Source organism: Symphodus melops, assembly GCF_947650265.1.
Source record: "Symphodus melops genome assembly, chromosome: 10".
In the NCBI taxonomy this organism is placed as follows: domain Eukaryota; kingdom Metazoa; phylum Chordata; class Actinopteri; order Labriformes; family Labridae; genus Symphodus; species Symphodus melops.
In genome coordinates this window covers 9,495,973-9,568,061 of record NC_136700.1, presented here as the reverse complement: position 1 = coordinate 9,568,061, position 72,089 = coordinate 9,495,973, and the positions used below count along the sequence as shown (strand labels likewise).

Genomic DNA, 72,089 nt, shown 5'->3' with positions numbered 1-72,089 from the left:
CTGTTTGTTCTTAATACAAAAAGATTTACTCGAAAAATAGTGTGTCGAATACAGTTCAGTATGTGTGTCTGTGTTTGTTTTTGCCCCTTCAAGCCTCTGATTCAATCTCAACTCTTTCTCCGCTTTCTTCGACCTTCTTCTGTGGTCAATTTGTCTTCCTTCACTCCTCCCCAGGTGGCAATTATCAGTGACATGATCATAATGTCAAGACTTTGTGCTCTTAAAAACCAAACAAACATGAGTATATGTTAGAATGAGAGGAGCATCCTCTGCCTTCGCTCTGCTCCCCTTTCAGCTCCTGCTTCCCCTCCTCATCTCCTCTCTCAGCAGGTAGACAGGGCGGAGGTCTCACCCTGTGACATCAGAGCTTTCTGCTTGTCTCATGGTGGCTCAGATTTCTGCACCACATATTAGATTAGGCTCATATTGACTGGCTGACTCACTGTCCTTGAGTTATGTTGCACCATGAAGGGGAGGCTAGATTGCAATGTGGTCAAGGAGGGTGGATCTAAATTGGATTTTTGCTCAGATGGAGATAAATCTAAAATGAACCTGCGTAGTCTCTCCTCACTCTGCGGCGCAGGGCTTTGAAATTGAAAGAACTTCTTTATTGTTCAATAAAAGTAGCAACATTTCATGGCTATGCCTTTTAAATTTGCAGATTTAAGGTAAACTTGGGGCAAGGATTAGGGGGTTGGCAATGCTCCAATATACCTATAAGATACTTAACCATGACATCATGAACTGAATGGGAGATTACAATATGGGCTTTAAGTAAAATATCTAACATAAAATGCATGTGAGTGCACAAAAATGTTGTCAGTTTAAGTATCTTTATTGAAATTATAGAATTATTTGCAATTGACTGACAGAGCAGCTCGCATGCCTGATGTCTTTCTGTTAGTACTGTAACATTTATGATTTCTCTGCAAAGAAATAGTCAAAAGGACTGCACTTGTGTTGCTTATCTTCTGTCCATGCAAGGTGTACAGCACTATCAGTGAGAATTCATCCTTCAGGCATACTAGCATACATTCATTTAGTGCCATGCAGGGTAACTCTTCTGATCACTCTGCCTCCAATCTGAAGGGCAACCACTAACTCTTTGTTTGCATATTTTTCAATACAACTCCCCTCATCACTTTTCCGCATACTATCTGCTGTCACATTATCTTTTTCTATGCCATCACTGAAGACATTGTCTTTCTGACTCTTATTAACCTCTGTGACATCTATTTCATGTGTTGAGGCTTGTTTCACAACTAAAACCTTAAACCTTTACATATCAGCTGATAATAGGATTTATGTTTACCAAAGACACAAAGGACAACCAGCTGCTATTTCTGTTTGCCTCTAAAAACAGGATAAACACACACACACACACACACACACACACACACACACACACTGCGATGTGTGCTCATCAGTAGCATGAAACAAATAGGACAAACTTATTCAGTCAACAATCAATCTTTATTTGTATAGTACAAATTAACACATGTTATCTCAATACAATTCACCATAGAGCAGTCGAAACCCCTTTGTTATATTAGGTATAAAGAGCCAGCATAAATCCATCATGAGCAAAGCCATAGCAACATTTAGCAACTTTAAGTTACAGTGGCAAGACTGGAAACCTGGAGCAGAACGAGACTCACGTTGAAGGGCCATCTGCTCGGGTTGGAATGTGGGATAAAGGGAGATGCATTCTGCAGTGACGATGGTAAAGATGGGGCGGTGTAGGGCAGGAAAAGCATTGATTCAGTTCTAACGACTGCTTCCCAGATTTCATTAACCTGAAACAGCGTTCTTATGGAGAGTGTAAAACTCTGCTCAATGTACAACAAGCCTAAGACTTCTCTTTATAGAGCCCATTCTTTAGTTTACTCACATTCCCCTGTTTTCTTCCTTTATTTCATTTTCCCCATCACGTCTTTGGCAGAGCTCCAACATCCTAGCTTTTCCATTGGCCTGCTGACTCTACAAACAGCTTTACAACGTTCCTCTTCACCTCTGTGTACACACCCCACCTTGCCCCCTCAAAACTCTCTGATCCCCTGTACAAAGACCTCCCAGGAACATCATTGCCCTTGTGTTGCTACAGTCCTGTTCTGTAGTCACCACAGCCCCACAGATTGCAGCATTACCTCCTGCTCTGGTTATATTTTTCTATCTGTTCTGTGTAAACACTGCACACACGCGTGCACATGGTCAGCTCCGTTCTGTGTTTACACGAGCGGGACAGAGGCATGCCGGCGGTTTCACCACTGTAAACATGTCTTAAACGGATGTCTGCTGCACAGTGTGGGTGATGTCAGCCCCTTTTTGGTCTAAGCCAAGTTCAACATTATGCACATGCGAGAGGCGGAAAACACATTACCAAAAAAAGGCAATACAGCACTGCACTGTGGCATCAGTTGTCTATAGAGCAAACATCATAACGCTAAGAAGTGTGACTAGCAGAGCAAAGAATTGAGTTAGCTCAGACAGTCAGCTTTCATCTGAACTCATTAGTTTACAACTTATTCTTAGGCCTGACATACCACTGCTGCTTTTTCACTTCTCCTTTCCCCCTTTGTATCTTCCTTGTTCCCGTCTTGTGTCAACATCTTTTTCTCTAACTCACACAGAAAGACAGTATTGACTCTGCATAACAGAATGATGACTTTAAAGCTTATTTCGTGTCAAATTACAGCCTGTTTTTGAGTCATTGACTCACTGAAGGCATTGGGTGACGGTTGAGAGATGAAGTCAAGGCATGTTGTGGTTTGCAGGCTGATTATCGGGGGCCGGGACGAGGGAAGACCAGTCCTCTGCTGGTGTGCTCGGCATTGTTCAGCCTTAAAAAGCAATGTTGTCTGTCTGTCTGTCTGTCTGTCTGTCTGTCTGTCTGTCTGTCTGTCTGTCTGTCTGTCTGTCTGTCTGTCTGTCTGTCTGTCTGTCTGTCATGTCAACATGGACATACAACATACATGCGTAAAACACATTTCCATACAAATGCTTGTCTGCTCTGTGTAAATGAATAATTCATCAACAATGCGGCAAACTCCATAGAAATGGATGCAGTGTTCAATTTACAGCTGAAAATAATACGTTATTCTCAAATGGTTTCCTCAGATAAAACACACAAAGCTTTGCATGTTTGCGAGTATGTTTTATGTCAGTCTTGCGTATACACACAGTGATTGTCAAGCGTATTTTATCATTCTATCTGTTACAAATAAGCCAATAAGAAGTCTTCTGATGAGGATCCCTGCATGTGCCAAGCTTGTCAAAACCAACTAGTTTTGACAAGCAGTTTCTTAAATTAATGTTTACTTTAAAGTCCATGTGATTGTGAGTGACAATGGCATGTGTCTTCAAGAGGTGAAAAAAAAATTGTAGCCAATATTAAATAGAGGAAAATGTAGCATTTTTTTTGTGACCATGGCTGTAGTTTATATACAGAGCAGTTTACACTAAATGAGTCTTTCTGCATAAGAGCTAATGAGCTCAGGTAGAAGACTGTATACCCTGTCGATAAGCAATCAATGCAGTGATCACGTTGTTATTACCAGCAGTGCAGGGCAATTATCTGCAATGTTTCCTAGTATGACACAGCAGTTTTTTCTGTTTTCTTTTGTCTGCACCAGTTTGATGATCTTTTATGATTTTCACTAATGTAACAGTTGTCAGTTAAAATACATCAGACAACATTATGGCTGACCTGTTCTAAAGTAAAACTTTATTTAGCATCTTGTTGTTTTTTCTTAAAGTACATCCAAACAAAAAACCCTCTTCTGATTGTATTGATTATAGCATGCATGCTTTTGTACTCTGTATTTAATCTTTGTTTTACTTTATTTAAATCAGTACTGAGCTGCGCAACATGCATGGATTACCTAAGGCAGTATGGGTAGTGTAGTCCCCCAGAGTGTCTGTCTCGGTGTAGGTCTGAGCTCCCTGTTGGGGCTTCTAAGGGGATTGGATATGCTCTGCTAATGCTATTAGTGCTGCAGCTGGGGATTACTGTCTCAAAAGGAAAAGGGGAAAGGGCGTGAAAAGTAAAAAATCTGTGTGTCGGGGGGGGTCTATGTGTGAAAGAGATTTGCATGTTTGTACGTGTATTTGAAGGGAAGAGGGAGAGATTAGAAGAAGGGATTTTCATGCAGACTATTGCACACCAACAAAAACATACTATAAATCACTGGCTTGAATGCAAAATGTAGTGTGAGCTGTTTTTTAATTTCATTTGGCTGTTACGGGACTTCAGGGATTTGAGTTAATTAGTCTATTAAACTGCCCAGCACCTCTCAGACTTATTTTTAGCAGAGATGGATTCCATGATTATTTTGTGTTGGAAGGCTAAAGTTGAAATGTGATACAGAAGCAGAGGACTAATCTCGTTTGGCTGTCTCATTTCAGAAAAGCGGTAGCAAGCATAAAGGAGTAAAATTTGAAGCATCATTTAAAGCTCACGTGAGGAGTTTTTGCTGGTTTTGAGAAATAAATATTGTTGTCTTTTCACAAAATGCAAATGCAAACAGAGTATAAGCCTGAAGATGAACTAAATCTAGAGAGCTAATATCACAGTAGTGACTGATACCTTTGCCAAGAGGTAGGTGTCAGACAAAGTGATGTAACAGCTTGCTGCATAAACAACCTTTTTTATTTGAAGAAAATGTTGCTTGGCAGAGATTCTCAATGTAAAAACACTCAAGACAAATGTACAAGGGCGAAATCACCAAAGAGGTGAGGTACAACCTTGTTCTCAGGGAGTGCCAAAATCAACACGAAGTGACAGTTCCTCACAGCACCTTTAAAAAAAAAAAACCCCACGCTGCAGACATCGTTCCTGTTAGAATACTTTTGCGATGCTTTATTTTTTACATTTCCTCCAGTGTGACACTTTATAACGTGTTCAGACCAAATCCAAAGTGAGTTTTAGGCTATACTTCACCCACTGGATGATTTTAATATTTTTCTACCTCAAAATTAATGCAATAAGACATGACGTTACAGATGCATAATGAAACACATTTTGAAACATTTTGACAGTAATAATGTAATGATTATGTTAATTCCAAGACTGCAGACATTGACAGCTTGACATCACTAGAACACAAAAAATAATAGAAATGTTGTGTATTTATCTTCACGTACAAATGACATGTGTATGAGCATCTTTGCTTTGACTTTGTATGAAATGACTTCTCACATTGTGTGACTTTACCTTTTGGTCCTCCTTCAGTCAGTGTAAGGGATATTACTGCAGCTCAGATTAGAAAGCAGGCTTACTCCACACAGCACATTACTTGAGATCAATAGAGAGAAGAAAAAAAAAAAACAGAGTCATCCTCTCCTGAAAGAAGCTAGACTACATTCTGAATATTCAAACCCTGACAGCAGGGCAGAGTTTTTGATAGGTCAGCATCTTGTTTTCTCACGTAAATGACAAAGTGGAGTCTCTCTTAGATGGTCGTGCAGAAGGCAGCTGAAAGACCTCACCGAAAACAAGCAGAGGATTACAGTGCACATGTTGCACAGACTGGACATGATCTGCTCTGCCCTACAGCATTTCCACACCGCTTGCCCTCTGGGTCGATCCGCTCTTGAGAAGTATGCAGTTGAAGATCAGTGTGTGTGTGTGAAAAGATAGTCTCACTTTAAATTATGAAAAAAGAACTGTTCTAAATCATTAAGTACTCACCTCATTTGGCAAAGAAAATACTTGGTCTGCTGAATATGTACTTCATGGGACCAGGACTCACACTTACCACAGGCAACATTATTTCACGAGTTGTTCATTTGTCTAATCAAACAGAAGATCGTGATTTTCATATTGCCAGGGGGCTGCTGTAGGTTATTTTTTAGAATGTTTTCTCACTGCATTGAAAGAAGAACTTTGATATTGCCCATCACATTTCTGAACAGACAAATAAGTAATGGCTAAGTTGACTTTGAATCTGTTTCTATGGCATATCATAGGTTTAAAATTCAACTCCCTGTTAGCTCGGGCATAATGGTAATCCAGTAATGTTGCGTAACGTTCTTTGATAGTCGTGTTCATGCATCTCTAATTAACTATTCATCTCCACAGAGACACTGTATTTTAGCTTTTTTCATGCTTTAGTCAGCTTTCATGATTGCCAATAAATTTCTCAAATTATTTAAAGCTGTAAAACCAAAACATTTCCATTCTGTTTCACCCGTAGTACAACAAATGTGTCTGTTTTTCCTCTGAAATTCTTCTTCACCCTCCTGCCTCTGTCTTAGCATCTGTTCTGTTTCTCCAACTCCCACCAATAATCATTATCTCCCCGTATCATTCCCCTCCGCCTCATACATTTGCACATCTTTCTGTTAGTTGCAATGAGTCTTGAGATCGTCCTTATGAATATTTACTGAGCCCGTAACCAAGGGCAATGCTGATATTCTAGTTAGTTCCCTGTTTCATATGTATGCGTCTTTGGGCTTTGTGTTGCATTTGTGTTTCTCTGATTTCTGACCCTCTTCAGGCAGGGTCAGGTACTTGGATCGAACCCTAGGGTGACCTGTGTTTACAGCAATGTCAACATCTCTCCCACGTACAGAGCCTAACCTGATGTACATTTAAATGTCAAGTGGATTTGATTTGTTTTTCTTTTTTTTTAATAGACGGATGTAATAGAATGTGTATTCTTTATATCCACAGTCTGCATAAAAAGCTTTTCTCTCTGCATTAGCCAAATAACTGCATCTTTAAACATGCTGGTTAAGCATACAGTAATCGTTGCACTCTGCACCCCAGCAACACTCTGCCATAAAATCAGACAAGGTTGCAGCTACATTGCACCACTCTGTTTGAGTGGCGTCAAAGGAATTTCCTTCTTGCCAACACTTTTCAACAGTTCACATTATTGTCCCAACACTGGAGAGGCATTCATCTGTGGCAGCCCTTCGGTGCAGGACACAAGAGTAAAGCAAAATGTATGTTAGCACATTAGATCGAAAAAATGTTGAATCCAAAAAAATACTGACCATGATCTCTCATGAATGCTTAATTTTCTGGATGAATATGTCACATACTCTTCTGCTTGTAGCCAACAGTGTTGTGTGGTAGAGTCCATGTATTTACATAAGATAAGATAATCCTTTATTCATCACGCAAATGGAGAAATGTAGTGTTACTGCAACAAAGCAGGATCGCAGAAGAAAATCACACAGTGCAAAATTAAATCAGATAAAAAAATTAAAATGTAATAAATATGCATCAAAAAAATTAAAAGATAAAAATAACAAGAGCAAGTAACTTTAAGATTTAAGTTTATATAAACTATATCAACACTATCATGCACACAGTGCACATAAGGATAGAAATGTTATTGCACCATTGTTACCATCAATTATTATTGCAATGCAAATCAAATTAACATAAAAATACTAATAAGATCAGTGGCGATGACATCTTATAACAGTATTTTTGCACAAGAGGTAGGAGTGAATTGTCCGATTTGTGGGTGTGATTTGCGATCTACTGGGAGCAGGCTTGGTTAAACAGTCTGACTGTCTGCACTATCTCTCCTTTAGACAGTGCGGGTGGCAAAGCCTGTCACTGAAGGAGCTGCCCAGTGCTGTTACAGTACCGTGCAGGGGGTGGGAGACGTTCTCCATCAGGGATGATAGCTTCTTCATCGTCCTACTTTCTCCCACCACCTCAACAGGGTCCAGGGGGCCGCCCAGGACAGAACTGGCCTTTTTCACCATTTTTTTAAGTCTGTTCCTGTTTGCAGCCGTGGTGCTGCTGCTCCAGCAGACCACTCCCTGAAGAATAGTTGATGCCACCACTGAGTCATAAAATTTCCTCAGGAGTGCTCCCTGTGCTCTGAAGGACCTGAGTCTCCTTAGCAGGTGAAGTCTGCTCTGGCCTTTCTTGTAGAGAGCCTGTGTTATCAGTCCAGTCCAGCTTATTGTTCAGGTGAACACCCAGGTATTTATAAGAGTCAACTATCTCAATATCCTTTCCCTGAATGTTCACCGGTGTGGGGAAGGAGGTCTGTGTCTATGAAAATCCACCACCAGTTCTTTGGCTTTACTTCCGTTGATCTGGAGGCAGTTCCGCTGGCACCAGTCCACAATGTCCAGGTTGAGTTCTCTGTACTCCCCCCTGTCCCATTGAGGTGATGAAGCCGACGATGGCAGAGTCATCAGAGAATTTCTGCAGGTGACAGTTGGTCATGTTGTGGGAGAAGTCTGCAGTGTACAGGGTGAAAAGGAAGGGAGCCAAGACAGTTCCCTGTGGGGCCCCTGTACTGCAGATAACCAGGTCAAAATACAGGCCAAAGTTTTTCCTGGCCTCATAGCAGTGAAGTTAAATCCCCATTGAATGCAGGATGGTACAGTCACTGTCAATCTTTAGATGATGTTTAGAAAAAACAACCTTCAGTCTACACCTGGAGTGTGGAGAGGGATAGAAAGGCAGAACAAGAAGACATACAGGAGCCACCTGGGAACTGAACCTGAGGAAATGCTGTCTCAAAAACATTGAATATTTGCTGACAATGGCAACTTTTTATTTCAAAATTATCAGATGGGTATAGAGAATGTAGCTGCTCAGATTGACTATATGTCACCAAATGAAATTCACCAACATGTTTCTAATCTTTTTGACAGCTTTCACACTGAATGTCACATTCACCCATTCACTACACATTCACACACTTTTAAAAGTAGACCCTGATTGAGTTTAAGATCAAGAGCGGCCAAGACAGGCAGCAGCACATTAAATAAGTTAATACGAGTGTATGTGTGTAAAGTGGCCACTATGTAGCTGTAGGAGCTGGGGAACATAGCTGGGAATGCCCCACCTTCTGGTGACGGACTCTACCACTGAGCCACAGCCTTTCTTTTTAGACCTTTATTTATTCTTGAAAGGAACTGTTGAGATTACTAACACAGTAAAACAAGCAACAATCTCAACAATCAGTGAAAAACCACTCAGATCCATTAAAAACTGTTATAATTGGAGACATGAAGAGGCACAAAATCGAATTCCTAAACTCTGGAAGAGAGGGAAGATCTCTGATCCTTACAGTTTGTTAGAGGGTGTTCCACAAGTTTTAAGCATCAAAACAAAATGCAGATTTACCGAGTTCAGTAAAATCTTGAGAGACTTTAAGAAGGAACCACTCAAAAGAACGAAACATGTAGGTGCTCAAATTCCACTTCAACAGGTCTGTTATGTAAGGTGAAAGTTTACCAATAAGTGCCTTGAGAACAGCAGCTCTACTACGAGATGGCTTAACACACATTTTGCATTTTCAATATTGAAATGAAATCACCAGGGAGAAAAAATTTTGGTGTCCCGAGAGGTGTCGTTTCCTTTTGTCTCTGACGCTGCTCATGTTTGAGCTGCCTGGGCTGTATACGTAAGGAAACAGTTCTTTTGTAGAGCAGAAGTGCAAAGTGACACAATCCTGGAACCCACTAGCTACACATTACTTCAAACCCCTAATCCATGCCTGTCTTATATATTGCTATCTAGACTACGGACAATCTCCAAAGAAGAGGAAGCGTCAGTCTAAATTTCCGCAATTGCTTATTTAAACAACAGCTGGCTACACTTAAAAACCCTGAAAAGTTGACCATTGGTCCAAGATGTGTCTGTTTCTACTTGCAAAATATAACTTAGATTGACAATATGGACTCCTTTGAGATATAAAATGCCACTGATCAAGCTACTCAGTACAACAAATGGCGGCTCAGCAAAATGTAGTGCATTTTGTTATGTGCTCACTGACAATTTGTTGATCAGTATTATTCTGTCTTTGGTAACTTAAAACAGCAAAGCGGGAAATCTGAAAGAGTAATTTAACTCTACAGCTGCCAAAATATAGCTGGGCTGAACTTCTGCATGTGAAAGAATAATTAAAAGAATTTAACACTAACCCATTCTGTTTGGTGTGAGTCACTCTCGGCAGGAACAAACTGATTATAACAGGGACAGACAAGGAACCCCCCCTCAACCCCCCTCCGTCTCTCAGATAGCAATATGGGAATTCATCTTTAAAAAGACACGGGTATCTTGCTTTGCATTTAAGAAACCCTGTTGAACTCAAGCCCTTGAATTTGCAGTTCTGTTTACAGAAAAGACGCAGCCATTAAATAGGGGTTTGAACTGCACTGATGCAATAGTTGCTCAATATCATACATTTGTAATGTTGTATTTGCTTCAGCAATCTTAAGAATTGTGCTATTGTAATGAATGATTTTACAGGCCATATTTCAACTAAAGCCTATCTTCATGTATGCAATCATCAACAGACTAATAATGATATACCCGGCAGCGGTATGTACTGTATTTCAACCTTATGGTACTATTCTCCTTCAACATCTCCCACAAGTGATGCAACGTTGACAGCTAAGCAGATCATCCTTCACATGTTCTAATTGAACCTTGTCCAGCGAAGGACACATTAAATATTCAAATTCTTACTTGTCACCGGAGATTCTGCCTCCTGACTGATGTGGAAGAAAAAGAATCAATATGAAAAGCAGCCGATACATATGCACTTGTTGTGTGGCTGTTCGTCGCACAAAGTTCAGACTTGTTGATCTCTGACCGCAATACCTGCTCTGACCTTTCCAAGAGCAGCTGATTGCTTAAGGCAACTGGGTGTGGAGAATGAAGATGGAGGATCAGAAGAGAGATTTGATTCTGAAAGACAAATAGCAATATCATCAACATAATGAGGGATTTTTCCAATGTCATTGAATTTGATTATATCTAAAGACTTAGCTCCCAAAAGCTCAATCTCTTTCCACAGAATGCAAAGCTAAGCGAATGCAGCAACTCAAAAACATCTAACTCAAGAGCCTTGTTGATGTGAAACTGGCTCAAGACTGTGAAGCATAGGGACAGCAATGACACAAGCAGGTCTTCTATCAATGAGACTGCTTGTGTTTATGTTCATTTTTTAAATTGAGCTGTTTATCAATTAACTATTGATTTATTAATAATTCAGTTAATAAAATGTTTGTAATTTCAGCTCATCACAATTTCTCAGAGCCAAAATGGCCTTCTTTTGTTTGATTCAAAGACTTTTCACTTAGAGAGTGACAAACGTCAAACATCTTTAGAAGCTGACAACAGAAAATGATTGATATTTTTCTTTTAAGAAAAAAACCCCCAATATGATAAGGCTGGGAATCTTTGAGTGTCTCACGGTTCTCGGGGTCTGGATTAAATTCAGAATCGATTTTAGATTCCAATCTATCCTGGATTCATTGCTCCATGGATTCTAAGTTTATAAACAGACTCGCTGAATTCCTTGCTGCTCTTTTTGGTATTTTTCTATTCTGTATCTTTGTACTGTCTTTCTCTAACTGCTGTTTAAATGAAAATGTGCATTCATTTAAAGGAAAGGAAAATAAGAAACTTGTGCTAGACCCCAGCTTATAATATGAATATAGCCATGAAAACAAATAAATAAAAACAGCTAAAGAGGATCGTCCACAAGATAAATGTTGGATGTCAGGAGGTGGACATTACTTTTAATTTGTCATCTGAGCCATCCAGGAGTTCTTTTATATGTGTAGGGAGTCATTCAAAGGCTCAGAGGTGTTGTTCTTTACACTGTGCCTACAGAGACATGCTGCTGTCTGTGTGGTGGCTTAACTATGGTGTGCCTAAAGGGACAAAAAGCATGTGATCAACAACAACAACAAAAAAATATGGAAGCTATAATTATTATATTTGGCTAATTACAATGTTGTTGGTAAATGTCATCAATTATAAATTGAGTCATAATTGAAGCTTTACTATCACTGCACAGAGCCAGAAAGAAGCACAATTCCTTCAGGAAAGGTGTGCTTTAAATAAATCTCAACCCAGGGCAGCAGACGTTTGCGAGCAGTAATAATTACGCTAACATTTCAACCGCCATTATTATGCACAAGCCTAATCAATGGTTATTGGGTTTAAGGGGAGCTGCATCGTAATGAATAGATGCAATGCAGTGAGCTCTATGTGTGTGTGTGTGTGTGTGTGTGTGTGTGTGTGTGTGTGTGTGTGTGTGTGTGTGTGTGTGTGTGTGTGTGTGTGTGTGTGTGTGTGTGTGTGTGTGTGTGTGTGTGTGTGTGTGTGTGTGTGTGTGTAGTTAGTGTTAATGTCTCAGATGAATAGATGTGGCACACATAGCCCTTGGACACCTGCTGTTGCCATTATAGTCTCAGAGAACGGACTAATCACCCTGGCTTTCAAATATGAGTTCTCAAGGACCCTTCATTACACGAAGAACACAAGTGTTCTGTGAAAATGCCAGCTTATCAGAACTACTGTATATGCTTCTTCGAGCTGACATCTCCTTAGTGACAACAGACCTGAAGGTTAGTGTGCTTCCACTCCCACATCACAACAAAGACTGAGACATGAAGTAGCGAGCACACACTGAAGACCTGCATCCATTGAACACAGACTTAATATTTGATCATATTCAATCGTTAGCCCCTTATCATGAAACTTACTGGATTGCATTTCTCACGAATATTCATTCAGCATTGGACCTGAAGAAAAGTGAGCTGCGTATATGAATACAACCTACATGGACAAACCAATGTATCCTTCCACATACACACAGACGAGTATCTGTTAACTCAAACCTTGTCTATATGTTCCTCTGCCCCCTCGCTGGCCCTTTCCAAGCTCACTGATTAAATCATGCTCACAAGAAATTCAACAATCAATGTTCACTGAATCCAAGTTCCTGCCTGTTCCTATGGCTACTACAGTAGCAAGACAAGAGAACAGAACTATGGGAGTTGTGGTTCCTTTTCCTTATCTGGTCTGACAGTTGAGGTTGCTTCACACTCTAATGGTATTATAATCACATCATGGACATGTCAGGTAGGTATTTTTATTTTTTTACTTTAAAGAGGAGATGGTGCCAAATGGGGAAGGTTTAAAGACTGATACAGTGGGAGAAGAGACTGCTGCATGAGAGTGAAAAGGTAAGACGAGATGTTGGAAGATTGAGCCGTAGGGGTTACCAGTGTTTTAGTTACGCTGAAGGTCTCAGCTGTGAATCTTTCATTTACACCGTCTGAAGGACAGCCACAGCATACCTCCCCCTACTCGGTGGAGAAGAGGCCTTGTCTCCTTTTCTTCCTCACTTCTCTAAATTGTTTCTGCCTCTATCTACCTTTCCCTCCCTCTGTCTCTCCTTTCTTTTTGTGTCTCTCAGCCCGCCCTCTCTTGATAACCCATGGAGCTCCTATTATCATTCTGAATCATCCCACTGAATAACAGTTCAGCCCTACCTCCAGGAAGGTGAATCATGATGAAAATTGGAATAATTAAACCAGGGGGCGCAGTCAGTAGGTCTGTCTGTGTATCTGTCTGCTTTCATGCATCTGTGCACACGAGCCATGAATTTCATTGGTCAATCCAGCTGTACTTCCCTTGTTGGTAATGTGACTGAAATGTGTTATCAAAGGGCTGCAGGCCTCAGTGCACTGACTGGATCAATGGTGAAACAGAAAGAAACTAAAAACAGGAACTTTTACCCGCTTTCAGGAACAACAACGACCCCCCTCTCACACACGTACACAAGCACACAGAGGCATGTGCTTGCGCAAAAAAAAAAACAGCATCTGTCCACTCTCTTTTTCTTCTTAGTCCACATCAGCTTCTCTTTATCTCAGAAGGCAGAAGCAACAGTTAGTGATCACATGACCACAAGAGTCTCTCCAAATTGTTGCATAATACGCTCAAAGTAAATAAAGGAAGTAGATGCAAGTGGAAAGAATGCAGTTTGTTAAACCTTATATTTTCTTCCACTCTATTTTACTATTTAAACAGAATATGCTGAGATGGAGCTACAAGAGCGAGGCCGAGAGAGGAGGGGTGGAGGGATGCTGTTTCCAGGGCAACCAGAGCCGCGGCGGTTGTCATCGTGAAGCTTCTTCTGCATTGTGTGCATGTGTGTGTATGGACAGAGAGCGTGTGAGCTCACCCTCCTCTATCCAGACAGGAGGCGAGGACATCCCCCTCTAACACCGTGCCAACAGAGAGAGAGAGAGAGAAAGACAGAGAGAAAGGGAGGGAGAGAGAGAGAGAGAGAGAGACAGAGAGACCGAAACCCCATAATGCACTGCACGCTGCAGGGCTGAAGTCGTGCAGATTCATCAGTTCCTGTTCGGAGGGGTTGTGTGTGAGCACACACACTCGAAAGCTAAGACTGAGTGCGGGAGAAACACACGGACAAGCAGGCAGGTAAGACAGATTTTCCTTTGACCGTGTGGACCACTTCTGGGTTTACAACATGATCTGTTTATCTGTCTGTTTGTGCCTCCTGAGAGGACGAGAGGGGAGAGTGGCTCCGTCGAGACGACAGTCTGTTATAAATATTTGACATGGTATGATTCTGACAACTTCCCTGCCTGTTGCTGTTTTGAATTTCTCCTTACTTGAAAATATTTGAGTTTCAATACATAGAAGAGATTTTTTTAAAAAAAAGGTGCATGTGGAACATGGGTTAGTTCATGGTGTTTTTTTTTTTACATGTTTTTTCTTCTTCCAGCTTGCAGATACTGTCTAACTGTATTTGATTTGCAAAATGCTGGAGAGGTTTTGCATGTACTTCTAAAACACACGTGCTGGTTAAAACAATGCAACTTTTAGGAAAGGTTACCTGATGCCATAGGATTGCACAGTTTCCACTTTGTCGTCTTTAATCAGGGGACCTTTTTTGTGTTCAGTGGGTACCATGCAGAATATGTTGAAGTATTAAACTTTCAAAATTGAATCATTAAAATTATTCAGCAGTGATCTGTTTGGTGTTAAAAGATTTAACTGCAAACATCCAGTTTATGTTGCATTATTAAGTCCCATATACATATTCCAAACCATGCTTTTTAAAATGTATGCCCAATGTACCCAGTGTGAATCGACTAGTCCCAGTGATGTAATGCAAATTACACTCTTTAATGGAGGCAATCACTAATCACTGACATGGTGGATTGAGAGTCAAAGGTGTATTATAATATACAGCAGTTTGTCCCATGATACCACAAATGCTTTCAGTGTACCAAGCTTCTTTTGAAGTATGTAAATGTTGTTAAACGTGACACCAGTGCAAGCTGATTTGCAAGAAAAAGCGTGGCTTCTCCATTACTGGTCATTTTGTGGTTTAACGGTCACTGAAGCTTGTGACTGTATCAGTTGCACCAGAGACACAGACAGGGCGATAGCAGGGCAGGGACTCTTCAACTTTATTACCACAGGGCTCAAAAGGGAAAGTTCAGACTTTCACCCATGAGGACGCCGTCATGAAATCATTTGTCAGCACTGTCGAGTGAGGAAACAACAGAAGATCCCAATAAGAACTGAGAGCCAGAACAAAAAATATTTGACTAATTGATTTCCAAAATTATTTACATATTTAAATGTAAATCCTGCATAGATATCCCTGAAGAAAACAGGAAAGCACAAGTTGTATGATAATCCAGCTTTTCATTAAGCTTAAGCTTATTTTATGTATGCGTCACTATCCTTTAAAAGCTTAATTTGTGCATCTTGCACATTTTTATATCCTGTATTTTAAATGTGGGAAGCTTTTAAAGCTTAACACTGAAACCAACTAAGAAAAGAGCTTTTGCAGTGTTGGGAAATAAATAGCAAATATAAAAAACAGCTGTAATGCAGACAAAATCGTATTGAATATTTTGTTTCCTTTTACTGTTGCTCCCATCTGCTTTTCCCCTGCAGACATCCACCTGTCAAAGCTCAAAATGGAGAGGCTCCTCTTTTTAAATTACAGTTCCTTTCATTAAGAGCCCGCGCTTCACTCTCTGTGTTGCCGCCTGATACAATTATCCACCAGACACCTATGTGACAGTAGCATCTATATCTCTGCCTCTGCTGCAAGAGTCTCAAGGCTGCGTGATTAGAACGTGTACACGTATATGTCTGTGAACTTTGGCCTTCTGGGCTTTCATGAGTGTGTGTTTTCAGCGATTCCAAGAGGAGGACAAGATATATTGTGAGTTGAAAATAGAAAAGCAGAAGCTGTGCTTGTCTGTCTTTAATGACAAGTGTAAGAATAACTGTGGTCATACCCTAACACACCACAGCTGTTTCAGTGGTGACTTTCAGAGTGCTGGAGTTTTTTTTGAACAATGCTCATTCATTCAGTCTGCTATAGAGCTCTGTGTTGAGGGATTTCCACATTACCAGAAATCACTACTAGTCAGACAAAAGAGAAAGATGCACAAGGTCACCAAGTTGTTCACAGACTGAGGATTTATATGATTATCTGATTGATAATTTGATTTTAAAACTGAACGATAGATCAGAGGTCTCTTAGGAGAGTTGATAAACCTCTCAGACTCACACCGGGTCAACCTGCTGGATTTTCCATTCCTCGAGGGTTCTTTAGCAAATATTCTTTTGCTCTTGGTCCAACTCTGGCTTTTCTTAGCAGCATGGATCAAAGATGATATATAGATCCAAATATGCGTGCCCAACTTAAACTCCTCCTGCCTTTGTTCTTTTTCATCCATTTTTTTTTCTTCTTTCCTGCCTTTAATGATCCAGAACACAAGGGACACATGTTCATGGATCTGCGGCATGGGTCTGATGATCAGAACGAGCAAGAATGTGAGGGACACTTGTTTAGAAAGCATTGCCTTTAAAGTCATTTCAGTTCTCTCCTCGGTACACAGACATCAGCAGAGCGCTGAGCAGGAACCTTAGTGTGCATTAAATTATCTGCAATTGCAGCAATTATCTGCAAGTCCAAAACCACTTTCCCTGCATCTTGTGTCTTCATCACTTCGTCTCTCCCTGTAGACTAAAATCATGCTGTTGTAAAGTGTATTTTTCTCAAGAACTGTTCTCATTTTTAATGTGGGAGTACTTCTTATTTTATTCGTCATTGCACTTCTAATTCACGATCTATCTGGGGAAACAAGTGCTTCACAGATTCACATTTGAAAACCTGAAAACTACCATTCAGATAAATTGTCAGGAATAAATTCAATCTTTGCAATCCAATTCAAAACAACTCCACCACAGGTGGCGGCAATGTTAAATAGTTGCATACTTGAATGACATTTAATATTCAATAAAATGATCGGAAATGACATTCTAAATACTCACAGGGGAGTGTCTGCCCTCTACTTTTCATACCTAATGCACTCAAGGTTATGCAGCCTTTACCTAAAGGTTCCCTCATTAATATTTAAATGTTCATATTTGGAGCATTTTTACTGAATTCTAATCTGTTTTAATAAAAAGTAAAAGATCCAGCTGGTAGAATTTTTTATTTTATTTTATTTTTTACATAAAAAGACAAAAAGGAATTATATATTTGATGCAACTTTCCTCACTTGAACTCAACTTTGACTTTAGTCTCACATTTGAAACAAACTTTGTTTCTTTTTAAATTTTCTGCCCCTGTCATAAGAACTATTGGCAATAGACGTTAATGCTTTGATGTCATCCCTTGCTCCAGACTGGTCGAATACATTTCAGGCATGGTTAAAATGTTGGTCCTACAACTGCACACGCTCGCACAGTGAAGCAGAGCTACGAGTTGATTCCCCAACTTCAGGGCCTTTTACCCTGATTGTGCTTTGCCAAATGACAGACACGGTTTAAAAGCACCAAAGCAACAGCAAGCATGTCTGATTGATGTGTCTTCCCCCTTCAATCACGACAAAAAGGATGAATGAGACAAATTGCCTCAGACCTCCAGCTGCCAGGGAGTGTTTGTTATGGTTTATGTGTATGTGTGTGAGAGAGAGCAAGAGTATTTTCTGACAATGTCTGTATTCGAGTCGAGTGTATGAGATAACTCTTCGCAGCTGAAGTCGGGTGATAGTTTGTAATATGGTTTAACTTTGTAACTGATCTATTCTTGTATTTATGTGTATTATAACTGTGTGTATGTGCCTATGTTCTACGTTTTATGGTTTTACCTGGCTGCAAAGCAAAAACAAAACATTAATGGCAGTTGTCAAAACTCTATCCTGACATGTACAGTCAGGCATGCCCTCCCCCTTATGCTTAACAATTAGACTGTGCAGTGAGCACATAATCAGAGAGCTTTGGTTTTGTATAACGAAAACAATTTACCCCCTCCACCTTCACATTGTACTGTATAACTTAGGTTATGGACCTCTTATTATATCCTGAACCCAGTGCCACTTAACTGTGAAAGACCACCGCAGGGCCTCTTTTTGGCCATGCCAGTGACTTGCCAAATACAAAATCCCCACGACTAATGCCGGCAACTGCGTATACGTTGCTTTTACTTTATGAATGAATGGATAAATATTTATAGAAGATGGAGCAAAACATTAACAGTTAGAGCAGCACAGATCCATCACAGGGGCTTCTAAGGGCAAGCTGCAGGCTGCTGTTCAATCAACACCTTTTCCTTACACAAGTACAAACACACCTACACACACACGCGTGCGCACACACATACACACATATAAGCCAATACAGTAATAAATTCGAAGCACCCTGATATATTGAAGCCACAAGTCAGTGATGTGGCTCTGAGTCACTTCGTAGCACCCACCCGACATATACACACACCTCCGCAAACACACAACACCACGCAGTCACATAAATGCTCACACACAGACACACACACACACACACACCTGACGTCGTGTTTGATGGAGTTAGACACCATAGCAACAAGAGCTGTGACTCTTGCTGTCCTGTGAGTGGACTGAAGCTGTAGTGGAGGAGGAAAAAGCTACCAGCTAGCGCCGCTACTCAAGTGCAGCTATTATAACTCTCAATCTTTCTGTCTCTCTCCATTCCCTGCTTTTCTTTTCTTTTTCCCCCCCCCAACAACTGCTGTCCACATGCTGCATTTCTCTTTTTTCTGAAGTGCAATATAAAAGCTGTCGGATGAAAATACTCAAAGAGAGAGAGAGAGAGAGAGAGAGAGAGAGAGAGAGAGAGAGAGAGAGAGAGAGGGGAGGAGGAGGAGGAGGAAGAGGAGAGGTCAGCAGGCATATATTTTTAAAGCCATCGATTGTGCAAACCCTGACACATCATCAGAGGAAATCGCACTTGATCTCTCAGCGGCAACTCCATGCTACTGCTTCTTTTGTTGACATGTTATTTTCATCTCACACTTTCTTGCACTGTCTTTTGCTGCATCACCCTCTTCCATTCACCGAACACAACAATTTAACTGGTCTTACTCTTCTTTTGCTGCCTGTCTTTAACCTCTTTTAATACCTTTTTTGTCTTCCAGTTTGTTTTCTTTTCCTGTCAGTCATGTTTTCTAAAGGTAGCAGCACAGATAAGGAGCGCATAGGAAAGGGGGGGGGGGGGGGGGGTTGCAGGTGGACAGGTCTCACAAACAGCATCTGTATGAGATTTACTGCCTGCAGATACAGATGGTGAAGGGAGGAAGAGAGAGGGAGGGGATGGAACATTGCAGGTGAACTGCGTTTTGCTACCTGCTTGCATTTTCACGGGCTGATTGTCAGCGTTTGTTAACATACACACTTGCATGCAGACGCACACACACTCACCGACTCACGCAGTGTGAAATTGTGGGAACGTGGCTGTTGACAGTAGAAGTTTGCTTGAGTTAAGTTCCCCCCCCTCCGTTGCCCTGCCTTCTTTGCATACGATCCAAGTGCGAGCTGTGAAAGGTGAACTCACAGCCTGCTGTGGATAAATTATGTGTGACATGTTTAGCTGTGCTGCCATATATGGAGTCTGGTGTATCTGAATACAGTTGGGCTCTGCCAAGAGGGAAAGAAGGCGAGAAGAGAGAAGGAGAAAGGGAGTGGAGGGAAGGAGGAAGAGGAGGAGGAAGGAAAAGAGGCAGGGGAGGGTGAAGGCAAAGGGGAAAAGGAGGGAGTAGGGAGGGGGCAGTGACAGAGGGAGTGAAAGAGAGGAGTGCCGCGAAGCAAGCATGAGGTTTTCACTTTCCATTCTGCCCTCAGCAGCAGTCAGATGAGTCTTTGCAGAGATACAGTAAGTCTTTGCTGTTTACTCTGTGTTTTAGTTTATTTGCTTCTGTCTAAATTTGGTTGTGTCCTGCTTTATTCTTAAAATTTGTTTCTGGATGTTTCATTATACTCTTGGTCGTTCAATGTGATGTGTTGACATGTGTGTTTATGAGAGTTACGTGCCTGTTTGTAAGTACGTGTGTGTGCATATGCAGATGATCCCGGTTATTCACTGCTTATGTGCAGTAGTACGAGGCGGGACAGTTTTAATGTGGAAAAGGGGCTGAGCAGACAAAAGAATGACTGGTGTTAGTGTTTAATGTTCCGCAGAGTAGTTAGCACACACACCCACTCATGCACACACACACACACACACACACACACACACACACACACACACACACACACACACACACACACTCACACACTTTACATCTCAAGCAGACTATACTCTGTCTCTCTTGGATGACACTGAAATCCCTGTTGTGTGACTGTTAACACTTAAGCTAAATATGAGCTCACATTTATGGATGAATGAATGAATGAAAACACACACAGACTCACCCAGAAACACACATCTACACACAGACATATGTGATTAGTCCCACACTGCTTCAGTGTAATGACAGGACTACTGGTCTTTACACAACAGCTGCCCTCAGGAAATGATTAAACCCCTGTGTTGCGCAGGCCGTCTGCAACAGTTTGGCAAACAGGTGCATTACCTTTCAAACATGTGCATGCATGAGATCATCAAAATCATGTTATCATGTTATTATCCTTTGGACCTCCATATCAAAACTGTTTTCGTTTGAATGAACAATGCATCCTGCACCATGAATATTTTCATATTATACATATATTTGATAGCAGCCACACGTTTATGAGCTGGTGATTACACCTGTTGTCCAATGTCAATTTTTCTTTTTTTTTGTTTTTACTTTTGTAAACTTTTTTTTTTTTTTGGGGGGGGGTGAATAAAAAACTTTAATTTTATTTAATGGATAATTTTTACTCAGTTTGTGTGCCATTTCGGAAAGCTTGATATCAAGATGCTGCTAATTTGTAATTTGACAAATAATTCTGAGCTTCATTGTGCCATTGATTGGCACAATGAATGATTGGCTGGGGGACCTACTGTATATGACAGAGCTATTGAGGGGATGGGTATAACCAATTCATGTAGAAAACACCAGAATTAACTGAGAACAGCATATTTCATGTATCAACAGTATTTTCACTTTTTGAAATCTGGATTATTATCATGAACTCTATTTGATTTAAAAGTGACATTTTACCATTTTAACTGCAGCAGTGGATGCATGGGTGAAATAAATGTTTGAAGCTACTGTTAACAGAATTAGGTTCAAACTGATTGATACTGATTTACACTTTTTAATTAATTTCCCCACCCTGCACAACATTTACAATTTTACCATGTGTTTCGGTCACCTGTTTTTTTTTTTTTTTTTTTGCCACAACGTGAACAACTGTGATCAGAGATTGTGATGCCAGGTTTCCACTCTGCATGCAGAAAGTTGCAGGTGTCACTTACTCTGAAGACACCTTAAAGCTTGTGCCTGCTGTCTGCAGTCTACCATGTCCATGCAACTTATCCACCCCCACCTCCGACTGCCTAAGAATGCACTTTTCTTTGCTTTTAAAGTACTATAAGTTTGTTTAATGTTGTTTCAATAGTGTGACAAAACAGAGCAGCTTGGAAACTAACAGTAGCAAATTAAAGTAAATTATTATAGGACATACAGCAATATTGATGGAAATACTTTAGGTTTGCATCTACTATTTATTCTAGTTAATGAAAAAATATTGTACTTTTAATTGACCCATTTGGTCTTTAAAATTATTAATTTAAAACACGTTTAACCTTAGTTGGATCTCTCACATGTTGGTGCTATAAAATAAAATGCATCCATGGCTCTCTGTTGTTTTAGGTACACACCCTCCTCTCATCCACTTATCTGAACAGCTCTGTCTGTCTTTCACACTTTCACTTTGTCATCCCTGTAAAGCCTATATGTCTCTTTCTCTCTGCATCTGTCTCACCCATTGTCTTTCTCATCTTTCTTGGCTCTTATTTTGAGTTTGTCTTCCGTCGTCTGACTCTCGCTGAGTTGAAAAAGCTTCTCTGCAGATCAGAGCAGGCAGATCTACAAGGTCATTAGAGTAAAGAACAGGCAGAGAGCAGAGGCACTCAGATACATACTGAATTTCAAGGCACACACAACTCTGACTAAACAACTGTGAAGAGAAGACTTCGAGAGAGGGGATGGTTCCCTGCATTGACTATATTGATTGAAAGAACAATAAAGGGAGAGGTTTTTCGGCAAATTTGTCCTTTTTTCATCTCCTCCCCCACCTCCTGCTCTCATCCCTCCGCTAATGTGTCCCTGTAGAAGTGATGTCATCTCCATGCTGTCTTCAGCAGACACAGGGCAGTCTGTCGAATGCAGATGAGCCTTGTGTTTGTGTGCGTGCATGAGAGAAAATTAGCGTGTGTGCATAATGGCATGGAGCACCCTGACACTCTAGTTTACATTATCTAATTATGGAGGAAAAAGGAAGTCAGGGCGGATGCTGCAATCGAAGGTGACTAGGGGAGAAGGTGAAAGGAGAAGCAGAAATCCTACATCAAAGTGGCAGATTGACAGTCAGTCACTCGGGCGAGTTGTCGGTCGACTTCTTCGAGGCCATTCAGCAAGTGGCAAAATCACAGTGACTCAGTCAGTGGTGTATGATTGCTGTTTTCCCTGCAGTCTGCAAAGCTGTCACTGGACTGATGCACACTTATGCCACATAGTGGGATATGTAATCTATAGTAAATACAGTTGGCTCCACAGAGGAGCCCTCTGTGATTTCCACAGATTAAGGTGTCAGGCTGAATCACTGGTCATAGACAGCTGAAGAGTAGAGATTATCCCCATTTGGCCAAATGCTGCACCAATGACAAGTCAGAGATTCCCCCACTTGTGTGTTGATAGAGATAGTTCATTTCAAGCAAAGAGATTTCACTCCTTTTGCATTTCCTGACTCGATCACCAACACTTCCCTGAAGAACGGGAAGAATCCAGAGAAGGCAAAAATCATTAGTGTTAATCATCCTCATCCATTGAGCCTGATAATCTTTACAACAATTCTCCTATTAAGCTTTTTTCACATTCTAATCGGTGATCATCATGCTGTTACTGAGGCGTCTCCTGTCAAGGATTTTCCATAACTTATCCTTATCTTGTACTTATCTTTCTTGAATTTCTCAGGCGGTGCAACCTGTACCACCTAACCCATCAACCTCGCTTTGTGCATGTCTTCCTTATTTGTTTTGCTTTATAATTGTCTTACTCATCTGTATCGCTGCTTGTCTCAATTGCTGTCCAAGAAAGAGAGGGACACAGTGGAAGGAAAAAAAAGGGAAACTGTGTAATGTAGTGTGTCTACCTTTCTTTTTTGTGCATCGAAATGCCACATGCGGAGGTGGTAAATTTACACAAGGGAGCTTTTTCAAAGTGGGCTGACTACTGTTTCACCAGCATCAGTCTGTCTCCCGTCACCTACCACATCTATATCCCTTGGATATTTTCTTTCTATCACTCACTGTCAATAGGGGGTTTTTTTTCTCCCCGGCCTGTGTGACTTGTCTTATTTTCACTGTTTTCTAATCTTTCTGGATCTACCCTGCCACCCACACTCTGACACACAAACAAACACACATACATACTTCCTCCTCTATTGCTATTCCTGTGAGGAGCAGACTGGTCTGGCAGTGGGCTGGTTTATGTCCACGAACTCGATGACACCCGCACTACCACTGCATTACACCACGCTGGCACTGCCACAGCCAGGTAGCAACACTGCAGTGAAGATAAGAAGAAGAGGAAGTTGTATATGAATAGATAACCATATATCCCTTTTCATGTGGGTGTCTACTATAACCCGCTGTCTCTCTGTGCACGTCAGGCTGTTTAAACACAAGCTCTGATACCATAGAGCAGACGACAGCTTGCACACGTGCCACTTGACTGCCCTCGTCGGCTCCCCTCCCCTCTGTTTGTCTTACAGCTGAAGGAGGGAGTCATAGTTTGGGGGAGTGTGTATGTGAACGAGAGAAAATGTGCACATGAGAGGTAGTTGATGTCGTGCATATGCATACATATTACTCATGTGGCTGTGTGCTGAATGTAAATGCACCCACTGACCTTCCATTCATCTCTGTAGTTGTGTATCCTGCGTAGATGGCGCAGATCTGCTGTCTCATGGTTTGTGGTCAATACTAATGTGTTTGTGTGTGTGTGTGTGTGTGTGTGTTTGTGTGAGTCACGAGTCAGATGATGTAGTCTAATATTACCCTGATGGTTCAATCTGTGGAAACATCATGGTAATGGAGTATGGTTTCAGAATGACCAGCACTCAGCTAGAGACCGTCAGATCAAATCTCAAGCTTGCTCGGGTGGGACCTGGCGTGTGTGTGTGACAGGGGTCATAAGTAAGCATTATAAATACTGGTGACCCCTCGGCAAGGTAACTGATCTCATTAACGTTAGTGAGATGTCAATCACTCGTTTCTCCTCAAGCACTGTGAGCAGCAGAAAATAAAATGTTTTTACTGAGGTTTGCAGTAGATTTATGGAGGCTAAACATGGTATATTTGAATAAAGTGAAAGTGGAAACTATTCCAGCATTCATTAGTCACTGTCATCTGAATTAATGTTTTCTTAATGAGCCATGTCTTTACCAGTAATAGTATTTTGATTTAAGTTCTATATTTCACCTACATATAAAGAAAAAATGCAGACGTCACAATGTGCATTAAAACTATGCCTCAGTACGACTCACTGTTAACACTATGGACATATGTTCTAGTACAGATATATAAAGCAATTATTTATTGTTAACAAAAAAAAAAAACTAAAATGAAAATCTGTTCTGTTCAATATCTTTCTGCCGAATAAAACTTGTTTTATTTAAATTTTCTGGCTAATTTTAAGCAAACGTTTGAAACAAACAAATACACAGCGCATGCAGCTAAATGTATTTGTTCCAACATTAGCCCTTCGCTGCCAGTAATCACCTCTCGCTTTGCCCTAACTTCCCCCTCTCTTCAGGCTTCCCTTTAATAAAGGCACAACTTCCTCTTAGTTTCGGTAAAACAAGTGAGGCCTTATGAGACTACACTTAAAGGATATCAATGATTGTCTTACCAGTTTACAAATCAGCAAATCAGAAGACATAAAGATTCACATGTGAATCAATCGCCAGCTGTTTTGTATCGCTGATGGTAAATGACATCATCAGTTTAAGAATAAATATAACAACAACGATGACCCAAAAAAGTAAAATCCTAAACTGGTAAACAACCAGGGTTCAGCTTAGCTTGTGACCTCTGTCATGTGATCAACCAGCTGATGGTGAGCCGCTTCCTGCTGTTCACGGCTTCTCTTTGTGTTTCAATGAAGCCATCAAGTACACTAAAAGCTAACACAATAGGTTTACTTCACCAAAATAAGTGTCAACATTTTTAATTGATATACTTTGTTTTGACATTGAGTATTCTGCCCTTGTCATTTTTTTCCCCGTTTGTCCAAGCTTTTTATCCGTTGATTTGCAGATTTAATCCATATGTTGTTGTTTTGTTTTGTTTTGTTTTTTTAAATTCGAAAAAAGTGGTTATGTTTGCTCAATTTGTTGGCAGAGTCATAACTGAACTTCTGCAAACAAGCTGCTGCCTATAGCAGTGCAGCAGGGCAAACATCTAAAGCAAGTTTTAAGTCAGAGCAGCAGTCAATGTGCTTTATGACTCATATTCATGCAATATGCGTCCTGCAGGTCACTTTTTAAGCTTGCATTAAACACTTCACTTACGTCAGCCCATCCATTCGTCCTTCAAATGACTCTTGGATTTGGCCTTTTGAGGTTGCTTTAATTTTATGGTTTCCACAGGTATTTTCTCCTGGAGTTTTGATCTGTTAGAAAAGGGTAACAACTTTTGTTGACAAAGTTGCTGTGGACTGACGTGACAGAACACACTTGTTCTGAAAATCTGGCTGATGTGTGAATTTGGAAAATGTGGTTCAAGGAGAATAACTAGAATTTGTTGAAGGCTGTTGAAGATCAAGGAAATTCAAGTGTTAGACCCTATATCTGTGTTTGGCCATTTGGAATAAGGTTTCATACTATTTCTATCTGCTCAAATCAGTGTGCGTACTTGGTTTCAAACTGAAGTTTATGTAAATTAGACTGTCTTCAATTCAGATTTGACTTAAATACTTGGTGTCTTTCATACAATTTTCACCATTCTGTTTTAACACCGGACTGGACCTGACCCCATTAACCACTTCGTCCTTGCTTTAAACAGGGTTTCTGTAGTTGCCGTGGTGACGATGACCTTGCAGCACATTACCGTTGCACTGCAGCATAAGGTGTTGTGTGAACAAGGAACAAGAAGCTCAGATAAACAGAGGGGGCTTGAGACAGTGGTTGGTTTAAAATGAGGACAGCTTTTTATTAAAAGCTATTTTGACAACGTTCTTTTGTGTCACAAGACACCCTTGGTGCAGCTCACAGAGACGGTGAGCACATTTCTAAGAAGAAAGAAAGATGTGGGGATGGAGAAAAAGCTGAAAACACTGAAGCATATGGGTGAAAAAGAAGAAGAAGAGGAGAACAGGTGGGGATCAGAGAATGATAAATGAGGAGGGATGAGAAATGTCAAGACAGAATCACAGCGGGGCCAGGAGAGCTTTGAAACAGAACTAAATTCTGCTTTTCTAGCTCTGATTCCTTTGTTCTGTTGTACCTGCCAGTTCTTGCCTTGTTTCAACCTTTGGTACCAGACACCGACCTCTGTCTCTCACCAACTTGTACTAATTGCTCCAGTTTGCCTCCCATCACTCTTCTTTTAGCCTCTATCCTTCCCTTGTCAACACCACAGGTCTTCTTTGCTCTATTTGCCTCCCCCTGCCTCCCCTTCCTTTCCTCTTGATGCTCCTATCAGTATAAAGGGCAGCTCAGGCCGCATATAGATGATATCCCGGTCAGCCGGTGATGCGGTGTAATACGAAACTTACAGCATCTGCTTTTTGCTGCTGCACTCAGCACCCTTTAACCTCTCGCATTACTAAATTTCCCTTCCCTCCCTCTATCTTTCCGACTCTTTTTCTCTCATTCGCTTCCATCAGGTGCAAAAGCGATCCTGACAATCAGCCTCCAAATATTCAGGAGTGAAAGCTTAAAAATCCGATTCTGATTCTGAATTTGAAACGCTTAAGGAATGTCTGAAGTGCAACTCACTGCCTAAAAAAACATCACCCCCACACCCAGCGCTCGCTAACAGATTAGAGCTTACACTGGGGATCTCGTTTTTTTGAAGCAAACTGTTTTCTTCCACTCTCACTAAGTTTTGACCAGTTTGTTTTTCTGTTGTTTGTGGTCCAAAGATCAGCCACAGGAAATCAACAATAGAGGAACCTTCTTTTTTGCTTCCCTGCCTTCATATAACTCTATCCCACCACCCACAAGACAAATAAATGGCTCCAATCCCTGGCCCCTGTTCGCTCAATTTTTTCTCATTCCTTACCCTCTCAGTGTTACTCTCAGAAGCGGGGCTAAATGTGGCTTGTGTTAAAACTGCGAGAAGGCCGCCAAAGCACAAATTCCATGCGGTTTGCACTTAGCATGACCAATCATATGCACAACTCAGGGTACATCTGGCTTAACTAAAAATATACATGTTGATAACTTCACAAAACAGGAAAAAGCTAAATAAGTCACTTTTAAAACTACAACCAGGTTAAGTCACTTTTAAAACTACAACCAGGTAGAAACTTTTTTTTTTTTTTTTTTGTTTAGAGAGGAAAATAAAATTATTCAATCAGATGATTGTACAAACTCATTATTGTAGAATTGCAAAGTCATATTAATGCACTCATCAATGTAACTCCAGTTATCTCCTGAAAAGTTCAGAAACTTCAACTAAAAAGTATATTTTTAACATTAACGACTTTAAACATATGGGGGGGTTTCTTGGAAATACTGTATGTTCTGACTGTTTGTAAGGAGGACAAAGCATCTGTACTTGTGTTGTCATCATACCAAAAATATACTTGAAACGGCTCTATACTTGATACCTTATATATCGGAAACTGGATGTCAAACAGGGTTTGTCAGGGTTTGTTTAGATTTCACAGTTTTTTAATCAACCCTGAGGGGAAAAAATCGTGTGCATTTTTTATTTTACATGAGCGAATATTGTAAATCTATCTACCGGTATGTCTTTTAAGTCAAATTATAGAAAAGTATTTAATCAGTGGTGGTTTCAAAAGAGCAAATATCATTGTGTTTTTCCATTAAGAGTTTCTCTGTGCTGAAAAACCAGAGTTCAGCCACGTGACTGGCCCCTTATTAACAGACAAATTAGCGCAGGATCAGGAAGCTTTCCTTAAATGAGGAGATACATGACCCCAGGTGACACTCACTGTCACACTGCTTTCAAGAAGAATGTCATGTCAACAGCTGATGCTAGCCAGGAGGACGACTGTGATGTTACGCTAAGCTTCTGCTCATTTACGTGTGGGTCTTTCGAGGAAGTTGGGACATCATGGGATTGGGGAGTGCGTAATATCCCCAGCCTTTTACCTCCCTTTCCCCTTTCAATTTATTACCGTTGCTAGTTGATCTGGTGGTGTAATAATATCTCCTGCCTCTGGCTACGGGAAATGGCCCCATGCATTATTCACACATGCTAAGATGCTTATTGATGACTCCTTTATTCATATATTTCCTCAACGCCAGGTTCATTTCTCATAATTCTAATCCCCTACTTCTGTATTCTCTATTTTGATGTGTGCCTCGTCTAATGAGCCTCACTCTCTCTCTCTCAGTTGTTTGATGGGAATTCTGTTCCAGCGAATGGCATGCGATAAATCAACATGAAACTGGGTCTAATGGTACAAATTATATCTGCTTTATTTGGTGTTAAAGCTCATTTTGTCACAGCTGTTTACACTGAGGCATTACGCAAGACGATGACAACATAAGTCCTTTTCGGAAACTAGTGTGACATCGCCTTAGGACTCTAGCGTAAATTTGTCTAATCTAATACATGTACATACTCCAACTGCTTCCTTTTTATTCATGCATTTGTTGTAAATGGGGCATATTCTCTTTTAAGTCGGGACATGGCAGAGTTCAGAGCTGCTGGTAATCAGAGGGGTTTTCTCTCTGAACTCACATTTCCTCTCTGCTTAGAACCATGGCTTTTAAAACAGCAATAGACAACGACAATGAACAATTTTTCTTGCAGGAAACATTTTCATAGGTCTGGCCATTTTTTGCCCAACAGTCTTTTTGTGTGCCTGTGTTCAAATTCAATTTCCTTTCCTCCCGATTCACATTTGAAAAGGCCCTATTTTTTCTCTCTGGTTCATTTCCATTAACTGAAGTTCTCTTGGTTTCTGCCATGCATTCATGAGCAACCTGACAAGAAAGTATTAGTACACAGATGTAGTTTGGTTAAGTGGCAAGTTCCTCCAAAAGTAGATCCTCCAACACTCAGCTATATAATCTAAAGTCAGTTTTTAGTTTTGCATGGACTACCATCCTAACAAGTGGGATTTAACAAAAGAGAAAAAGCTACAGTCGAGGTCAGGAACAGAACAAATAGACGAGGCAGTATTTTCTGCCCTTACCACCGGGCTCTGGCCAGATGCTGTGGCCTGCTCTTGCCTGTAGATGCACACACACACACACACACACACACACACACACACACACACACACACACACACACACACACACACACACACACACACACACACACACACGCTGCCCAAAATATCCGCTTTGGGTTGAAAAAGTAGTTCACCACAGAACTGACCCAAATAGCAGGGGAGAATATGACACATCAGATTTCAATGTTTGACTAAAAGAATATATTTACTTTATTTTGTATTCATTCCCCTCTTACTCTCCCGTACTTCTACTCACACTTTCCTCCTTTTTGTTAGTCAAACTACCTTTACTTTTCCACTTATTATTTTTTATTTATTTATTAATCCTAGAGGGGGAAATTGTGGTTCGCATTCTGTTAGTGTAGAGACATGCTTCTCACACACAAAGGCCTGAACTACACACAGGCACAAGCTGGACCTGCGGACACGCCTTAATGGAGAGATGTCACCTCTCCAGCTAACAGACCAACTTCCATATTTTGGTCCACATCGGGAATTGAACCGGCGACCCGACACTCCCAACCCAAGTCTCTACGGACAGAGCTACTGCCGCCCTTAAATATTATTATTTTGGGATGTCTTCAGCTGTGACTCCTTTTGCCTCTGTTTTCTTCTTTCGATTGTTTTTGACAGTCTTCCTGAAGTTGTTGCATCCACTACTTCAAGGTTGAACTTGAAGTCTGTGTAAAATGAAAATACTGCTTTGGTTAGCTGGCTTTAAAAGTTTTAGATATTTGTTCTTCCCAATAAAAAACATGTTCAATAATAAGCAGGGGCAAACCAAACATTTACAGTGATTATAGAACAGGTTTCTAATCTTCTTAAAAGAGACAGCTCAGAGGTTAGTGAAACATTTCTAAACCTGCGTGTCTATGCCCATGGGATACAGTATGTGTAACAGTTCTACTTGGGGTTATAGAAAAGAGGGGTTACACCCTCAAAACTGTTTTTAAATGTACTCACAGTCTGTCTGGATGGTGTTTTTATTTAGAAATCCACCAGTGTTTCACTTCAGCATATTTATAAATCATTACATCTCAGTGAGAGTGAAAGAGAAGTGATGTAACCACAAGTGGGATGGAGGTTTAAGAGCTGTTTATCTGTACACAGTAGGAGTGTTTATTTCTTCTTTTTTTGTGTGTATGGGGGGAGTCCTTTTTTAAATTACATTATTCGTAGCTTTTCTTTACAAGTGAACAGACACACAGAATAGACATGAACATCCAGCAATATTACACAAAATGGCAGAAAGAAAGGCATGAGTGTCCCAAAAAAGAGTCCAGAGCTGCCTGTGGACAGATTAAAAAAAAAAAAAAAAAGAATTAGAAAAAAAGATTTCTCCCTGTTTAAAAAACAAACAAACAAACAAACACTTTTTGATGCTGAAACCATTAGCCAAACCGATTGTTGTTGTTTTCCTCACGAGTGAGGGGTGAATTGAAAACTGGCTGATCAATGCCTTGAAACTTAAACACTCCCTTTTTCATAGGCGGTGTTAAAAAAAGAGACCTGTTTGTTGTGGAAAGTCCTCAGACAGTTGTTATAGTTATGCTATTGTGAGTAAGAACAATGAAAGTGTTAAAGTGTGCTGTGGAGTCATTTTCTATAAATTGACTTTGTTATTCTGGAGCTAATTAAAGCCCAACTCTGAATTTAAGATTTTAATGGTCGACCTGTGAAAATTGCTACAATGATTCTCATGAACTAAAGTTAGAGTCAGTAACTTTGTTATGTGTATTGGCATTCTTGAAGGTCACCAGTCATTCTCACTTACTTTTTTTTTTTTTGACTGTCCCTACATCTCTCTTTCTTCTTAACCGTCTGTCTTTGAATTAAATTGTGTGCGCCTGGATGCTTGAGCTTCACTGTTGGCGATATGCTGGTGTTTGATTTGATTTTCCAGTTGAGAGCCTGGCAGCGCAGTCTCTGTGAGGGCGACCGAGAGAGAGGATGTGCGAGAGAATGACTGGAAAGGTGTGACAATGGATGCAGATATGCGCCTTATGTTTTGTAGCTGTGTGTGTGTGTGTGTGTGTGTGTGTGTGTGTGTGTGTGTCTGTCTGTCTGTAAGTGTTTGTGTTAATCCCTGCTCTACTGACACTCTTCCCTCCTTCTCCACAGAGGGAAGTGCCTTCTTTCGTCGACCCTGATGGCTGTTTGGCTCGACTGAAGCCGCCTCTGTGCCTGTCCATGTCTGCTGGAGTTTCCAGCCGTACCAGGAGCTGCAGGACTGCCAACACCACCTGCTGAGCCAGTCTCCACAACAGTGACACCTCCCTGCTCTGCTCCATCTCTTGCTCTGCCTGGCATCCATGCCACTTAGTCCTTCTCTGTGGATGTCAACAGATCCTCCGCCCTCGTCTGACTGAAGACAGAACTCTGATTGCTTCCTTTTAGCGAAAAGTCTCCTCTCTGTCCCTTCCACCAAAGCCTACTCGGCCCTTTCTTTCTACTCCCTCTTCTCCTCACTCCTGCATCTTTTCATCATGGGCCAAACCTGATCAATACTACGTTGTACCATTCGTCTAGTCTGACAGTTCAGCTGAGGATTGAGGCAATAGAGAGTAACCTTTGTGAGCGTACTTGAGTGAAAAACGACAGAGAGGAGGAGAGATTACGAAGCCAGACCTCTGTGGCCGTCCCCGGCCTTGGGTGACAGGCGTTGAAGGATTCCTGTTGTAGCCACAAACAGACTCTTAGGATGGGCTGCAGGTGGTAGGCAAGAACCTCACCTCCTCGCCATTACCTCAGATTCATGCCCTAGGGGGGAAAAAAAACTCTTAAAACCAACTTTCTCCCATGTCCTTTCCCTGTTCTTCCTCCTCATTTGTCTTCGTGCCATTAGAATCACACAGACTCGCACATAATCGCATTGTCTGGATATCTGTTCCTCCTTCGCATCGACCCCTCCTGCCTGGTCCAAAATGGCGGTGAATGTGACACCGATGCGGGACACAAAGTGGCTGACACTGGAGGTTTGTCGGGAATTCCAGAGAGGGACGTGTTCCCGGTCGGACAGCGAGTGCAAGTTCGCTCACCCTGCCAAGAGCTGTCAAGTGGAAAACGGCCGAGTCATTGCCTGTTTTGACTCACTCAAGGTGAGTATGACAAACACCTGTGATAGTAATTCATCACAGCTTTGTCGTCTTGTTTTTCTAGCTTGCAGTGTTTAGGAGTGTTGCCCTCAAGTTGTTTTCAGTCACATTTGGGGATGAAAGCGAAGCCAGAACTTGTTAGATCCAAAACACAAAAGGTGTACTGTGTGTTATGGTGCATTTTTTTCATCGGGAGAACAGCAAGTATGCTGCACGGAAACAGCTGTTTATTGAACCATAGGGCCAGGCCACAAAGGCACAAATAAATATCTTTGCAAATACTTTTTTAGGATGTTCTGGGTAAGCTGTGATGAGGCCATAATGGCATTAACATCTGCAAATCAGCCTCAGAGTTTCCTTCTCTTGCATAGAACTTTGGAGCTGTTGGCAAGTTGCGAAAGTTTCTGAGTGATCGGCACATCAACAGGCTAAAATGGAAATATAAAGAAGTAGGGCAACAAACTGTGTATTTCATGTTTGTATGTTAGGTTGTCAGTGTATGTCTGCGTGTGTTATTTTGAGGTCATGCTGCTCAGCGGGATACTCTCAGAAGGCTCTGTAATTTACTTTCTATTTTTGCCCTGGCACTGGGACAACACACTCCCACTATGCAGCTCCTCTCTCTCTCTCTCTCTCTCTCTCTCTCTCTCTCTCTCTCTCTCTCTCTCTCTCTCTCTCTCTCTCTCTCTCTCTTATCTAAGAGACTACTGGGGAGATCAAACAGTAGGGACTTTGTTAAGAAGTTTTGACAGCGTAAAGCAAAAATATAGAGGTTTCTGTTCAGAATGCTGCATGTTCATTGTGGAAAGAAACGTTTACCTGATACTCATAAGCATGTCTGATTAGATTGTCTATATTGTCAATAGACTGTGACTAAAGCGCTTGAGTTACTTTTAAAGGAAAGCTTTTATTTTCATTCAGAGTGAGTTTTCTTCTTGTGTTGCCAGTTATTTTGTCATGGTATAGCCTAACCAACTGTGACTCCTACAAATTCAGTTGTAGAAGAATGTCGGCTGATCCTGGACTTAACTTGCCAAAGAGCAAAATCGTGCCAGTAATTTGTTCATTCAAAATGCAATGAGTGAACACAGATGTGGTTGGAAGATAGTTTAGGTTGGATGACAAGCACCGAAAGAGAAGAGACTTCGACAGCAGAGATTTCGGATAGAGCCCTGAGTCTCACTTGTGGTTAGTTTTAAGCGACAGAAATACTGAAATTGGAATGATCTGAGGTTTCTGGTACCAATAGAGCAACTTTATCGGTCCTGATCTGTGCCTCAGCATTCACAAAGACCTGAATGTTGTATTTGGTCATAAACATTTTTTGACAAAAGATGAAAAGGCATTTGATTTTCAAATACATCCTGATGGGGGCTTGAAAGAAATATCAGGAAACCAAATAAGTATTCTTTCTGTGGTGACCATGAACACATTTTGACCTATCCCATTTGAGTAGCATAATATTTTAGTCCGGATCCTGAAAGTAAACTCACCAATCAACAGATGGACAAACATTCCTATTCATTGGCTGCTAGCATGACAAGAAAAATCATCCTGCCACATGCTTACTGTCAGCGTCATCTTATTAAATATGAACTGTAACAGATCAACATTTCATTTAATAAGTGGCCATGTTTTAGTTGGTATTAACAGATAATTTCACTTTTTAAAAAAAAGATACTTCATGGTGCGGCTGGCACTCAGTTGGTAGATTCACCGTTTCTCAAGCAAAAGGTTGAGGGTCCGATCCCCAGCAACTTGTCCGATGTTTCCTTGGGGAAGAAACTTAAGTAACCCGAATTGCTCCCCTCTGCTGCAAATGTGTATGACCAACTCACTTAAAGAAAAAAGCTTAAAAAAAGAACATGGCAATTAGAATTGAGTGTGCAAAGAGTCAGCTGTGACACCATGTGTCGTGGCTGAGAGCCAATTATTAACACTGGCCTTCTATAATGTACTGTAGTAAGTCATATATGACTTCAAGTACATGTGCATTTGTACGCTGAGTGCAAATGGACACACTTTCACTATATTCTGTTGTGTTTGAGCTAGCTGTTTATCCGGTTGCATCAGCTGGCTGTTTATTGATCAGTCTGGTACTGTTGAAAGTTTCTGCTTCTTAACAGGACTTTTTTTGTTGTCACTGTAGTTGCCATGTGTTAAAATCCTATTGGTGACTAAATGATGTAATAAAGAGGATGGTATAGACCTACTCTTATACCTACTGTGGCAGTGTAAATAAAAACTGTCTGAGTGATTGATTTCTCAATTCCAGAGGGAAAAAGAACAACAAATATGTTGGACACCAATATCAGTAAAGACAAGCTATGTATTTTGGCTCAAGTGAGCACAGTGACTCGGGATCATAGTTCTGTCTACTGTGTTGTGCGCTTGCTTTCTAATTTGTTTCCTATCTGATTGGCACAGGGTGTTATTCACTGAAACATGAAACCAGAGCTGGAAGTCATTCAAGGAAGTCCAGGCCAAAGCCTACCTTGTTTATAACATGGGGTGGCGGGTGGGGGAGGTTATTACATTTCTGGGCTGCTTGGTTGGAGCTTAGATGGCTTGGGTGGATTTGGTTGGTACAGGTAAGACGGGGATGGATAGAGGGGGCTGTCGGGGCGTTGCATGGATCATGAAAACAGACTGGGAGACAGAGCCGGAGAGGGCTCAGCAGGGAACGTGCAAGGAAGCGTAGCGCTGCGCTCCGTGCCAGGGCATTCCACAGCCTGCCTCCCTTCCCTGCCTCTGTGACAGAATGATAGATCAGCCTCATCTGCGGATGAATTCATAACACATAGTGAGGCATGGAGAGAGGGGAAAGGGGATTGTAAAGGAGTGGATGGTGGGACACTTTGCAATGAACAATTTGGTGTAACATGAACCCCTTTATTCTTAAGGAAATGCTGGCTGGCAAAGGAAGGGGAAATATAATGGGAGAAACAGAAAAGATCTTTTCAGCTCCACTTTTTTTAAATAACCAAACAGTCTATCTAAAGTTTTTATTCACTACATTTCTGTCCCATCTTTTTTAGTTTTTATTGCTTCTTGTAAGTTGCAAGGCTTGTTATTTGATGTGTATAAGGCAGATGTCTTTTTTCTCTCCATTTCAACTGTAAAATTGATTCAGTCTTTCTGTGTTATCTTAAAAGCAGGTGTTCATCAGCCAGTAATGAGGTGAAAAGTTCTATTTGATCCATGGGCTATAGATAACAGGGAATGACGTGATGGAGACAAACAGGAAATGAGTCACAGTGAAAGACTGAACCTCTCTGTCTGGAATGACACAATTATGTGGGACAAAGCAAATTACGTTTTACTGTTTTAATCCTTATAGCTTTACTCCTTCAATGTGTCAGTGTTAGATCACACATACTTCTTGTTCAGTGCTTCTTAAAACAACAGCAATTGTCTTTAAATGCTTATTTATTTTTGAGGTTTGGATGAAAATCCAAAGCAGATTTCACTTCATATCATTTGCTCTCAAATCTAAGCCAGAAAGGTCAGACATTCTCACGTGACTATAAGGCAACCTATTGTCTGTTTTTGAGGAAAAAATGTTGGATTTCTTTTTAAACCGCCTTTGATCGGGGAAAAAAGTGGAAGAAAGCTTGGATATTGCTTGTCCTTTTGGCTCCTGCTTCAGGGATTCAGCAGCTTGTTACTATTAGCAGCTGGACACAAAGCCAGTTTCATTGTAAGAGAATGAAAAGCAAATCTGGGTATTTAGGCTCACGAAAAAAATACAATAAACTCCAGTTGTTGGGCATTAATGGGAAACAGGTGAGAGTGAAACAAAGGCCCAGGACTTGGACTACAGTATGAAAGTCTAGCTACAACACTGAACTTGTGCAGTTTATTGGTGTTATTATAATCCTAGAATGTTCCCCTCACTAAGATCCTCATCCTTCCTGTTGGCATTTGAATATTTTTCTGGCAGAAACTTTTGTCATAATTGAATCAGATAAGAAAAAAATAATTAACAGTTTGCTATACTAACAAGATGTTGATTATTTGGATCCCCTCAGAAGTACCACAATAGGACACGAGTACACATAGATGCTCATTGATTAATTCATTTTTACCTTTAGAATTATGCGGCTTTGAGTATAAAGCTGTTACAGTCAAGGACTAGCGAGAAAAAGAATAACATACACGCTGCTTATTTTGATATTGGGTCAGTGTCTTTAGATCAAACTCATTCCATTCCTCATTCGAATTGACATCTAAGTTATGACAAAAGAAAAATCCCATGATATGCGTATGTAGGAAAAAAGTATGGTACTGAAGTGACAGACCTGAGGAATTGATACAAGGCTTGCCGTATTGCAAGATTTTGCTTTTGTTAGGAACATTCAGTTTGTTGTAAAGCTGAGATCAACTGACGTGAATACAGTACAATATGTCATATTCTCAACAATCTGCCACTGAAAATGTCGCCTTTTGTTTCTGGAATTGTCACATGCATTGTTAAGTGTTTTCCACCTCTTTGTATGTACTCAGTGAATCACACAGCTACTGTTACAAAGAATGTGTTTGATTTCATTTGACTGGCTCATTATCAGAGAAAGTGTGAAGTTGTCAGAACACAAAACAATTCAACAAAGACCAAGAGCAGAGAATACAGAAAAAAGGTTCAACAAGCATACTTTATAGTTGCAGTACTGAAATGTTTTTTTTTTTTTTTTTTTTCTGGTGCCCGACTGTAACTGAAGCAAACTTACGTCATGTGTTTTTTTTTTCTTTGGCGAGGGGCCTGTACATTTAATGCTGGCCTCAGAGGCTTTAGGATGTCGCTGGCTTGGCTGTTATTGTCTATGCTTAATAAAACTGTCTTTTTTTATTATTATATTAAAGTCAACACACTCCTTTTGGTTTTATTATGCATAATATATTCTTAGAGGTGAAGATTGTGCTTGTAATGCCGCATATCCTTGATAATTGGTGAACTTATTATTGCAATAACACAGAGCACTGTCGTGGTGTTATGGTGATAATGCTGTTTATTTCCCCATTATCACTTTCAGCGGCCTGTTTGATTGTGTAACGTCTGTTGTAAAGTAGAACCTTTGGCTATTATGCAAATGAAATACTTTATTTAAGTTGCTTACTTAAGAAGAACAATGTATTGAGATGCAAATTAGCATTAAAATGAATGTAAATACTTAGAGTACTTAAAAATAGTTGTCAGTGTGGCTTGGGGTTACACCAGTGGTTTTCAACCTTTTTCGGCTTGTGAACCCACGTTGATTTCACAAAACTTTGGGGGCCCATGCTAAAAACAATAAAACAATGTCAATTTTTTTCTATTGTGTTACAAGTTAACACATCAAGGTTATTTCAGATATATTAAAGTGGCTGGGGCAGAAAAGGGAGCATGTAAAATAAAATATGAGAGGCAATTACCAATACATACATGTTAAATATATGACATGGATGACAGACAGACAGACAGACAGACAGACAGACAGACAGACAGACAGACAGACACTGTACAGATACTGCAAATGTAGCATTGGCTACAGTGCACAGCAGTCCTACAGAGTCATTTATGTGTGGGCTTCTTAAAACACACACACACAAACATGGCTAAGGAGCCAATATAAGTGAAAAGAACCAAACATTATTTGAAAAATCAACGATTTATGTATTTGTTCAAAACATTCAGAGGATTCTAAATAATTGATATAATTTTAATGTTTTAAGAGAAAACCACTTTATCAAGTTTGTAAATTCACTAATGTAGCCTCTGATATTACATATATGGCATGCAACCAGAGTCCTTGAAAGACCAAAACATGTGGAGAGTGAGTATGAGTGTACACAGAGAGAGAGAGAGTGAGAGAGAGAGAGCAGAGGGAATGGATAACATATCGCAATATGTATTGCGATGAGTGTGCTGTAGAAAGCACAGTTGAGGCATGTGCCTGAGTTTATCTGTGTGTGTCTGCACACACAGAGGGATGCAGCAGATTGGATAAGAAGTCTTTGAAAGAGAAACGTATACCTCAACAGAGCTAATCTGCTCTGCATCTGTATTCTACTGTCATGCTCTCCGCTCTCATCCTTGTCTCTCATTACCTGTTAATCTGTCTCAACTCACCCCCATCCCTTTTCTTTTCTGCTCTTTTTTTCCTCCATCTCAGACACTTTAATTTCCATTCCACACATGCTGATTTTTATCTTTTTTTTGTTCCGTGCTTTTGATCGTATTAAGAAAGACATTTGTCGTTCTAAAGCTTTGTGGGAAAGCAGCCAACAAGGAGGTGATTCATGCTTCCATGTAGGACACCGCTTACTTTATGTTGCCTTGACTTTGGTCTGCTGTATTACTGAGGCTTGTGTGAGGACTTTTTTCGTACTCTAGACTGGTTTGATCCGAGTGCACTGTTTACAAGTGAAAACGTTTTGTGGCCTCACGAGAGATTTAGGTTGTGATGTTGGAGTCTTTTTAACTCTATTGTTCTTAGAAAAAAAAGATTTTGCCCTGTGAGTCCACTATTCCAATCCTTTACTATAAGTTATGTAAACAATAATGACTCAGGGTTGATAACAGTTCCAAACATAGAAATAGATACTTTTTGAAATGTATTTTTGTGCCTTTTACTGAAAACTAATATCATATTTTCTTTACCCAAACAAATTTTTAAAACTTTCCTCAGGAAGGCACCTCTTGTGGTTAAAAAAAAATAAGAAGTCCAAAATCAGTGCCCTGGTGTCCCCACATTATATATAGACATACATTGGATCTGTGTTTCTTGACATGTCATATTTTACGAAATATTATTAATTACCTTCAATAGAACATATAACAGAGCACTACATAAATGCACAGCAGCCTTCAGTAGGCTATGAGCGTTAATAAACAACATACAATCATTTTATTTCTGGACGCACACATCATTTTCCATCAGTTGGGGATCTGTATTTTTTTCTTTCCAGACTCACCACTGATATCAAGACCTGAGTATTAGCTTATGCAGAGTGCTCCTTTAATTCTTGCGAAATTTAAAAAAAAAAATCAACTTTATGTTAGCTTTATCTAGGGCTAGCGCTAAACTGTTTGTTATTTCAACACAATAGTTTTCCTGAAACGTGTTGCTTTTTCGTGGCTAACTGGTTATGGTAATAGTTTGGCCGTTTTATGTCAGTGTTGGAACAACTCAAGTATTAACTACTAACATTAACTTCATCCAACATTTTGCAGAGCCACCATTATGCTATACCAACATGCTAATTTTGTATGCAATTCTAAACCCCATGCAAGATGGTGAATCAAAAGCTAGAATGAAGGGACTGGGGTGATGGAGGTAAAGCTTGGCCAGCAGCAGCATGGTGTAAGCAGCATGAGAAGGAAGACATTGTTAAAACAACCGCCTTGTTGTTAGAATGGGCTGTGATTGGTTAGTGAGTAATAGAAAGCAAAAATTCAATTAGCTGGCTGTCCGCTGATTACAGCTGGGGTGTATGACCTTGTGTCCTTCTTGAACTAAAGTAAAGCTTCAATTATATCTTTACAAAATTTATCAATGTGACTTCAAAACAAGTTCTCAATAAATTTGGGAGTAATTGGAGATTCTATGCTTGTGTTTTGTTTAGACTTGCTTTATTTTTTTAATATAAAGTGCAGGTTTAAGTGGATATATTGGAGTATCCTCAGCTGTTATTGGTTTGAGAGATGCTCCAAAACACTGGAGCTAGCAAGTGGGTGTACTCTCTCTGACTGTTATTATCTAGCACTCTGCAGTTCCATTTATAGAGCATATTTTCTAAACCAGATATACCATATCTGATTTCTCACATGGCTAGGCCTACACAGGACAATATAAAAGGTGGCTTTTATTAGCACTTAGCCACAAAGAAAGCAGGGAATATATGGCTAGTGGCTAATAGCTTTGACAGGCTCTGTTCACACCCTAGTCCTCCCTCGGAACGTCTCCTCTAAATGTCTCTCTGCCCTTAGAGAGGCCACTATTTCTACTGTGGATATGCTGCCTCAGCATAGAAGCACAACACACACACACACACACACACACACACACATCCATCTTTAAACATGCTGCATCAGCATGGAGACATGACACAATGACATCAGAGCCAAAATACATACAAGGGCATTCAGGAATAGCTTCCCGCAACATGCAATCCTCTCTCCTTTAGTGTTTCTTATTTCAAAAGTTTAATCCTGCACCTTGAAAACCATGATGTTCCTTCAAATGACAACTCTCTAATTGAAAAGGTAGCTCCACTTATAACTGTGCATCTGTATTTGTACGAGGCTGGAGAGTCTCCAGTCCCCAGTCTGAAGGTAATATCAGCATCTCTACATGCTGAGTCTTATTATGCCTTTTCTTTTTGCCTCTCCTGCTGCTTCTGCTGTTGTGAACAGAATATCTAATCAGCTATGGCCTTATCTATTCCTGTTGGTCTGACCCAGGACCGGCTGGTTCTCCTCCTTTGTGATTTGGATACACTGTAAGTCTGGTTAGTCTTCCTTCTGTCGCTCTCCTCTTCCATTTATCTGTCACTGACCTTCTGCTCTTCATCTGATCTCAGAGTCCGGACGCTTTCGCTGTTGCACTTCTGCAGAGTAATCCTTCACTTTCAACCCTAGACACATAAACACACACATTGACAGAAACAGCAAACAAGCCCCTTTCCCACACAACAGTCTCTCTCTCTCTCTCTCTCTCACACACACACACACACACACACACACACACACACACACACACACACACACACAGTGACACACAAACAAGGATCTCAATAGAGCAGAGAGACTCCTGTGAAATCATAAGCATTCACCTCAGGTAGGTAATCACTTCAGAGTGGCTTCGGTGCCTGGTTAATGGTATTGCCGGCTGCATCAGGCAGGAAGTTGGAGGATGGGCAGGTCTCTCACTGCTGTGCTATAATTTATTGGTGATTTTAAACTGATAATAAATGTGGGCACTGCTTTGGAAGCCACTAGAAAGCATTGCTCTCAAACCATGACGTAATGCAGTCCAGAAATTAAAAAATGAGACAGGAGGCGCTTTGGATGATCAAGGTGATAACTAAGGACTAAGGTTAACTAAGGTTTGTTTTTTTCTACAGTCAAAATACAGCTATCTAAATGTAATCTTAATGTATTAACCCTTTGATCATGTTAACAGATACAACAGAAGGTTTGCAACTATATTTTCTCTTGGCAGTAAGTAATAAACAGCAATTGTTCTCAAAAGTTTTACAATATGACCACTGAAATTGATGGCAGACTATCCTGGGCCTCCAACGTAGCAATACAATACTTTTTAGTTTTTTTCTTTTTTAAGCATTGCCACTGTTACCTGTACCTAATTACCAATTTAGACTTATTTAGTGCACACCGTGGTCCATCGAGGGAATCAAGGCATGCACAGGAAGAACGTGCAGTCCTGTCCGACAATGATTCAAATGGGGAACTTTTTAAGGTGATAAGACTAACCGCACTGCCATGCAGCCCACCTCCTGCTTTACCAAGCATATGCAGATAATACAATTTTTCCTCTGGATATGCGATTTCTTTAAAGTGATGCAGTCCAGCTCAATTAATCAACATACTGTAGGTATGTAACGGAAGGCACATCAGTATTCACACCACATGCATACATATTTTAGATTACAAAGATAATTCAATTTCAGATTTGTAATTTGTTTAGAAGTTGCCAACATTTCTTCTCTGTGCCGAACGACCCCCAGTCCCGAGGGAGTGCAGTAAAACCAGGCTTAACTGAGTAGGATATCTGTTTCTGCGTCTGTAATAAGCACGTTTGTTGTTTTATTTTCCCCTTCTGCAGTTATAAACATGCGTTCATGAATGTACTCAATGCCCCCACTCAATCCTTTAATTAGAAAATAATCAGGGTTGGATGAGAGGTTCATTAAATCTCATCCATGAGAACCATCAGCCACAAACACAGGAGTGGGATATTTATCAGGCTTATGAAAATAACTCCAATAGGTTTTGTTTTTCTCTGTTAAGGGACACAATATTGGCAAGGAGGGCACCATCAACACACTTGGACAGAGGGATGAACAAGTGATGAAGCTAAGGAGAGACAGAGTTTTTAATGGAAGGGTGCAATAAAGGACAAGAGTGGGAGGGAAGCACAGAAAGCGAGGGATTCCAGAAAGAAGGAGGAGAGAAAAGAGCGAGAGATCATTAGAGAAGTGCTAATTCACAGAAACCACAGTGTTTAGCAGCACTTTGTCTCCATGCATTATCGATCCTTCATGACCGTTATAGAACGGGTGATTCTACGGTGTTTCTGTTTGGGCTTCCTTTCTTTCTACAAAAGTTGATACATCAACTCTGAATCACGGTCATGACCTTTAGATTCCTTGCTTTTTATCTTAAAATATGCAAGCCATCAATCAACCAATCAATCGAACAATAAATACACTTTTATGTATACTGTGCTATCACAACACGTTTTCAATGATAATATCGAGCAGGTCTCGACTGTGCTCTGTAAAGAACCCCAACAGAAATCTATATGTGCAGATACTTCAAACGGGTTACAAGAAAATGTTGTCTTTAACAGCACAAGACTCTCTGGCTACCAGCTGTGAAGTGAGTCAAGAAAATGGAATAAAGGGATTAGCAGAAAGAGAAAAATTAATAGAGACAAACAACAATACAGACAGCAAAAAAATCACCATTGATACAGTCTTTCAGCAGCAATGGTAATACAAGTACAAATATGACTTATATTTCCACAAGTAACTATTGCAGTCATGATATAGGCCTGACAGTGGGTTACACTAAAAATTCACAGTCAAAAAACCCCTCTAAATTATTTAAAGTAACATGCTAAAATTATGTATAGATATGGAGACAGAGAAAGAGAGACAGGGGCTCAGTGCATTAAGTCATCTGGCAGTCTAAGCCTATAGCAGATACACTGTGGGCCTGAACAAACCGTTTGGTTAACTTTGAGCTTTATCTTCAAGAAAGTTGTAAACTTACCCTTAAAAGTGGGGAGGGTGCCTGCCTCCCATACCCAGACTAGCAGACGATTCTAAAGAAGAGGTGCAATGTTTTAGAATGGTAATCGGGCACTATGAGGTAATGATATAATGGCGCCTGATCTTTTAGGGGTTCAATATGTAATGCAAGTACTAGCAAACATAAATGGATTTGCAATGGCCAATTTGGTTGTGGAAATGGCTGCATCTGTGAGTAAATCCTGATCATGACATTAGATATGGGGCATAGAATATGTTACCTAGAGAGAGAGAGAGAGAGAGAGAGAGAGAGAGAGAGTGAGAGAGATAGAGAGAGAGATGAGGGGGATGTCAACAAGCACATTTAAGCCAGAGAGGAAAGGAGAGTACAGCAATGAAAAGAAGTGGAACAGAGAGAGAGAGTGATGGACCGTGCATAGACGTCAAATGGTGTAACATGGATGGTGATGGACAGATGGAGAGGAGAGAACAGCAGATAGATGGGTGGTGTGTGGATGGAGAGAGAGTAATAAGAGGGTTGGAAGTGAACAGGCAAGTCGTGTCAGTCGTCACGAGATTGAGGAATGTCTGTAATATCCCCTTACTGTTATGGCCCGTGTTGCAGGGCTTGCTGTCGGACGTTGTGATTCTTCAAAAGGCTTTAAGTGGATTACAGCGGTATCAGACTCAGCCATCACAGATAGATACAGCAGCTGTGTCGTGTTGGGTCTCTAGACAACGTGCTGTCTGTCACCTCGCTGCCTCTGACTGCAGCTTTCATGCTGATGTTTGAAGTCTAGACGGGACTACATATCACAGAATATGTGATCGTAATGACAGGGAGATTACAGTCAGATCCGTATTGTGCGTGCAGAGCTAATCATTTAAGCTTCAGTGCAACTTCAATTTGTTCACATTTATCTGACCTGTATGCCTTTTTAATTAGATTACAGCTTCTTTGATGTACATCTCTACTGACATTGACTATGTGGCATCCCTGGCAACGGATGAGTCCATTATGAGAGAGGCTTCAGAAGGCCATGATCCCCCTGCTGAGTGTTACCCCCCCCTTCCCTGAAGTGGTACAAGCCAACTTTGATCGATGTGGATCGATGTGGATGAGTTTGCAGCCGGAAGGCGCTATGTGGAGAGGATAGGGGTGACACTAAGTGTGTGTGTGTGTGTGTGTGTGTGTGTGTCTGTGTGTCTGTGTGTGCAGGAAGGGAGGGAAATAAGTCACACAGTGTTAGGCTTTTCTGCATGACGTAAAGCTTTAACAAAACATATTCTTAACCTAAATGACTCTTTCTCTTTTGTCTTTTTGTCTCTTTTTTCCACACACTTTCACTTTCTCTCGTGTGTGTGTGTCTCCACGTGGGAGCAGGACATGTCTACTGAGGTGGTTTAGCCAAGACACGGGGGAAAAATAGTTATTTGACTGTGCTGAGCTTGTTATGTAATTTTGGAGTAAGAAAAATAGAACTCAAGCATTTGTAACCAATAGATGAAAAGGTGTTTTATCACATACAAAATGATAAAATGTTGACACCAACACAAATACCTTATTTGTTTGTTTTTCTTTGTGTTCCCACAGTTTCCCTTTAGAATGCATTGTGATTACCCAGGGCTTCCATTTTAGGATTTTCCTACTTTTTGGTGATACAAAGGATAACTGTATTTCTTTTTGAATTAAGCTTTGACAGTTAGTCTTTCAAAAGGAGAAGCTGCAGCTGGAGGAAATATGGCTATTCGCCTTATGTTGTGTATGTGTGTGAGCCTGGAGCGTGTCTGTACATCACCGTGTGTGGGTGCTTGTGGAGGGGGGTTATCATCACTTTATGGAGTAATGAATGCTAATCCTCGCTTATCTGCTTTAACCTCGAGGCAATGACACTCGCTGCTGATGCCAATACAGTGACACTCTTCTTCGGAGAAGAATAGGTGTGTGTGTGTGTGTGTGTGTGTGTGTGTGTGTGTGTGAAGACTTCTATTTAAATCCAAAAAAAGATGTCTCTGCTTGTGTCTGACAGCTTATTCTCAGTTTTCTCTCAGTGTTTGTTGAAGGCTTCAGGGTGTGGTCTGGCGATTATCTGCCACATCCCTCATGACTCATCAGAAGTAGAATAGAACATTCCGGCCCTCTGACTCGACTGCATCTGATCCTGACTCATTTCATCAGGAGTCCAGGGGCAATGTTGTCATTTGATACGTAATATATATTTATTTTTTTTTAAGGAAGAGGGCAAATTCCCAATGTATGTGCCATCGTGTCTCGGATCGCTGATTGTGTCCGCTCACAGAGTTTTCTCAAGCAGAGGTACCCGCCTGTTTTCAGCAGCTTTATTTCCATGTCTTTCGTTTTTGTATTTGTGTAGCTGCTAAAGATCACAGTACAAAGCAAAGGCAGCTGCCTTCCTGCCAGCTTTCGTTCACTGGTACAACTTATTCTCCTTTTCTTTTTTTCACCTCCTGTGTCTGTCTTCAAAGAGAGATTCAAGAAAAAACCATTAAAAAAAAGCTCTAAAAAATACTTAATGAACACTTACAGATATTGGTTGTGAAGTAATCTGAGGAGAGATTAAAAATAGAGGAAGATGGAGATATGCAATATGATGGGAGGTTTAGGTATAGCAAAGAAGAGAAGAGGTCTACTCCCTAGAAGCCAGAGAGGCCCATATTTCCGCAGCATGAGAGTTACAAAGATGGGCAGAAAATAATTAGGCCGAAAAGCTGAATCCTGTGTGCCCATGTGCACCAATCTTCCATTAAGGTTGTTTTAATGGATCTGCTCTCCTCTGCCTCAGTGAATGGGAGATAAAACTGAATTAAGAGTAAAGTTTAGAGACTGTGAATAGACAACGCTTCAGCTAAGAGAGGAGGAGAGATGAAGGCAGAAAAGAAAGAGATCAACCGATGGACGGTGGAGGAAGAGGGTTAATTGAAAGAGAAATGGAGAAGAAGGGCCACATCTCAAGGGCTGTGGGGTTGCCTCAGTCTCAAAGTGTGTGTGTTTGAGAATGAATGTACGCTGGTGAATATGTGTGTTTGTCTGTCTTAGGGGAGATAGGGCTGTAGACCTGATGGGAACAAAGCTAATTAGAGACTTTGCCGTGCACACTTCTACTATGGCGTTCCCAATAGGATGCTGGACAACCCCCTCCTCTACACCCTCCAGAGAGAGAGAGAGATGCTGTACAGGCGTTTTTATTGGAACTATTTTAATCCTCTCTTTCAAGCTGATTTTACAAGACCAGGCTAAATGACTGCAGCCAGGTCAGAGGAAATAGCACAGTGAGCAAAGATGAAACGGACGCTCAGACCCTGACTTGGTGACTTTGACATTATGTTGAATCCCGTGTTTCCCCAATGCTAATGCTGGCTTTTCTGACCATAGGGGCGTTCACTGTCAAGGCAGGTAGCAACAAAAGCTGTGAAGAGGGTCTCATAATCACATGACATAAAGGCCTCTACTCTGTGATGCATTTTCCAATAAAAATTGCAGCCAATGTAGGGAGTGCAAAAAATGGCAGTTCCTTTCATGTCGGCTGGAACCTGCCTGCTCCCCTTGACAAAGTCATTTTGTCATTTTGAATGACATGTCTGCAGAATTGTCAGAAATCAGGTGATGGTGTTAATGAAATATAACAGATGGGAACGCTCAAGCCAGAACTTTTTGCCATTGCATCAGAGACAACCAAGTATTCTCTCAGCATGACATTTGCAGAATGCTGCAAATAAGGGTAAGGGGGTAATTAGCTTTCTATTTTACTGATCATGTACCTGCCCCCACTGAAAACATGCTAACACACTCTCACTCGCAGTTTGTCGAGATCTGTGTGAGCCGCATTATGTCCATGTCTCGCACTGCGCCTCATTGTTCCCTCTCCTGTCTTGTCCACTCCAGCTATTGAGTTTGTGCCTATTTTCGACGGAGCATGTTTTGAGCATGCGTCAGGCTGAACAGAAGAGATCGAACCGGACAGGAAAGTCAGACAAGGGAACGCAGAGAGCATCCAGTCTATGTTTAAAATCAAACATACTACACAGACTTCCAATCACGTATTCCATCATTTATCAACATTACAACAAAACAGGCCCTAAATCAACCGCAAATCATCCTCAAACAATGTAACCTGTTGTTTGTGTGTGGTAGGACATGTGCCATTGGACTGAGAAAAAAACACAGTGGAGGCGAAACGCTGTGAATGTATATTGTGGAAACCGCCAGACTAAGTAATGGTTTTCAGGGCTATTATTGGTGTTTTGGCTAATTGAGCACTACGGCTAAAAGCTTTTAGCTTACTCTATATCGTTTGTGACATAGACCATCTCCCATCATGGGATCACCGCAGTGTTTTTTTTTTTTTTTTTTGTAAACACAACAGCTGTCGTGTTCCAGTTATAGTCCCAACTAGCCTCCTTTAGTCATCTCTGTCCCCTATTTTGATCCTTCCACATATTCCACATATCTACCTTTACTGTTGTCTCAAAGGCTTATACCTCTGCCCATTAAATGAGGTTTCAAGGCCATTAACTGATCCAGGCTATTATACTAACGCACCAGGGGTGTTCCAGATTTAATAAATGATTGGGAAGAGATAATGAGACTTATATAGACATCTAGTATTAGCGGCGGCACACAAGAGACACGGGGGAAGAGAAGACAAAGTACACAGGATGTTTTTTACTTTTAATTCAAAGAAAACATGTTTGTCCCCAGCTTTCCTTCCTAATATGGTGCAGAATAGGCCATGGTGCAGAATAGGCCAGCAGTTTGAGTGTATTGCTTCAAAATCTGCTGTGTTAATCAGTGTGTGTGTGTGTGTGTGTGTGTGTGTGTGTGTGTGTGTGTGTGTGTGTGTGTTAGTGTGTGTATAAGGCAGTCTGGCAGTATTCTCAGTCCTCAGACAGGCCGTTCTTTGTGCTGTGTCTGATGTCATAATTTGCCTGACGTATGCTTGCCAACAGGAACCATTGGTCAAGAAAGCACATGCCCCCCCTGTGTGTGTGTAAGTGCCTATATGCTTGTGTATTCTCCTCACAGTCCTCATCCACACAACACTTTCTTGATTGATGCCTGTCTTTGGGAGCAGAAGGGAGTGCCATTGGGAATTATTAATGCTCAAGGCTGTGGGACAGTGGCTGTGCAGACTTGAGCTCCACAGTTGTCACACTGGTCACGGTGTTCACAGTTTCAGTAGCAGCAGTCTGAGGGGATCTCAGACACAGCGTGAGCAGAGCAAGAGAATGAGAATGCGGAAAAGATCAGAGACTGTTGGATTATGTGTAGTTAAATAGGAATGAGGCATTCTGGATGGGCAGATTAAAAGATCATTTAGAATCAATGGGTGATTACAGGAGTGAACATGCAGAAATGCAATGTAGCATTCAACCTTCAGAGGAAGGAGATATCTGCCAGCAAAAAGAAACTGGTGAAATCTCTAAAAAGAGACTGCTTTGATTAATATTAATAAGAAAAAAGCACCTACCTCTCTCTCTCTCTTCGGTCTATCCCCTTCTTTCTGCTTTTTCGTACCTCCCTCTTCTTCTGTTCCTGTTTTTTGTCTCTGTTGCTTGTCCGTGAGATGAATACTGCCATGGGTTTTATTCACTGCGATTCCACAGACACATCTTTCAGAGAGCTGCCAAAATACCACAGGCAACCAATAATACAGACAGTTTGAGCTTTTGAGCTTAGTCCACACAAAATGCACACACACACACACACACACACACACACACACACACACACACACACACACACACACACACACACACACACACACACACACGTGACCCAAGTGCTTGACCCTTAGTTTGTCAGAAATTTTACTTCCACCAGACATTCTTTACAATATTGACTGAGCAATAATTGTAATCACAGTGATTAGACAAATGATTAATGGAGAAAAGATACGGCATCAGTTAAATTGATGACCCCATTTTTTTAAAGTTTACATTTTACCAAACCATTTTTTTAAGCATTCCTTTCATTTGTCCTTTTTTTATTTAACAGAGATAGGCCCTGAGATTTGTTTCCGTATAACTAATTCATAATCATCAATAACATTTTGCAACTTCAAAGCTTTTTTTTATTTTAAAAAGAAGTCAAAGTTGGGTTGTGTTTGTCTGCACTATTTTTATGCGCATGCAAGCGTAGGAGCAAAAATATAGCTGAAAGATATCTGGTGTAATGAGGCCAAGGTGATTTATACTGCAAGTGCAGAATCCTCTATTTTACCAGCACGTACACACACACACACACACACACACACACACACACACACACTTAAAGAGTGCAACTGTGACAGCTGGTTCACTGTCTTTAAATTGCTCCCCCATTAAAAGAAAGACAAACTGTGCTTTGCCACAGAAAAACCTACATTTGGTGGTACGACAACTCCATGTAAAGGCTTTAAAATCAAGGAATGTTTGAAGATTATTTTTTAAGGACTCATATCATATTATTGCAAAGGCATGCAGGGAGGAAAAAACAACAACTAGTCAACACAGTCACTTGACCAAAAGAGCAGGGCAATCAGCATTTTGCGTGAGAGACTAATGCTTACATTGTTAGCATATTAGAGTCTCAGCGGAGGACTTGCAGACAGGTGAAGGAGGAAAAGAGTCAACTCAATGAGTCTTGCACGTAGTCGTGCAGTGTAGCCAGAGGGAGCACTGCTTTGGATCAGACAGCCTCACCATTAAACTGATCTGACACTGTTTAGACAGCGGAGACAACAACAGCCGAGCAAAGAGGCAGGAGAGAAGCTAGGACATTAGCATCACAGGGAGTGTCGGGTGTGGAGGGACATCAGTCTCTGGCAGGACTGAATTGTGCACATGCAGCAACAGATTAATGGAGCTACTGGTAAAAACAAAGGCGTAGGGCTGTATTAGAGTGCTGACCTTTTTGGATTCAGCTCATACAATAATACTTGGAGGTAAATCCTCATTGTTGCAGGCATAATGATGAGGATGTTCACCTTCAGCCTAAAGATACCTTAATGTGCCACTGTGCGTTCTCAAATCCAAGTCATCAAATACCTCAGCTTGGTCGATGGCCCAACAAGTGAAGCTGAAGGTTATTGTCTCTAGCTTTGTCTGGGGATGCCTCCTCTATCTTATTGGCTTAACATTGGCATTTAGGGGTGATTGAATGGAAAAGTTAGACTTTTTTTAAAGTTACATACGTATGCTAGTTGCATAAACTAGTGTTTTAGTACTCAAAATTGATCTTGGTCTCAATACCACTTTTTAAAGGTCTCGTCTCAGTATGGAAAACATTTTTTATTCCACCTTGTCTCAGTCTGGGTGGACTCCAGATTTGAAATCAAGGCCGGTGAAAACCACCACTGATTGGCTATTTTTTTTTTTTTTTTACATCAGTACTATATTATAAGTAAAATGCTTAATGAAAGAATAACTTCATGCCTGACATGTCTCAGAGAACTCTAATCATAGTTATGCCTTGGTCTCAGTTAATGTGGTTCATATGTACTTTTGTATTGCATGTTTGTAAACTTTGCCATAGTCTATACATATTTATAGCAGAAATCTATTATCTTGTTTTTTTGTTTACCTAACCTGCTTATGTGCCTAAACACAAGTGAGTTTAACAGTGAAGCTCATTGGTAATGACTTTTCAACTGTCATAAAATCTCTAATGTTTTTCAGATGTTTGATTTTTCTTCGAAATGATCACCAGCTTGATTACTTTATTTCAAAAAGTCTATCCAGATGTTGCCTTTTAATAACTTCTAAATGTAGGCAAACTGACACTAATGTGGCAACTGATCAAACAGCTGTTTTTGAAGAATGGGGGATTTAACACCTGCAGGCTCAGCAGTGTTCAAAAGGAGTACATAATCTACAGTACTTTTACAAAAAAAATATTCACTATTAAAAACATCAAATAGTTTACCAATCATTAAAGTGATTGTAGAGCAACATTTTGCACTATGTGACTCTACAACTACGTCTTATTAAACCTCTGCATAATCATTAAAGACAATGACTTTGCCATCAGAACAAACATGAGAGGACTAAATCCATCAAAAAGAAACATTGTTAAACTAAACTGTTCATCTGTCATATTGTTGTGTTTGTTTCCCTTCCAGACGTTTTAACTCTCCCCTCCAGTTTTGCTGTTAGTAAATTCCAAGGTCACAATAATTCAGTCTGCTGATTCAGCTGCCAAACATTTATTCATTCACCACAAAGTATTCTTCAGTTTGAAGAAAATGTCATTTCATCATTTAAGTATTACAGCTGATCCTTTTCTCAAAATAACTTGACACGTTAAAAATGTCAAGAAGAGTTCTGCTCTTCTCTTTTTTTTCACCTGCAGTGACAGACTTCTTGCCATGGGACAGTCGAACCAAGTCTTAAACCCTAGAATATTATCACTTCTTACGATGATAGCCTAAACTTGTTTAAACTGTTTATTTTTGGAAACACAAGAAAGTGAAATAAGCACTAATAAGGAGATCATTTCTTGAAATGAGATAGATTTAAATTCTGTATGACACTCTTTAGTTTCCTGTTTGCGTCTACTCACTTCTCAGGGAATTACCAGCCTATTAAGCTGATTAATGTTACGAGCTAGCCACCAATTTCATCTGTCTGCTGTTTATGGCTTTGCGAGGAGTTTAGAGTGGCTTTCAAAGTCCTTTGGTTGAAAAAAAAAAAGATAATGAAAGCGTTGAGACAAAACTAACAGAGTAAATTTGCAATCTAGGAAACCAACGCAAGCCGGAAAGCTTTAAAAACAGCAAAACAAAACATATCTAAAGAAATGCTTCAGTGGGTAGTTAGAGCTTCAAAGTTTGGTGACAATTATTTCAAGTCCAGAAAATTGGTGTCAATCAAAGAATAATTGGGATTTGTTGTAATGAAAGACTGCATTGTCGCAGTTGCACACAAACACACACTCACTCAGACACACGCAGAGACCCGGCTGGAGTTGACATACTAGAGTCTAGTCACCCGGCGGGAATTTGCCTTGTAAATCAAAAGACATTAGCCAATTAGTGCTGATCAATAGTTGCAGCCACACAGGGAAGAGCTAGACTGGGAGCATTTTTAAATACGTGCCTGGAGGCCTTTCTGCCGACTGGGACTTCTAACACTCTCAGCTCTCGACCAATGAAAATGCTGCAAGAACTCTTGACATTCTGCCGCTCTCCAATGCAGAGTACCTTTTCTTGCTGTATCCAGGCAGAACAGCCTGCACAGAGGATACAGAGATGGAGAGATAGAGCGCGATGTAAGAAGAGGAAAAAAGCGAGGTGGGAGGGGGAAAAAAAGAGTGGGAGAGTGAATGTGTTAGGCTGTGAAAGCAGGTGTCATGGTGGGCCACAGTGGGCAGTAGGTAATCGCACTGAGATAAGCACCATCGTGACAGCCAACCGCCAATTCCCCATGAGAGGTGGTAGTGTGGAGTTCCTGCAGGGTTGGTCTACCCATCCTGTGGAAATAGATTCATATAAAGGAGTAATGGGAAGAGATGGAGAGAGGATGCATTTTGATGGAGGGCACATCGAGGCGTACATGTTCACGGTCACAGATTACAGCCTATAGGATGCATGGGAGAAGTGATACAGAAGGAAAAGAATATAGAATAAAGAAGGGTAGTGAAGAAAGAGGAGGAAATATCTAAAATATTACACCCATCCAGGGGGGAGTGTTCAGTGGAGTAGGCATTATGAGAGTGAAAATTGCATTCCCTCCTTCTCCCCTTGGGCTGCGGGCTGCTGGATGAATATAATCACACACAGCACGGAGCAGCACCCAGAAACACAGTGCACACACAGTCTGCGGACACTAGAAGAATATAGATACAATGTGTGTGTGTTTGAGTGTGTGTGTGGGCGTGTGTGTGTATTTATTGTCACAGAAGTCTCTAATGCTGTTTCGATTTTGCACTTGTTTTGTCTGTTTCTGAAATCATGTAAAATATTGACACATAGGTAATTTGTCTCAATTGGTAGGAGATCAATAGTGATTCACTGTGTGTCGTAAAACATCAAGGATCAGCCTCCAAGATGGAGGAGAGGCATTTCTCTTTTTGGCGAAAGCAATGGAAAAAAAAAAATCACATTCTGTCTTCATTTATTTTATTTTTTTTACCAAGACAAACCCTGAGCAAACACTGAGAAACTGAGCAAAGTAAGCAATCTTTATGGACTTGAGCGTCTTCGGGTTTACTTTACAATGATGCTATGCACAAGTGAAGTGAGGTGGAAAGTGTCCTAATTTGTCCTAATTTGACTCATGATAGATTATTTGACCAACAGGAAAGTGAATCTGCTCGTGTTTTGATAAACTAAAAATACATAATAGTTTTTTCATGCAAAAATGTCGAACATTATCTCACTTCGGATTCCTTCCTTTTCTTTTTTCATTCAGTATTAAAATGGTTTTTTTTTTTTTCAGATTAAACAAAAATTGTAAAACTTTTAGAGCCCTATTAATGTGTTAATCATGAACAATGATAACACCATTGAATAATTGTCACATTGGATAATGAACAGCATGGGTATCAATACTGAGACAGTGTGTTATTCCGTTTCTTTGTGTATAACCCTCTTTTAGTAGAAGCAGATAGACTTGCTAATCCTCCTTATCTTGGCTCTTGAAGCTAATTTGTCTCTCGATGGACTTCCAGAAAATAGGGGAGGGTAGCAAGGGGGGAAAAAGCATATCTGATCGGTCTTCTTCACAATAAAACCCAGTGGCAGACCCAGATGTCAGGGATGTTAGGTCAGCGACCGCTAAATGGGAGGGCAGCAACCCAAGTCAAGGCTCATTACTTCTTTACATTAGGAAGCACTTGACAGAAACATTCTTTTCATGTGTCTCTTTCCATCCTCCTTGCCCTTCCTTGTCTCCTCCCCCCCCCTCCCTCCCCCTCCCTCTCTCTCTCTCTCAGGGCCGCTGCTCCAGAGAGAACTGTAAGTACCTGCACCCTCCTCCCCACCTAAAGACGCAGCTGGAGATCAATGGCAGGAACAACCTCATCCAGCAGAAAAACATGGCTATGCTGGCACAGCAGATGCAGCTTGCCAACGCCATGATGCCCGGCACACAGTTACAACCAGTGGTGAGTGCAAACTTATGACTACATTCACATAAACAAATACAAACAAAAACGACTGAAGCTGGCCTAAAACTTAACACAAATGCTTAACTTATTGTCTGTGCATGAACTATTTATAGACCCTATAATCCCTATAGCAGGCTAGGTGACATAACATTTAGGCCAGTGGCTCGGCTAACCACCACCACAATGCAGAGAGCGCCCCTTTTAGGAAGATTCTTTACTCAAAAGAGCAAACAGAGAGATCCCTGACTTGAACGAGGATTCCCGAAGGCTGTCCGGCTTCATGGATGTGGCCTTCTGGCAATCCAAGCAGATCAATTTCCCTGTTAGCGTGTCTCCAGGACACAACTCTCTGGCACCCTGTTGCAGGCCCATTGTTCTGCTCCTCAAAACAAACCACTGGTAATCCTGGGTTGTCCGTGGTAGTAACAAAGGCTCTGACAAGTCAGCCTGCACGTCACACCTGGGCTGGGCCTTTGAGCCTGTCACACAACTGCTCAGTCCCATCAACAACCAATCTCCTGGCAACCTCCTAAACACGTTGGAAGATTTTGAAGGACGCCGTGCTCAGACGTCCCAGGGACGGCCAGGCATTATGACACCCTGCAGTGCATTGTCACAGCTTCCACTTCTCTAGGCACAGAATGTGGATCCTGATAGTCATTGCAGCCTACAAGCATCTTCTCTTCATCCCCTCTTTACTCTAATAACATTAACTGGGGGGGGGGGGGGGGGGTCCATAATCATGCATACCCGCCTCTTCAATACTGTCACACACATCTCCCTGAGCTGTTGCGCTAACTGTGTATAGGAAAAATTAGAGGCCATCACGACTTGACCATGCCCATTTTAAAGCCCATATAGATAAATGACCACATTTTAAAACAATATCTGAGATATTCTGAGAGCAAAAGTATTTTGCATACATTTTCTGTTTTTGTTTTGTTTGTTTTTGTTTTCTTTTGATCAGAATTAAAATCATTGCAATGTTAATTGGAAATGTTTTTGTAAAGACAAATTGATTTCTGAACTCTTGAACTTGAAAGCTTTTTTTTGAGTGCCTTAAACATGCTTAATGGGAGATTAATGAATCTTTTCATTTAATTGTAATATGTTATGGGTAAAAAGTTAACTTTTTCTAATCAATGATGCTTTGATTTTGAATTTAAACTAGCCCAAACAAATCAAGCAAATCAGACCATTAGAGGGAAGATTGATTCACCTGTGCCGCAGCGTTTTTGTCAGAAGAGGTCATTAACATTAAGCTGCTAAAACTACCTTCATACATTTTTTCCAGGCCAAAGATTAACAAGAGTTGCATGTTAGACATTAAAAGGAAAACTGAATGAGATGGGGTTTTATTGTGAGAAAGCACAAGTTACACAAGATGAGAGGGGAAAAATACATCTCCCACATTTGTCCACAGGGGGCACTGGAATCAACACAAAGCTCAAGTTCCTTACAGGAGCTTAAAGTTCATCCACGACTTCACCCAATAGTTTCAAAGATTAAGAAAGAAGAAGAAAGCTATTGCATAAAGTACACTGAGGTGACGTCTTAAAAACGTTTTAATTTGTCCAATCTCCATATAAACATACAGTAATTTATGTACCATGATCCACAAGCAGTGGAGTGAATTTGTAAATTTGACAACTTTAAAGAGCTTGGGCACACACCCATACTCATACACACTGCTGATGGCTTATCCCCTCTATCTCGGGGGCGGGGGGGGGGGGGCCCATCGAGAGGAACAGAGGCAGCCATGAAAGGGTTTAAAAGAAGCACTAGATCTCCCCAGGACTGCAAAGCTTTCTCTTTGCTGTTTATGTCATGGGAAGAGAGAGAGAGAGAAAAGGAGGAGGAAGACAGGTTGACAGAGAAGGACACAGCACAAGAAGAAAGGGAGCGCTGAGTGAGGCAGAAGGAGATAAATGGGTAGAGTAAAGACAGGTCGGTAAAGTAAAGGAGATAGGGCGACAGTGGTGAGGAAGGATAGGTTTAGACCAGGACTGTGGGAGAAAAGTATGTGTGCAAAGGGAACAAAGGATAAGACTGGGTACTTGCCTTTCTAAAAATCAGTTTCCTCCTCAATCCTTCCCTTGTGTCTTGTAGCTGAGTTTCCTGCCCTCATACTCAGCAGCTTTAACACATTTTATCTGCTGCTCTGCCCCTTTTTTGGCCCTTACCTGCTCTCCCTCCATCCTTGTGTGTAGGAGAGAGCTTTCATTTCACGCATGGACATGTGCAGAGGGTGGAGTAATTAGGGTCCATTACAGCCTGCTGTGAGTGATGATGCTCATGATGCTTTTTATTACAGAGTCAACGTCAGCAGACAGGCAACATTGCAATTATGTTGTTGCACTTACTCACTCACACGAAAGAAAAAAAAAATCCACCAAAGGAAGCTTAGTACAGTTGCAGTCAGTGTATACAAATAAGTGAAAAAGAACCATGAAGTCTGCAAGGGAAGGTCTTTCCAATAGCTGTCTTACTTCTGTAATTACATTTATTTCCATGTTTGGTTTGTAAGAAGGAGTGTGTTTATAACTGGTGGCACAATAACACAGCAAAGCCTGGACTGTGCTCAGTGTACAGTTGTTAATTTAGCACTCCAACATCCTCAGAGGAAAACAGAATGTTTTTATTGTAAATCCACATTGCGCTGGCTCCCTGTCATGTTTAGAATTGATTTTGAAATGTTACTGATCCCTTTTAAAGCTCCTGTTGGTATTTCCCCAAATTACATTTCTGAAATGCTGACCCCATACGAGCCATTTCATCCCCGTCCCATGACCTTAGATCCTCAGATGGGGACCTTCTAGTCATTCCAAAGTTGAGGCTGACATCTCAAAGTGACTGTACTTGTTTTCAGGGTCCTCGACTTCGGTCTCAGTGGAAGGTATATCTGTGTACTATATTCAGATGTATTCAAAGTAGTTTAATCTAAAGTCATATGAAGAATTATTCACTTATTGTTAAGAAGACTGAAATTATTATTGGTGCCTCTATGTGACCTACAGCAAACAACAACAAAATCAAGTATGTCTATGTGGTTAACCTCTGTTACTGCTGAACAGGTTGAGCTTCAGATTAACAGCACACTGCTGCAACAGCTTTTGTTGGCATTTTTGGCAAATATTTTCAACAAGTATGACATCTGACGTTTGAAACAACAACCTTAATGTGTATAATAATAATAATAATAATAACAATACAACAATAATTTAAACTGTGTTACAGCCTGCCTATGCTATAACCAGTAGCAAAAAGTGGCTAATGTTAGCTTATCATTGAAAATGTTAGATTCAGTGGGTAAAGCCATACAATGTCACTGTTCTCTGATTAACTTTGATCTTTGGCCATCTAAAAACACAACAACTTTTTATTACTTTTAAACACATTGTTTACGTGCGTTACCTCGTTATAAAAGAGTGTGTGAAACTTTTAGCCTTGAAAATGACATGATATGACTCCTGTCAAGCAAGCACACACATTGTAGATAATAATAAGTATCAAAATCTTTTTTGTTCAACTTTATTGATTGTGCCGTAAGATCAGTTCTGTTTGATCACGTCCCCTATATTTTGCCTTAAAGTCTCTGAACTGATACAAAGGTCGTGTTGAAGTTTTTTTCTGACAATAAATTGTAATGAAGAAAAGTCCTTGTGATCTTTAATTCAAATTGTTGATCCAAATATGAATAATTACTATATATTAGCAAACCCGGTTTTTATGACTGGTTCCACCACTTTGGATTAGGGTAAATCGCTGTAACTCGAAGACTGTCAGAGGAAGAGCTATTCAAACACATCATTACAGCTGCATAACAACGTGCTGACAAGAAGCATGCAGTGAGAAATTATTCTGTTCCTACTGTGTAAAGATGCTCAATTTCACATAATTGTTTTCAATCCATTGAGACTGTGATTTATAGTTGGAATCTTTGCGACCTATCATCATTGGAAAACAGTCAATGCTAAGTGGAGAGACATCCCAGAAAAATCCATTAAAAGGATCACAAACTTTTGTAGGATGACATCATTGCATTGCTACAACCTCGTGATTGTGAATCTTTTATGTGACTTCATCTGATTTTTTTTTCTTTTCCTAAAGCAACACACTTATGTTTCTAGACCTTGTGACAGGACATAATTCTTTTTTCTAGAGGGCAGAGAGTCCACGCCATTCTTCCAGGTTTTCTGAGTCATCCTGGAGCAGTGAGGAGTTTTTTTTTTAAACAGGAATGTAAGCGTCCAGCCCTGCTGCTCTATTACTCACTATGTCGTGTTGGCAGGGACTCGGGAGACAATCCTCAGACTGGCCCTGAGGTCAGGAACGTGCGGGGAAAATTTACAGAGCACTACGTCAGTTAGCCTCCCCTCTCAGGAAGTTTTCTCTGTTAAGCACATACAGGCACTGTTTTTTTCAACAGTACATCCCCTCCCCTCGTTTTCCCTTGCACACACAGCTTGACGTCCCTCATCCTTATTACTTCTATATGTGTGATCTTTGGTGTGTGAAGCGTGTGATTTAATCAGAGCCGGTGGGAGTGGGTGACACAGCATACAAAGTACATGCCTCTTTTATGGGTGATGTCAAATAAAAGACAAGCAGCCATCAAAGACATATTGTGCTCCCTCTGATGTAAGCCCATTAATTGTGTATTTTTTTTTTTTTTTTTGCCCTCTTCTTCTCCCACACATCCTGAACCACAGTCCCTCTGATAATTGCATACCTCTCATATTTCAACATCTTCTGTCATATATCTTCAAAGGTATATTTGAGAAGCAGTAAAAGAAGATGGAATTATACTTGCTGGTTGATATATTTAATTATTCAACATTAAAACTAAATTTCTTAAAGTCCCTTTCACAACTCTCTTATTTCCATGTGCCCACAGCCCATGTTTTCAGTCACACCCGGCCTTGCAACCAACATGAATGCTGCTGCTGTGGCGGCTGCTGCGTTTAACCCCTACCTTGGCCCCGTGTCGCCTGGCCTGATGCCCGCTGACATCATGCCCAGTGCCCCTGTACTAGTCACCAGCAATCCCAACGTCCCTGTACCGGCGGCAGCTGCTGCTGCTGCACAGAAACTCATGAGGACGGACAGACTGGAGGTGAGAAAACACGCTTACACACATAGAAGCAGATGAAAACGAGGAAAATATGACCACACAGATGAAAAGATTTGATTCATTCTCCTCACTTTTAGATCAGGCAAATATGTCAAGACATATTAATAAAACAATGTCAAACACTGGACATGGTGAAGACTATTTCCCTAATATGCAAACAGTATGGACTTCCAAACTGCCTGTTTGAATCAGAAAGGAACGGGCTGAAAAACTCATGCCTCATCTGATTATGTTTGCAGACTTTAATTAAGTGTCTGGTACACAGTTTCAGTAACAGTAATCCTATTATCAAATTGCAGCCATTACCCAGACTTAGACAAAGAGACAGAGATGTTAATGAGAGTATCTGGTTGCAAACATCGCTGTTGTGTTGACGCTGCCTCCAATCGGCAGGAGGCAGACAGTATTGTTGGCACAAAATTAACTTAAAGTGTATATTCAAGAAAATCTTTAATACTTGCTTGTGAGCAATCGTTCGTGAGAAACCTGACGGTGGATGCTGCTCTTGCTGTGTTCAAATAATCATTAATTGGACAGTGAGTCAATCCCATCCATTAAGCAGCCCCACCCGGGAAACATTCACAGTGGAATAATGGGGAAATCGTTGAAGGCAGGCAAGAAGCGTGCGGTGACTTTACGAAGGTTACATTGAAAATGTATAGGGGTAGCTGGCTAATTAATGAGAGAGAAAGTCTCCTGGCCCTAATGGATAAGTGGTTGACACACATAGAGCAAGGGAAACAGGTCAATGACAGGAAAAAGAGATGGAGGGTGAGATAGGAAATCAATTTGTAGACCTGCTGTGGTCATCGAGGGAATGGTTGGGGAGAGAAAGATAACAAAAAAGAAAGGAGAGAGTTTTGATTGAATTTCATGGAAGAGTCGTGACTGGTGAGAGGAAGGAGACAAATTGAAAGCATTCTGCACAAAAGTCCAGTAAACACACAAGCAGATATGAAATATTTATTAGGCAAATGCAATAATTGGCAGTCGAGGGAAAATCTGCTCGCTTTTTCTCCTTCAAGATACTCAGGCCCAGTGGTCACCACGAACTGTAGAGATCAGTCTGGGTGTACTGATTCACATTTTTGATCGGGGGCCTTATAAGCCTCATTTGTCAGGATTTGTCTTCACTAAAAACATCTTCAAGAAAAGGGCCGATTAGTTTCTCTTGTGAGTTGTTAAAAAAAACACAGCATAGCACAGGACACACAACAATAACACAGGATAAACATAGCTGGAATTCAGTGGGCCGATACAGTCGTTAGATATGTTACAGGCTATTTCCTGCAGGCTGAGAGTAGTTCCTATTTTAGAAGAAAAACCTCAAGACTGTTTTCCCCAAGAAATATGTGCTCCCTCTCTATCTCTGATGAAGCTTTACGTCAGCTTTTCAGTGTGCATAAAATCACATGTTCCTTACCTAGAACTCACGGTGATGTAAATGGCCCAGAGGGACAGTTCCCATGGGGACAGAAATATGATTAACAGGCCCTTTTATTTGTTTGTCCAACTAAGCACTTTCACCGAGTTAGCTCTCTCTAATGCATGATTAAACACTGTTGAGAAAAAACACACACCTGGTGCAGCAAACATCACTTTGCTTCCATTAAGTCTTCCCTTTCTGTGCTAATTTCATTTCCATGCCGAGCACACAATCCCCCCCCCCACTCGGGACTCTTGCTGCGTCTCCTTGATCCGCGTCTCTCTGTCCCTTACTCTTTATTCATCAACCTGTCTTACATTTCCCTTTCTCTACCTTGTATCCACTCTCCCTCCCTCCCTCACCCTCCCTCATCTGCCTTTCCAACATCTGCCTGACAACAAGGCAGTCTCTCTCTCTCTCTTTAAAAAAAAAAAGAAGAAAAAAAAAAAAGACCAGTAGCAGTGGTGGAAGATTAATGTGTGTAGGTGTACATTCATGTATAAATCTTAAAGAGGTAAATAAGAGCATAAGAAAGACAGAAAAAAGAGAGAATCCTTGCTCCCTTCTCACAGATTGGTGATTGTGGATGATGATGTCACACAGCAGACAGAGAAGGGTTAGTTTGAAGATAACGCCGGTGGTGGCCTTTTGTCTGGCAGCCCCTCCACCGGCAAATCAAATCCTTTATGCATGCAGACAGTGAGACCGGTAAACAGACATTTGGCAAATTGCTTGTTCAATCATAATAACTGACAGATCAATACAACGTACCATGAAATTACATTTCATTTGAAGCAGGATAGGTTTCTGAACGAGGAACAGAAGAGGCTGATTGCACTCAAACAGACATGTTAAGTTATTGCCCAGCCCTTTAAGTGTCACAATTTAATCCAAGGAAAAGATGCTGCCTCATAATTTCAAAGTGCATCCACTGTGTGTGTGTGTGTGTGTGTGTGTGTGTGTGTGTGTGTGTGTAGGTGTGTGTGTGAGTGTGTGTGTTGTGTTGTGTTTTTCTGATTACGTCAGCTAAAGCCTCCCTCGAGGGTAGCCAGCCTCATATTTCCCATGAGCCTCATTGAGCCCTCAAATCCAGGCTGAGGCAATCAGCTTCCCAGCTGCTTGTGCAGATGCTGCCCCCTTCTGTCTCCTCTAAGGAATAACAACATCACAGCTCATTTGAATAATGGATAAATGTGGTGTGATTGATGAGTCTGTAAACACTGGTTACGGTCTGTTCTGCTTATCAATCAGCAGTAAACGCCGAACCTGTCAATAAGATTGGTTAGCTCTGTCTGCTAAAGTGATTGTCAAATTCTCAAGTGACTGAGCAGATTGATTACTTCATCAAAATGTGAAGTAAAGTGAACCATGACTTCATAATGAGTGTTCAGGCAGTGTGTGTGTCTGTGTGTGTGTGTGTGTGTGTTAGGTCTTATTGTCATGTAAACAAAAAAAGTCAAATGTTTGTATTTTTGTGGACCAGGTATGTCGGGAATACCAGCGGGGGAACTGCACTCGTGGGGAGAACGACTGCCGTTTTGCCCACCCTGCAGACAGCACTATGATTGACACCAACGACAACACAGTCACTGTGTGTATGGATTACATCAAGGGCCGCTGCTCGAGGGAGAAGTGCAAGTACTTTCACCCTCCAGCTCATCTGCAGGCCAAGATCAAAGCTGCCCAACACCAAGTCAACCAGGCTGCAGCCGCTGCAGCCATGGTAGGTATCTGAACACAGATTGTACAACATGAGGGGCTTTGGTCTAAGATTATTTATTCAACCAAAGCAATTACCAGCCAGATAAAAAAACAAAATGATTATAGTTTTGTATAGTCATTAAAAAACAAATCTTATATCATAATATAAGCCTTAACATTTCCAGTTTAAGTAATCATCTTCTACTCCAAACTTTGCGCACACATTGCCCTCTTGCCTGTTCCTGCTCTCCAAACACTACACTAAGAAATGCAGGCTGTGGTTATCATGCCAGTTAGTAACTGAATCTAGTGCTCCCGCTTCCTGCTCCAGGAATTATATGTTTATTTATGTCTCCATGTTTGGCTTCTCTCTGAGATATATATTCCATATTTAAAAAACAGTCACTGAAAAGCACTCTCTCATGGGCTTAGATTAAAAGCTAACACAGAGAATCTTGTGCTTGGATACTCATCGATTGGCTATCTGCTTTGTATTTATCTGCCTCCAGGAGTGCAGAATTGTTTCGGTCACTTTACTTAAATAACGGCAGATTATTTCAACTTGTAATGTGGGAAATGTTCAGCACTTAAAATGAAAGTGTTCTGGGACAGAAGTTGAATTGAGGTGTATTGTTCTGTTTGGAAAACGGTAATAACATTTTCAGAGACAGCAGAAGCAAGGGCGCAGACAACACAGATACAAAGTAAACCCGGCTTAAGCAACATGAGGTTCATACAGTGTTAACTGTACCAAACAAATCTGTAACTGGTAAATGCCTCTTTCTGGACCAGCACAACTTTTCACTCTAAGTTATTAAAGTGTTTATTTCAGGGCTATAATTCTCTTCTGTAACTCTACAGTCTTTAATGTGCATGCTCTAGTCCTGTTATTGTTGTATATTGCATTCCAATGATTTGTTTTTGTTTTATTTATTTGTTTTTTTGTTTGTTTGTTTGTTTTGTTTATTTCTCACCAACCCACACTGCACTGCTGCCCCCATGATGCACCTCCGCTTGCTGGTTTATGTTAATACGCTTGAAACCCCCATTGGCCCCATTGCCATCATGTGCTCGCTGCCTGCTAATTAAGACTCAGTCGGCTGTCAAATCACTGAAGCGACCCCTCGACGCAACCTTTGATCTGGTACTATGATCTTTACCTTTTAGCTTGGCATGTAGCTTCTGATGTAGTTGATCTCTTTCTGTAGCTCTTTCATAAATTAGTTTAATTTAATGATCCGAAGTGAGGGAAACACTGAGGCATGATGAACTGACTGAAGCCACTAGTTTTGTACATTACAAAATATATGCACCACACCATATTTAAACTTCACAATGAGAGAAATGTGAGTATGGATGAAAAACTCATTTTAGATTTGGACTTTCAATTAAAAAAAAAAAAAAAAACATTTTTACTTTCAAATGTCAGTTCATCACCTTAAGTGTATCTTATAACAAGGTTGCATGAAAATGTAATATTTCATAGTCTGCTAGTCTCTGCATGATGTTGTCACTTACACTCATATTGCATGTGTAACTGGACAATGGCTTAGAGTGTATTATTGTCATGGAGCTGGCAGTGCAGCTTGCCCTTACTACATCTTTTCTTTTTATGGTCCAACAATGAATACTATATTTGTACAATAATTATCTCTAATGATTGGTATCATGCCTTAGCCTACAAATTCAATGTCTAATGCACTGTATTATTCAAGGTCATTTAATAAGGCTCTGTTGAGGACTGCTTTTGTTGTTCCAGTCATTCAGTCAGTACCACTGTGTCTTGCTCTGACAGACAGTTATGTAGTCCACTGCCTGCTTGTGTATGACGACTGTTTGAAAAGAAAAAACGTCACCTTCTAACAAAACTCTTTCTTCTCTTTGTCCCAAATGTCACTGCCACCACCCTCTTGATGTCCCACTCTCCTGTCCCCTTTACTTTGGTGTTGTCCCCTCATCAGGGGCTCCCTCCTGTTTTGCCTCCTTTACCAAAGAGACCTGCACTTGAAAAAGCCAACGGTGCCACCACTATGTTCAACGCTGGTGTATTCCAGTACCAACAGGCCCTGGCCAACATGCAGTTTCAGCAGCAGGCAGCCTTCATACCATCAGGTAAGGCCCTAGTCTTCTCTGAGACACTTTTGAGGCAGTTATCCCATTGCCTTTGGCTGTCAGATCACATGCTGTTTATCAGAAAAGCAGTTATAGCTGTGAGTTAATTGTTGGTGATTTTTTATTTATTTTTATTTTTTTTAATAACATTAATTTGAATGCACATTTATATCCAGCATGGGTGAATATCAGTCAGAAGCAAAGTTGACCCCCAGGGAGAACTTGCCACACACATACAGCAAAAATCACAAACCACATAAGACATAAAACACTATACAGGACAGTACATAAAAAATATGAAACAAAAAAAACATCATTAAGCATCACATGCAAATGAGGGATATGACTGCACAAAACAAGAGGACTAAACAAAGAAAGTGGTGGTTGGTTTCCCTCCCTTTTCCAGTGGAAATGATGATCATTTAAGTACAGTATGTGTGCGTATACTGTTTTCAAACACACACAAACCCACACAGCTTATATCAGCTGCACTCCACTGGCCACTCCAAAGTCATCTTACACTGTGTCCCATATTCTTTTTTGACAGCCTAAGAATAGCCTGCCATCGATTCCCATCTGTGAGATATTCGGGTACTCCGATCCTCATACATCCCACAGCACCACACTGTCAGGTCACTGCTACACAATTTTAGGACCCTGAAAGCAGGTCATTAGAAACTACCAAAGTGCAACCATCTGTTACGCTGCTGACAGGAAACAGGGAGCACTGGTAGTGTTTAATCTGCTGTTCTGTTTGATAGACCGTAAGATAGAGTAAACTGAGGCTGGAAAGGCAGGAGTTTGAAGCTCTCCACGGAGACGGAGAAACTTAATTTCTCATGCATTCGCTTCATTTGTGTGATTGCAATAACTGTGCAAAAAAAAAGTGTACACAATCTGTTTATACCTGGGTCTGAATATATAACACTTGTAATGGATTTTCTTGATTTCTTCTCCTCCCTATTCACTCCACTCCCTGTTGCAATGCATGATGGGCAGGCTCGATATTGTGCATGACACCTGCAACAAGTGTTGGTAGGTGCCAGCTTTCCTTACTGAATATCTTTGAGCACTTTTTTAGATACACACATGTCATGAGACTCACCTTGTAATATTATCTATGACCTTGAGCACATTTTATTTAGCTTCATCAGTTTAGATCTAAACCTTACATGGCATATAAGTGATGAATTGCAAATTCTGATTTTAAATCCCAGTGGTGATTGGAGGTTACATGTTTAATTATACTCTGTTATAGATGTGTGTGCGCCATTTTAGCTCTGTCTGTCACCTAATGCTTGTTGCAGTTTAAAACCCACCTGACCCTGCTTCTATTTACCTCCATCCAAAGCTCTCTAACTCCAAGAGCACCTCATTATACTGTCTGGGTTTACATGCTACATAAACAGGAGGAGTTTTTAATGAAGTGGATGCGATGGTAGACAACTTTAAGTAATTGTGTAGCATTATTTATAGTAAACGAATCAAAGTGATTTCATGATTTTAGGCAAATCTAAAACTGAAGGTCTTCCAATTTGCTATTTTATAACAATTATAATCATTTCTCTTATGTTTCGGTTTTTCCTCTGCAGCATGTTTTCTGCTATTCTTATCTACAGTTTGTAAAGTGTAAATCTTAAAAAATGTATAACAACCTGGAATCGGATTTTCTCATGTTTATCAGCGTCCTATACACAGACGTAGAAATGAAGTGTGACTGATGAAGCTTTTAATCTGCTGTGGTTCAACTGCTCGTATGATCTTTCCCTCCAAGTTCCCATGATGCACGGTGCTACTCCAGCCACTGTGTCTGCAGCCACCACATCTGCCACAAGTGTTCCCTTTGCAACCGCAACAGCCAATCAGGTTTGCTCCTCTCCAGTCTCCTCTCTCTCACTTGTCTTTTCCTTTCTTGTATGAGCTTTGACTTTCAAGAAACCAATGGTTGTTTGTTTTTTTCATGTATTAAATCGTATGATTCCCATGTGCCGCTTAATCAAAAATGCATGAACGCTCCACAAGGCATATCACAAGGCTCTCAGAACATCTGATGCTGTGTTAATTTAGAATAAACATGCTTTTCTTTGTGAGGTGAATCCTATTGGTCCCCCATTTGAACTGATGTGTCTTCGTACCTCCTTTATGTTTATTTTTACATTTGCCCCTCTCTCTTTTCCTCTCCTTCTGTCTCTCAATCAGATTCCAATAATATCTGCAGACCATCTGACTAGTCACAAGTATGTGACCCAGATGTAGGAATCTCGATCACAACAGTATGTACCTCACCGCTTTATAACATCTCTCTCACACTATTAGGACCAACACTTACTTACTTTTCAGCCGAACAGCTTCGAAGTGCTCATGTGAACACTTAAACCCACTTTATTTGAGGAAAAAGGAACTTGCAAAGGGGATGCGTAAAGTGTGAAGTTATGGAAAATGCATTTCTTGCTTTCTTGCCAAGAGTAGAATACATTTTTCATGTGTCGAGTGTCAAACATACAGAAACAGAACAGGGGTTACTAGCTTGCCTTATTCTAATGAATGGACCTCTACTGTTTAACTGATGTGTTCTATCGAGTGTGTTTAATCTGCACCAAAAGTGACTGAACTTGTACTTTTGATTTTACTGGAGTTAAGCATGGCAGCATTTCTTTGGCTGGTGTCTCCTTTGATTAGAATATCACATAAAAGCTTAAGGTCTTTAAGAAACATGACCACATCCCCGCCAGAGATCTATTTATTTCTTGTTTGCCAACATAACTCCACCAGTGTGGATGTGTTTGCATACTTAATTCTTGCAGTCTTATTAATCAACTTGGCAAGAGCATAAAAGACAGAAAATAGTTACAGCCACAAACACACAATGCATAATAAATTTCAGTCATGAATTTGAAAAATATTGCTTAAATCAAGTTCAATGATATATGAAAATCATGTTGGGTTCTGCACATTTTTGTGATATTTCACTAATGACGTTAAATGCAGTGAACTATAGTGAACTAAGTACTGCACTGTTTCACTGGGATGCACACAGTGAGTAAGACTTGTTTCCTGTCATCTCATATTTTAAAAGAAAGAGAATCATTTCCTTAATTCAATTTTTCTTAAAGGCAGGTTTGGTAATTTTCTCCAGACACTCTTTCAAAGATTTTGGTTGAAATTGTCTTTAGGTCCAGACAGAACTCATTCATGTATTCCGAGAAAGAAACAAAGATAAGTTGTCATCTGTAGCAGTTGTAAGCATGTAAAAACTTCGACCAATGTCTGTACTAGGTTTGAGTTTTATAAAACCTGTCTCCCTGCTTGTTCCCTCCCCTATGCATACATGAGCCTACACTCAAAGCATAAGCTGAAATCAGCTTCTGGACCAATGATGCTAGTCTATATAAGTGAGGGGCCCAGCTTTTGTAGGAGCACAGAGGGGAAGGGGTGAGTGAATACAATGGCACGGAGACAACGCCACTTTCAAAATCATGCTAGTTTTCGAAAATTACCTCCCTTGCCTTTAAACAAGCAGTTTAGTTGCTTTAGTTGCTACACCACATCACAAGATGAGCTGTGCAGATGAGCTTTTATCACAATCTTTCAACAATTTAAAGAATCATGTTTTCCTTCTGCAGATATTGGAAACGTCCAATATCAATAATATAAGGGTATAACATATCTGTAAGTAGAGTTGACGATGGAGCAAGTTACAAAACTAGAGTCAGATTTCAGAGGGAGTTATTGTTGTCCCAGCTGTCCGTTTCTCTTCATATCTTCACCATGTTTTACCTTCCAGATGGAGCTGCAGTGTGCTGACATTGAGTCTATGATTAGCGCTCACCCTTCGCGTCTTGAACATCGGGGGGCATAAACGGAGAACCAAATCTGAAGTGGTTTGGAATAAATCTGCATGTTAACATAGGAGGCACAGTTTGTTTAGGATTGTTTTCATCATGCACACTCTTACATAACAACAGTAATGGACATCATTTGCATCAAAGACTGCCTTTCACTCTGTAGAGGCAAATTACCTTTATTCACCGGACACACTTTGAATGTCAACATGAGGTTAATGTGCGGAGCAGTCATCAAAAAAAAAAAAAAAAAAAAAAAAAAAGAGCGACTGGATTGGTACGTCCATTCATCAGGAATCATGACTTGAGTTTGTGTTTGTTCATTGGTTGTCATCTTTGACCGAAATGTGTTCATTTGTTTACACAAAGGCGCACCTTGTATGTCATTGTGAGGAAGAAGAAACAGATAATTTGACTGAATGCACAATTTTGTTTCTTGTTTCATTTTGTTAAAGCGGTGATAGGGGAATTATAGTACAGTACACTCAGAGGCCCAAATAGCTACTGAATGTCTGAGAGGTGTCTTTAAACCTTTGTAGCCTATCTAAGCACACGTCGTTTACCCTGCAGACGTCCCTGTGAAGTGCCATGAATCTCAAAAACACATGTACTGTATTGAAACAGTGTAACCAATAATCAACAACACCCTTTAAAATGTCTTACTTTTGGACTCTTTTTTGGACAGCATGAAGTATCTAATTTCGTGGCCTGTCATTCCAACAGCAAAACTGCTAATTGGAAACCCAAGATTGTCACATTTAAGCCCCCCCCCCTAAATATAGACCTCTGGGTGTTCAAAATGTGTATAGTCTAAAGGCAGATGTCGTATCAGGGGTCTAGGCATAAGAAATTGACCAAAGACTCCCCTCATGATCATGTTACGATAAATAGCTTACAAACAACAGGGCTTTAAGTTGGTATTCAAACTGCTGTGAGACACAAGTCTAAATTTAAAGGTGCAACTGATGTGATTTTTTTTTTCTTCATGTGTATGGTTGTTTATATTTTCAAGCAAGTTGTCAATGTTAATGGAGTGTTTGAGTGTGTATATATAGTCTGACATATTTAAGAATATTTCTTTCCTACCAGAGAACTGTTTCAGAAACTCAGCCAAAGTCTTTTCGTGTCATTGTCACAAGATATCGTGGGTAGACTAGGGGGAGAAAAATGTTTTTAAAAAAAAAGTGTATTGGTGGCAGCCCCAAAGAAGATGGTGTATAAGAGTAGATCTCTAGAACTCTTTGTTTTTGTCATGTTCTGGGTGTGCTTCTGGCATATTTCAATCTGTGGATAGTACAGGGAAGATGGCGAGAATTAAAACGATTGTATTACTCATCCAAAGCCTTAGAATGTACCATCGGGTCAGCACAATGCAACATGCCATTTTGAACCATCCAGTTGCCTAATCCACGCCATATTAACACACCTACACACACACACACACACACACACACACACACACACACACACCCCACACACACACACACACACACACAGTCACACACGAACACACAGAGCACTATGTATACGTCACTTTTTTGTCCGTGTTTTCTTAACTGTCTTGTAGGTTTTCTTTAGATTAGGAGTGTTTCACTTTTTTGTTTGGATGACTTTTTGATATTTAGTTCTGACTTTTAGTTTTGCCTATAATATTTATCTTTCTAAAAATGAATATTAGATAAAAGTGTGTCTTCATGTGTGTTCCCCATGCACAGTTTCCTGAAATTCCATGTATTGTTAATTTTAGTATGATTATGATTGTAAACTTAATATTTTATACGTTATGCATATTGTTGAACTGTATGCATATTGTTCATTTCTCTAGTTCTCTTTTGTGTTCTTTGAACAAAGATGTTTTATATAAGTATATAACAGTGATGAAATAACAGAACAGAGAGGCTAAGTTGTCACTGTGGCAACTGTTGCCGATAACCGAGTAATATTTTAATGATTGTAAGGTTTGTAACTAGTCATAAAAGAAAAAAAAAGAATATTATTATAAAAATCTAGTTCTTAGATGTTTAGAGTAAAGATGTTATTTTCTACTGTATCCATTTCAAATAGTAACTATTGTTTTAAGATTTTTACTCTCCCTGGAAATTGGGCCATGTTGGAAAACAAGCTGCATATTTGATCACTTTTTGGGGAGCGTTGCTGACGGGGTCAGGTGAATGAGGTAAGTAGGGAACCGAGTGTGCACACTCATCTCTTACTCAGCCATCTGCAAACACAAATGGGGATTCTGGAGGTGATAAAGGTGATAAAGGTTGACTTTTTTGCACTTCTGTACATAGTCAAAAAAGAGAGAATCATGTATATTGAGATCTTATTTTGAATAATAAAAAATAACGTCTATAACGACAAGGAATTTTGCTAGGATAACAAAAAAAAAAATCTTATGAAAGGCTGAACAAAATTGCTTGCATCAAAAGGGCACTGAGTTCTCACTCTCCGACCCCTTTCAGAAAAGGCCAAGTGTTGCTCTTCTTTTTCGTCAGCAGCTTGTAGTTTGCCAGGAAAACTTCCGGAGGAGGCATTCACTGACCTCCAGCGTGAGGGCCTAGCTGGGTTTGTCTGGTCCCCATTACCTGCCTGTACCAACAGGTCTGTGTGTCATGGCCACGCCCTCCCAGGCCCAACCAATCACTACACGTCCCGTCTCTTTACTTTACTCAAAGAGGAATGCATGTTAGAGGAAATACATATACCATTTAAAAAAAAAAACAAATCACCACAGTAATACTGAATAAGAAAACATGTTACACTGAAAGATGTATTTACAGTATACAATATTCTATCATTGTAATGGAATAAAATATATATAAAAAAATGCAAAAATAGAATAGTGGTTTATTTAAAAAAAGATATCTGAAAATATACTCACTAAAGTTTCACCACTTGGGGAGTTAAATACATGCAACACAAACACCATAGCTATAAGTATGTTCTTTATGTTTATGTAAGCTGTGCTTCTAGTAGATGAATCTGACCGAACAGGAATATATTTCAAC

The 72,089-nt window shown here is 40.5% G+C and overlaps 1 protein-coding gene across 5 annotated transcripts; it reads left to right on the top strand.

Annotated features, from left to right (window-relative positions):
* Window positions 1-13,818: 13,818 nt before the first annotated feature.
* On the top strand, window positions 13,819-70,588 carry LOC306830682 (muscleblind-like protein 1). Of its 5 annotated transcripts, XM_079354287.1 has the most exons (12): window positions 13,819-14,230; window positions 31,809-32,402; window positions 32,533-32,785; window positions 54,690-54,860; window positions 59,761-59,979; window positions 62,907-63,146; window positions 64,215-64,268; window positions 65,086-65,236; window positions 66,236-66,271; window positions 67,011-67,102; window positions 67,436-67,509; window positions 69,021-70,588. In XM_079354287.1, exons 3-11 carry the CDS (start codon window positions 32,612-32,614, stop codon window positions 67,490-67,492), a joined length of 1,194 nt encoding a protein of 397 aa, XP_079210413.1. In that variant the 5' UTR covers window positions 13,819-14,230; window positions 31,809-32,402; window positions 32,533-32,611; the 3' UTR covers window positions 67,493-67,509; window positions 69,021-70,588. The 5 variants fall into 5 exon arrangements, with proteins under 5 accessions (XP_079210413.1, XP_079210411.1, XP_079210415.1 ...); XM_079354285.1 differs by having other exon boundaries at window positions 31,809-32,785; XM_079354286.1 differs by lacking the exon at window positions 13,819-14,230 and adding an exon at window positions 19,884-19,972 and having other exon boundaries at window positions 31,809-32,785.
* Window positions 70,589-72,089: the final 1,501 nt, after the last annotated feature.

What these genes read in the sequence shown, in the direction of transcription:
- LOC306830682 (XM_079354287.1), top strand. Translation starts at nt 32,612, where the DNA reads ATGGCGGTGAATGTGACACCGATGCGGGACACAAAGTGGCTGACACTG. An exon ending in TGAGGACGGACAGACTGGAG is followed by an intron (nt 59,980 to 62,906) that starts GTGAGAAAACAC and finishes TTTGTGGACCAG; the next exon opens with GTATGTCGGGAATACCAGCG. An exon ending in GGCAGCCTTCATACCATCAG is followed by an intron (nt 65,237 to 66,235) that starts GTAAGGCCCTAG and finishes CATGATGGGCAG; the next exon opens with GCTCGATATTGTGCATGACA.